Source organism: Carlito syrichta, unplaced genomic scaffold (genome assembly GCF_000164805.1).
Source record: "Carlito syrichta isolate Samal-C Ts95f unplaced genomic scaffold, Tarsius_syrichta-2.0.1 Scaffold303082, whole genome shotgun sequence".
In the NCBI taxonomy this organism is placed as follows: domain Eukaryota; kingdom Metazoa; phylum Chordata; class Mammalia; order Primates; family Tarsiidae; genus Carlito; species Carlito syrichta.
Window position 1 is genome coordinate 75093 of NW_007247178.1, and position 72089 is coordinate 147181.

Here is a 72089-nt window from a genome sequence, read left to right on the forward strand (position 1 = left end):
GGAAGTCTCCCCACACATTTATTGAATAACTATTCTGTACAAAGAAATGGGCTTGGTGCCAAGGTGCAGACAAAAATAAGTTAGATAATCCCTGCCCTGGAGGAACCCCACACCAATTCCCCAGCCTCAATTCAGCAGAAGGAATGTTCAGGAAGAAGTCTAGATTGTGAGCTATGGACAGGGAGAGGACGGCACTGTAAACTCTGCCCAGGGGGATCTTAGCAGGTGTCAGGGAGGATGGATGACTTGAGCTAAGTGTTCTTCAGGAAGGCAGCAGAAGGGGAAGGGTGTTTCAGCACGTGCAAAGACCCTGTGAGGGAACATGTGGTATAAGAACATGGGGATAAGAATGGAATGAGTAAAAAATGACCAAAGAAACCCCATGATTTTTCCTAGAAGTGGGGGAAAGGTGACCTACGAGATCAAGGGATTGTCCAGAGAGTCCTTGAAAGGAGGGCCTGGATCCATACCACTGTCTGTCTTGAACCTGTCTGATGGATCCTCCCTTACTCCCACAGGAGGAAACTTCAGGAAGGAGGAAGGCAGTGGATTGGTCTGAGGAGCTATACCGAGTGCTGCACGGATGAGTGTGCACACACACACGCGCGCATGTACACCATTGGGCACACAGGTTTGTCATGTTCAGGACAGGAGCAAGCAGCCTCCAGCATCTATGGGAATTCCATAAGCTGTGATGAAGTCATGCCAGTGGCTTACCACATCTTTGCTCTGGGCAAGGAATCCCAACAGGACAATTAGGATTAATTGGAATCGGCCTGATTGATTGGCTTGTATGAACTTTCATCAGAGCAACCCTGTGATGTGGGCAGAGGAAAACGGCTGAGTTGGCGCTCCTGGACCCCTGCATGGAGGAGGATATGCAAGCAGAGGTCAGTTCTGGACTCAGGTGAGACAGATGCCGAAGCCCAGCTGCCAGCCTCCACACTTGGCCGTGGCTAGAGTCCTAACCGCTATTGGAGAGGTCTGGGGACTCCAAGTGGAGGAATTTAGGTTCATAAGGGCCTTTTCTTCCTTGCAAATGTGGTGTGGGATTCGCCCTTCTATCCCCATCCACTGCTGCTCCTGGCTGACTCCCAGCCTGGCCTAAGTTTCTTACAATTCCCTGAGCAGGCCCAGATTTCTGTCCTTCCTTCCCCTGCTCTGATTGTTCTCTATTTCTGGACCAGTGCTCTCAAGTACTAGTGTGCCCATGAGTCACGGAGATCTTGTTAAAATGCAGATTGTGATTCAGCAGATCTGGGACATAGGACTTGTAACAGTACACTTCCAACAAGCTCCCAGGCGATGATGAGGATGCTGGTCTATGGACCACACTTTGAGTAGAAAGATCTTAAAATACTTCGCTTGTATCCGCTTTCCAATCCCTCTTTCCACTTGCAGAATTCCTAGTCAGTCTTGGAAATCCAGCTCCAAAGTCATGTCCCCTAGGAGATGTTTTCTGACTCCCCACCCCCTCCTCTGTGTGAGGCCTCATATGATAGTTATTTTAAGTTTAGTACTTATCCTGCCATGTGACTTTACTGCATTAATCTTATGTCTTACTCGGTTGTGCTCTTTAATGTCATTTTCAGGGCTTTATATATCCCCAGGCCCAGAGCAGGACCTGGCATGCAGTAGACACCCATACATGTTGGCAGAATTAAAGTAAATACAGTGATCCTAATTTTTCCATGCACTTCCTTCTTTATCCTCTCTGAATTAGTCTTTTATACCATAGAAGTAGAGTTAAGACAGGGGCTACTGAGTCCAAACTGGATTCAGAGTTTGACTGTTTATAGAATGATATGCAATATTTTCCTACTTGAAATGAGACTTCTGGTTTTTTTTAATTGTTCTGTTTTGTTTTGTTTTTGTTTGTTTGTTGGCCGAAGGAGAAGGAAGAAGATTTAAGTAGAGAGATTAATCCTGGAAGATTCAGAGGGACACTGAGGGACGGCGAGAACAATGGTGGCTCTTTCAACCTACCTGATCTTTTGAATTTTGACCAGCTAGATAAAGTCCTAGACTGCGATTTCTATCTTTGGTGAGACACTAGTTTGAGCAGGGCTGCTCTGGGGAAGGCATGGGGTCAGGAAAGGACCATCGTCAGCACCTGACTGTAGAAGCCAGCCCTGCTCAGTGACCTGAGGGCGGGTGACTTTCAAGGGGGAAAGGAGGCATCCCCACTTTCTTTGAATGCTCTATAGAACCCCTTCCAAATAAACAGAGCTAGTGCTATTTCCAGGGACACAGGACCCAGGATTTTGTTGGGAAAATGATAGAAAAATAAAGTCATATTGAAACTAATTAGGGATAAAACTTAACTGTAAGACTTTTGCTGACCTGGATTAAGGCAAGGATTAAATGATCCCCTAAGATGGAAATATGTTTAAAGATTCCTTTTGGGGGAAGGCAGGAAACCTAACCAGATGTAGTCACTTCTCTGGGTTGGTCTCTAAACATTCCTAAACATAGAAATGGAGATAAATTCAAAATTACCTGAATCCTTTTTAAATATCCAGACATTTTAATTTGTGTTGACCTTTGAGTTAGTTACAGAATTTAGTTTTTATTTGTGCTTTATTCTTCTAATTAATAAAAATAATAGCCAGCATCTATCAGACATTTAGTGAAAAATAGATCCCATGCTAAATGTCACACACATATTATCTCATTGAATCTCCTAACAACACCATGAAGTAAGAATTACCCTCATTTTACAGCTGTGGAAAACTGAGACTGAGTGGGGTTTTAAATAAACTACACAAGGTCACACAGTTGATAAATGGCAGAGTCAGAATTCACTCCCGGACAATCTGAAACCAGCACACTCTTAACCACCGTGTGGTTTTGCCTAAGACTCCTTGGACAGATCCCCATGTAGTTGAAACATGCCTTCACATGCTTTCTCTTAAAACAAGAGGGTGCTTAGAGGGGAATATGGGCTTCCTGAAGTATTTGGGGCTTCCAGAGACTCATCCTCTGGGTGGATATTTGACTCCTCTTACCCTGGTTGTCCACCTGTTTAGACAATCTCTAATGTCTTGGTCAAAATTGTCTTTTGTCAATCTTGTAGCTATTAATATCTCCCTTGGAGCTAGTAACACCTCAAGACTACATATTCTTTGGTTAATAGAATGTGTAGGCCACTTACTATATGAGGCATGATTCTAAGCACTTTACATGTATTTATTTATTTAATTCTCACAACAACCATAAAAAAGTAAAGATTAATATCTCCATTTTACAGATAAGGAAGCCAAGGCACAAGTTGATTACAGACTTTTCCTATCTTGATTGAACTGCTTTATGCTGCTATAATCAGTGCTCAAAGTCATTATCTATAAATACTGACTTTCACCTTTTAAAAAAAAATATGCTTAACTTTATTTGTAGTCAAGAAAACTAAAAGCAATGGTAGAAAACTATTGTACCCATTAAATTGGCAATATTACAAAGTCTTAGACCAAAAATAATGACAGCATACTCTTCGCCCCTACTTTTTAAGTATAGAGGATTCCAGATTTGGGTGACTGCCTAATAATTACATCAAAGTGAGGACAATTCTTGGACCCATCCGCTATGAATTGCTTCATGCCTCTGATATGCTTTTATTACTTCACTCTTTGCATATATTCATAGGGTGAATCCAGAGTCAGAGCTTTCAAAGCAGGGCTGGGTTCTGCAAGTCCTTACGTTTCTGCTTAACAAGTTTGTAAATTCTGTTCTGTATTTTCCCTTTGGTGTGGGGAAAGAGTATTTCATGCAATTTCCATCCAGTACACTAGCTTCCAAGGGGAAATCTCTGGGTGATTAGAACTGAGACTTTCTCCCTGGAAATTCTCCAGGTCCATCTTCAGGGTGGTCATGGCTATGTTGCAATGGCCCAGTACACATTTCCCCACACCGAGTAGCAGGTCTTTTAAAAATATCTTGTTAATGTGGAAAGAAATCAGAAGGAAAGTTTCCTGGGAACTGCCTTATTCTGGGCTTCTTCCGCCTGATCAATTCCTAGCTCACAAGTCTTTGGCCCATTACCAATCCATTGAGAATAAATACAGGAAACAGAAGAACTTTGAATTGGAGCTCCTTGGATAAAGCCCCCTGGGCACAGACAGTGCCCAGACAGTGCATGAGGGGACAGGTGTTGAATGAATAGAAGAATGAATGAATGATTAAAATAGCATACCATATCAATTTAATGTTTTGCAGTTCACAAACCACTTTGGACCTAATTAATTTAACTCTGACAGTCATCACCACATTCACATTAGAATAAAATTCAAACTTCTCACCACCAGAGCCCCCAAATCTCACTCTGCCCACCTCTCTGAAATGTTTCCTACAACACTTTTCCTAGCCCACTCTGTGGCAGACACCTTGGCTCCTAATGTTTGTCAAACACACTGAGTAAGTCCTGATACCAGGCCTTTGCATGTTCTTTGCTCTCTGCCTGGAATGCCCCCTCTGATGTCTATCTGCAGTGCTCACACACCACCTGGTTCACTTCTTGGCTTCAACATAGTTTCCTCAGAGAAGTCTTTCCTGTATTCCCTTCCTAAAAGAATACTCTTCACTCCTTTTGTCTGTTCCAGCTTATGTTTAACCGTATGTAATGGGGATCATAATTGTGCATAGCGGTTGCAAGAATTAAATGTAATAAGTGATGTGAAATGCCTAGGTCAGGGCCAATCCATAACGAGGATTCAATAAATATCTTATGGTGTGGATGCTGTTGTCATCGTATTCCCTGTTCTTCCAACTACCCTCCTTCTGCAGCCTCTGTTCTGGTCAAATTTAAACCCCAGAAGCCAATAGTGAGTTTAAGCTGGGCAGTCCTGACACCCCAGTAGTGTCATAAAATGAAAATAAAGGAGGCAAGGAAAAACTAGAATGGAAGGACCATCCTGCAGGTGGAGCGGTCCCAGTGTTGCCACTGGATAATTACAGCCTCACTTAGGGTGTGCTTCCATGGGGGAAATATTCCCACTGAGTAGACACAAATGAAACTCAGAGAAGCAAAATGTTTGGTAAAATAGTTCACAGCCCATGAAAAGAGGAGCAAGGAGTCAGACTTCCAACAGAAAGAGATCTGGGACTCCAAAGAACATTTTTCTAGAGAAATCTGACTCTCCTTGGCATGATTCCACTCTGTCTTCCCCAGAGCCTACATCCAGGGCACTGGAGTCCTCAGCCACACTGGGGCATTGGCCAATGCTCAACTCTGAGGCTCTTTCCCAAGGACCATAGGCATGGGTGCGTGCACTCACACACGCTGTAGACCAAGCTGACTTCACGTCCATATAAATATATTTAATATTGGCATTTTCTGTTCTTCTGAAAATCGTGTTATTTACTAACTGTATTGATTGTAGTCATGTTTATATATGTGGAGAGTAATTTATCTCATTGGAGTCACCTGTGTGGAGGTGGTACAGGCCTAGTGGAAGCTGAGGTATTGGCTACTTTACCAGCAAGATCATATTTATTAGCAACAGCATCTCTCATCACAAATTTTATTTCTGAGCAATATTAGCTGCAAGGCTAATGTTGACACCCTGTGGCTTCTTGACCATGCAGAGTCCAGCCAGAGGGCTTGAAGACACACTTCAAGCATTACCCAGAAGGTAATGCCCAAGAAGCATAAAGGAGAGAGGAACAGGACCTGTTCTTTGGACAAGGCTGGGAGGTGAGCGTTCCTCATCATGAGGACCGATCCAGTGGAGCACCACCTTTTGGGTCATGCTGCAGGGAGAAGGAGGGTAGGAAGTGGGATCTCTAAATAGTCCTTAGTCCTATAGTCCTATGAAGCTGAGAACCTATGTTTGTGATTTTGAGATTTGCACAAAGAGAAAAGATTATATAACTACTCAAACTTTCCTTATGGAAACCTTAATAAGTGCATACAATATTATAGGATCCATCTTCAAAATGCCCAGCTTGGTTACAAGTTAGTTCTTTCTCATTCTGAGTCAGTACCTGCTTCCTCTATACTATCTCTACTGTCTGAGACCCAGCCTTTAGATAAACTGAAACAAGACTGCCTTCTTCCATCCAAACTACCACCCTGTGGATATCCAATGGCCCCAGTCCCATTCCCCTAAGTTCTCTTTAGGACTTAAGGGACGAGACACCGCTGGTTTGTTTCCCCTGGCCTCACTCCAATGTGTCCCATGTCTCTCATTGCTGTGTGGTATCCACAGAGGGATAAAATACTTATTTCTCACTTTTAGTTATTCAACAAAGATTTCTTGAGTGCCCGTTACATGTTGGGCACTGTTCTAAGTGCTAGGGGTCTACTGAGAAACAAGAAAGAATCTCTGTCCCATGGGACTACCAATCTAGTAGGATGAGTGGACAACTAGAAAATTATCAAAGTAAACATATCATTACAAACGGTGTTAAATTCCTGTAAGTAAAGCTTAAGGGTGTGTAGAGTGTGTCAAGAAGGACCTGCCTTGGTATGAACTAAGATCTAGAGATTGGATAGAAGTTAGCCAGGCAAAATGAGAATGGAGGAGAACATCCTAATAAAGGTAGCTTTCAAGAGACAAGACTGGAGCTAGCAATAAAGCCTATCTAGGGCTGCTATGGCTGGAGCAAACACAGGGTCCACCTTGTACAACTCAGAGGGGGACTAACAGTGAATTAGTACAGACTATTTTGGCTGCAAGGAACAAGCCCCAATTCAAACTGGCTTACGATAAAAGAGACAGTAATGGCTCACACAACTGAGAGTCACACAGGGCATCTAATTTGAGGCTCCACTAGATCTGGGTGTTTAAACTAGGCCAACGGGATGACTATCTTCCATCTCCTCTCTGCTTTTCCTCTCCATTGGCTTTGTTCTCAGGCAAGTTATGTCCATGTGGTACGAATAGGGCCACCAACAGCTCCATGCCCACTTCCCACCAGCTGACCCTGTCTAAAGGAAAAGACAACTTTTTCCCAATGATCTATTTTAAAATCAATCCCAGGGTTGATTCTCATGGACTTGAATTAGTCATGTGCCTACCCTGAGGAAACTGCATCGTCCAATTTGTCAGTTTGGGTGCTGGTGGGTGGAAGGGTTTGGGGGGCCTTCAATCCCACTGAAATCACAGCACTGAAAGTGGTTGCCCAAGAGGAAGAAATGGCTGCTGAGACCACGAAGAGGAGGCAGAGCAGGTAAGGACACTGATGACCATTACAGTCACCTTCTGTGTGCTAAATGCTATACTTCTGCTGTCTAGGTGGAGATTGATTGGTCAACTCTGCATGACATTCCTCTCTCCTTTTCTGGGGACCTGAGTCCTTGTTCCCCTGCTCCAGCACATGCCTCCTCCCACCAAAAGTGTTAACTCTTAAGCGTTCTCATCAAACCCATCTTCTCACACCAAAGGGATTGTTTATCGTGATGGAGTTCCATCTCTTGGGTGGGTGGAATGTAAGAGTCAGTCCCTAGTCCAGGAGTGCAAGCAGAGCCAAACAAGCTGTTTCAGCCAAGGGAATTGCAGTGATATGGAAGACGAAAGGCTGTAGGGATGGCAAGAGAGGACAGGTTGCCAGATTGGAACAAGTGAAGATATTGATCCAGGCCAAGGTGAAATTAAAGCATGTGTTATTTAAAAGCCAGGCTTTCCCCACTGTCTTGAAAATTAGCCTGAGAAGGCATGAATAAACGAAGAAGCAAAGGCTGATATAAGACAAAGAAGTTTTTCAGGGAGAAGATCTTCACGAGATACAGCAGAAAGAGGAGACAGTCCAACAGGAAAAGGAGCAGAAGACTCATTCTATCAGGGTCTCATTCTATTACCCAGGCTAGAGAGCAGTGGCATGATCATGGCTCACTGAACCTCAACCTCCTGGGCTCAAGCAATCCTCTTGCCTCAGTCTCCAAAGTAGCTAGGACTATAGATACATGTCATTGTGCCCACCTAACTTTTAAAATTTTTATGTACAGACAGGGTCTCACTATGTTGTCCAGGTTGGTCTCAAACTCCTAACCTCATGCGATCCCCTTCCACCTCAGCCTCCCAAAGGTGACCGCTGTGCCCAGCCAACTTTGCTTCTTAAGTCTATTTGTTTTCTCATTACTTGTAGAATGAAGTCCATAACATCATCTTCCAGTCCCTTCTCAGGTGGAGAAAGGAGGGGAGATTTAAGAGCAGATAAACCAGGAGTCAAATCTAGATACCGTCCTTTTCAAGTAGTGATTTATCCAAACTCCTTAAATCTCTTGAATCTGTTTTCCTATTGGTGAAGTAGTACAGTAACTTCTAGTTTTCATAGTAACAATAGTGATAATTCAATGAAATTTTGTATGTAAAATATCAGACATAAAGTTGGTAAGTGTTTAATACACATCATTTCTTTCCTCATGGGTAGGTGGATAGTAATTTACATGTATTCATCACTATCTGTTCAAAGAGCTTTCACTCACGGTCTTTAAATACAGTGTTCTAACGGAAAATTTGAGGTATGACAAGGCCGACAGATTGGCAGACAACTGCCATTAACAAGATAGTTTGTTACTCACAGTTCCCAAGAGTCAGGGCATGACATGACACATGGGGCTACCCAGAGAAGCACCAGAGTTGGCCAGGAGGCAGAGGCAGAGGGGCAATGGTGGCAAAAACCTCAATTGTGCCTTCCACAGAAAGGAAGAGGCAAGGCAGGGCTGGCAGGTTTAGGATTGACTGAATAATTTCACCAGACTCTGGGCATAGAACTGTCCTTAGTTGTCTGGTACTTGGCTGTGAGATGATTAAGGGAGAAAGATAGTAACCCAGAGTGTGGCAGCTTGATAAAGGAGGTGGTTGGGGGAAATGGAGTGTGGACTGATGGTTTTGTATCTAAAAACCTCACCCCTAGGTGAATTGCTTGCAATCTCTAGGAACTGGCTCACCCTGAAAGGGTCAGTCCCTCGAGGTGAACAAGGCTTCAGATGCCAAAACATCAGAATACAGAAAATAGACATAATAACACATTTAGGTCATTGCATTGAATCTTCCTAAGAGGCCTGAGGGAAATGCATTGCTTTATTATTATTATTATTTATACTTTATGATTTACCAATTTTACATTACTAATAATTTTTATTATTCTTTGTCAATTACCATAGTGATTAACCATAGTAGATTCTGGAGCCAGATTATTTGTATATGAATTGGGTCATTTTGGTCCACTTACTTAACTTACCTGTGCCTCAATTTCTTCATCTTTAGGTTGGGGATAATAGCAAATATCTCGCAGAATTATTATGGAGTTCATAACATAAATTAGTAGAGCAAAGCCTAACATATAAGCATTAGCTATCACTATGCTCATTTTGCAGATAAAGTGAGGCTTAAAAGTGATGTGATTCTCTTTGCACTGCTCAGTGAGTGATGTTGACAAGACTGGAATGTTATCTCTTGTCTCCTGAGCCAGACACCATATCCTCATGCCCCTCTTCATCTCATCTCTAGGACTTTTGCTTCCAGGGTCCTTTGTGTGAATGTGGTGCTTCACCATCCACAGAATGGCTCCACTCACCTGCCCCGGGAAACCAAAGAGGGGACAGAGGTTTCATATGACAAGTAGCTGAGCCTGACCCTCTTTTCTACTCTGCTACCTGTGCATTGGGAAGGACAATGACTTAAGGAACAGAAGATGTTGGCTCTAATCCAAGATCACTTAGGCACTAACTTGCTGAGTCCCCTCAAGGGAAGTTTCTGACCCTTTTCAGAAATCAGTTACCTTTTGGGGACTAGCAGACCTCAAAAGGGTTCTTCTGGCTTTTCCTCTTGGGGTATAGTAAGCCAGTTACTAGCACCTTGCCCATCTATTTTCCAAGTCCTATCTAGGGTCAAAGTTGGATTTTCCCTTTAGTTTTCAATAATGTCTTACTCTGTCAGCAGGGTTGAGAACTGAACTTACAGGCTCCACTCTCATCAGGGAAGTTGTCCCACTCCTGGGCTGCCTAGTTCTCTGACTTCAGTCACTTAAGCAGCAAAAGCAACAGCAAAGACATGACTCTCAGAGGCCCCTAAAAATGACTGTGCTGCGTGGCTTAATGGAGGGCTTTCTAGGCATCAGGAATGGCTGTGAAAGGCAAAAGCACTGAGGTATGATGGCTTCCTCCCCCTTGGCCCATTAGGGAGCCTAGTGGGTATTTTTGGCAATGATTGGACTTGGCTTTGTTAGGTTTTATTGGTTCTCTTTGCTGTTTTCCCCCAAATGGACCATAATATTGGGTTCTCAGGAGTTTGCATCTCAGGCAAAAGTGGATACATGTCAACTGCAAGAGGGAGGCCTAATAAATACTAAATTCATAATAGGGCTTTCCATCAACCCTCGGAGGAGGTCGCAGAGAGCAACTAGAAGGAAATTGCTGAATAGGAACATGAGTGCTCATTGGTTATATGCTCAAACAACAGGTATGGACAGGACAGTACAGCTGCTGACAATGGTGATGACTTAAGGTAGCTTCCATTGGAGTAGAGTGCCACATCCAAGGTAGTTGATGGCCCCACTGTCTCTGATGGGCCCATTGGCTAGGATTCTTTTGACAGCAAGTGTCAGAAAAACCTGACCCAACTGGCTTAAGCTGAAAAGGGGAAAACGTATTGATTCATTGAACTACTGAGAAACAAACTTTATTTATTTGTTTGTTTGTTTGTTTATGTATGTCTGAGTCCCACTGTCATCCAGGCTGGAGTGCAGTAGCACGCTCATGGCCACCACAGCCTCTACCTGCCTGGCTCAGGTGAATCTTCTGCCTCAACCTTCCTAGTACCTGGAACTACAGGCACATGCCACCATGCCCGGCTAATTTTTGATTTATTGTAGAGATGAGGTCTCACCAAGTTGCCCAGGCTGCTCATGAACCCATGGGCTCCTCTCACTCAGGCCTCCAAAGTGCTGGGGTTATAGGCATGAGCTGCCGTGCCCGGCCTACTTTTTAACCTTATTTTCTTATTGAAATGTGGGATACAAGGTAGGATTAGATCCATAAGTAGTCTATATGCAGGTGAAGTCTGGGCCTCCAACTGGCCCAAACTCACCCTGGTTTAGGTTCAGGTTCCCTTTGTGATAACCCTCCCTTGTAGCATTGATAGACGTTCAGGACCCACTTATGAGTGAGAACATGTGGTATTCAGTACTTTGAAGAAACAGACTTTAGACACTGCTTGATTCAATGTGTAAATGATATGCCTTCATTCTCATTCTTTTTCTTCATCTCTCAGCTCTACTTACTGGAATGAATTTCTATTCCCCCACAATCTCTCTCTTCATGGTCCTTAGATGATTGCTTGAAGCACCTAAGATCTATATTTCAAACTGAATTCAGTGGCAAAGAAAGAAAATCTCAGGCCAGCATTCCCGGTCAAAGTCCCTTTGCATGTCTTTGATTTAGACTGGATCATGTGATCCTCTCTGGATTAATCACAGTAGAGAGGATGGGATACACTGGCTGGCTTAGACTCGGATCTTGCATTCTGTTCCTCAGCCAAGAGTGGAGTCTACTTTACCTGAGGCACATGGGTTGGTAATGGAGAGGAGACCTCCCTGGGTCAGAGGGGGGATACCAACTAGCAACCCACGTACCCGAGGCGTTTTGCTACATGTCAGGCTCTGTGTTTAATGAAAGACATGAAACAATCAGAGCAGAGCCAGGAATGAGGGATGTGGGGGAGATGGGAGATTTACAATCTTGTCATTGGAAGAAGAGTTAGAAGAAATGGAATTGCTTTACCCAGAGAAGGGAAGAGAATGGGGAATCATAAATGCCACCAAGTGGCAAAAGGTTAGATTCACTTTGTCTCCATGGGTGGTGATAGAGGTTGAGAAGGCAGAACTGGTTTGTACCGACACAGATCTGGGCTCAGTAGACCAGGTGGGATCAAGGTGCTGTCACTTCCTGCTAGATGTGGTTCCAACAGCCATGCAACTGGTTCCTGCTATTACCAATGTATTCTCCTACACTTCAGTCCCCACCTTGCAGCCGGAGTAACCACTTAAAAGTGGAGGTGAACTTCTGTCACTCTCCCTCTCAACAGCCTCCATAGCTCCCCATTGCAGTGTTTAAATCTCCTCAGGTGGGTATACCTGATCTGACCTTGCTCACCGCAGGCCTCATCTCAGAGATCACCCTCTCCTCACTCCTGAAGCTCGGACTATACTAAATGTCTTCCTCTGATTCTCAAAAATTCTGAACACATTTTCACCTCAGGGCCTTTGTACCTGCCATATGCTCTACTACAAACAGCCTCTGGTCTGGGTCCCACATGGCTAGCCCCATCTCATTAATCAGATGTCAACACAGATACCCACCCCCTCTACCTCAGGAGACAGCACCCCACCACCCCACAGGTATTCTCTATTACCCTTCCCTATTGAGCACAACAACCAACACTCCTCACCTCCTAATATTGTCAGATTTATATTGTTTAGTTATTTCTTACAGACTAGCAACTCTCACAAGCTTGAGACTCCCTGAAAACAGGATCTTGCTTCTCTTGTTTACTGGCTATATCCCCAGTGCCTAGGGGAGTCTCCAGACTCATAGTTTTTTTGTCACACGAATGCACACGTGGATAATTTCCATAGCTGTTTGGCCTGGTGAAGTGATAGTCTTCTCACACAGAGTGTGTCACAACACAGACCGAGTGAGCATTTATCAGAGATGAATTTCTACATGGGGTGGGAGGGGCACTTCCTAGGGATCTCAGATGCAGGGAACCTGTAATGTACCACATCAAGCAGATGACAGTAAACTTGGATATAATTCCTCTGCTCCTGTCACGTGCCAAATGGAAATTTCTTCTTGGCCCCTACTGCTGGTACCAGGTATTTTTAATTAAAGGCACTCTTCGAGGAATTGTGTTAATCCTGCTAGAATTAACTGATTCCCTCTTTCTGCCTAGGAAGGGAAGGCATATTGGCCACTCTGGCCCCAACTGAGTTGTTTTCCAAGAGAAGAACTTTCAATTCTTCCATGCACAATAATGAAATGTGATACAAAACAGGCCCGTGTCAATAAATCTACAGGAGAAAGGTCAGGTTTACATTGCTGGATGGGATTGGCAAATACATTTGTTCCTGCAATGTCTGTGTTTTAAATGCCACCCTCCGATGAACCTGACGCTGAAACACACTTTGGAGTTTGATGAGATGTCAGTTTTGCTCAGTCCTGATCAAATAAGATGAATGAAAGTGAAACAAGAACAAAAATATTACTTCTGTCATTTTTTTATGCATTACAGGAATTGGGTCAGTCGGGGAGATTTCTCTTAAACAAATACCAATCCCTGCACAATGTCACCCAGTGATCTGCCAGTCGGTAGACAATGATGGCTTTTACGTTGGAAAAGGCATATCACTGCAAGGGCAAAGACCAGGGCAACACCCATACCATAGCATCCACCTCCCGACCTTCATATCCTCCCATCTGGCTCCACTCCCACTTCAGGTAGTGCCATAGGAGAACATGTAGTTCTCCCTGCATCGTGCAAACATGGTTAAAGAACAAGGTGGAATTTCTCCTGCAAGGAGGAATTGGAATCATTAATTTCCTATTTATCCAATTTCAAACATGTGGACCAAACTAAGCAGGGACCCAGGGACCTCCTTGACACACTCAGAAGGCCATAGGGGTGATGGCATGAGATCAAAATAAATTATGAGACTTGGGATGGGAAATAACAAAACAGTTATTCAAAAGGAGCCAAAGACCCAGGAAGCAGGAAGATGTGTGAAGCAACAGGAGCAGAGGGCAGCTGGCAGCACGACGGGCCAGGTAAGCCAGAGGTTGCTGGGCTGTCTTTGCCCCCACAGGGGTAGAGCCTGGGAATGAAACCAGTACAGAGCCAAGAAGAGTTGAGGGAAGGACAGAGGAGAATGCCCAGTGATATCACTTGAGTACTGAACCCAGCCTCAGCCACAGTCTAGTGCTCCAGGCTTTTCAGTGACATAAGATGGTAATTTTTCCTTTAAATCAAAAATTGAAATCAAGACACAAATAGAATGAAAACATGGGTACCTACCTGCCTGATTCCATTGCAAGGAATCTTAGAAGACCACACAGGGCCTCACCACATGTGAGCTGGGAAGGGAGGCTGAGACTCATAGCCAACGTCCCTGGATTATACAGGGAGAAGATGAGCTTCGAGCGCTCTGTACCTCTACTTCCATAAGTCGTCTGCTCTCCCAGGATAGACTAACATGAAATCTAGGGGCAGGTTCTAAGAACTATGTCCGAAAGAGACTATTGTGCTGGAAGATTAGTAGGTTTATTCTGCTCTTTCTAACTTTAAAATTCACCAAGAATCATTGTGGAAATAAACTGCTTTCCTGTCCTGTGAACAGAAAGGTCTCCAGACCTCTCAGGAGATAAAGATGAGCAATCTGAGCACTGGAGCTACAGCTCTGGGCAGTATCCCTTCCAGAGCAAGGTCACGGCTCACCTTGTTATCTCAGAGCTTGGTGTAGGATCTGGCACAGAGTTCAGGTATATATATCTTCTGAGTGATCTTATCTATGTCAGAATCTTCCGCTTCCCCATGGAGAAAATGCTGGCTTGGAAAACAAAATAGTTATCTGAGCCATGAAGCTCAAATTAGAATGTTTGAAGATAATGAGTATCTTCCATCAGAACTGTGGTAGGGAAGGATTCTGGACTGGGGAGAATCAAACTACTGATCTGGCTACCAACCTCATTTCTAGTATTACCATGGACTCCATTCTGTAGAACCTGTCTATAATAATATGCAATTTATTTTGTTCCACTTAGGAAATGTGGCTTCCACCTTTCCCTGGTTGATATGTTAGATTTATGAAATGTTCTAAAATTCTGTTAAACTGATAATAGACCTGAGAGGAAAGAGCCGAGAGGATACCCTTGGTGCCAAGATTTTCAGGAATGCCTGCACCTTCTGAGCTGGCATGGGAGTCCCATCACTTCCTGTGGGCTCACAAGAAGGGAACAGAAGGGCCATTCACAACGGAGAAGGTAAAACATTAAGGGGTGGGGGGGTCTCTGGTCTCCCCTGATAATGTGACTCCCAATCCATGACTTACAAGGTAGATTCCACAGAATTGGATGCTGGCTGAGACTATCTTGGGTCTGGTTCCAGCTAATAGACAGAAATATGCATGCAGGAAGTGTCCTCAGGATCAGTGTTCATAAGGTAGATAAGACAGCAAGATTAGGCAGAGGAAGAGATAGGATTCCTACTCAGAGCTTTGGAACCAGCTTGACCCTTCAAAGGTGTCCTCTGCGTCAGACACTAGGCTGCTGTACTCCATCAACAAGCCAATGGATACAGGATGCACAAGAAAATCTTGGCACCAAGGGCGTCTCTCAGCTCTTTCCCCTCAGGTCTGTTATCAGGTCTATAACCACCTGCTTCCCTGTGATACTGGGCATTGTGACTCTTTTCAGCTGAGGGTGATTCCTGGTGAGGGACTCAGGTGAGACCCATCAGCCTCCAAAACATCCAGCAGCGGAGAGTGAGTGCCACAGTCCTGGAGGGAGAATCTGGGCCACGAAACCCACCAAAGATCATTTCTTGCACCATTCATATCTACTTTCTTTGCATAATACTATCTGGGGATAGTGTCTACAAGATTCTAATTAGTCTGTTTTACCCACCATTTATATTCTTTGCCTCCCTTTTCTACCCATTCTAGATTTCCCTTATCGTTCTAGATTTTCTTTATCCTTGGATTAGCACTTATGTTGATCTAGATGAATTACCTAGTGAGTGACCCAGACCTTCGTCCCTGAGAGGTCCCATACCCTAACCAGGTTGGGATACAATTGTTGTCCATTCTCCATCAAACCTGGGAAAGAAAGTACCAAGAACCACTCGAGTAGATTGTCTGGATGCCAAACATACCATTTTCTGCCTACACAGTAACATCAACCTGACCTCCACCTGATGATCTGAGTCAACATCCCAATGAGAATGGTCTCTTTTGCTTGACTGCCTCTTGGCTTGAGGAGCTCAAAGTGACATAGTTGCAATCCTAGCTTAGAGTTGGACGGGTCTCATGCTGTATCACCTAGTAGAAATAGCCATTCTCAGAACTACGACCTACAGAGCCCAGAATCATGGGACAGGAAGCACAAATTCCCCAGTAGGATCACTGGGGGCCATGGCAAGTAGGGCCACTGTGGCCTCCACCCCTTATTTCTCTGACCCATGTGTTCTACCTACTGGGGATACAGCATCATATAGTGGCCATTACTTTGGAATTTCTATTGTGACCTAGAGGAAAATGCCACATCTTCTCAGGGTATCATCACAAAGTTGGTGCCTCAATTGTGCCTTCAAAAGGCCTTCTCACCACTTCCTGAGGGAAACTTCTGACAGATAAAGCTTTGACAGAATCAGCGGATCCCATGGTCATGAGTCCATTCCCATACCTCTTTGCTATAAAGTAGACCCTTGTTCAAAGGCAATATTATGTAGGATCTCATGCCAATGTATCAGGCACCCAGCAAGCCTCAGATAGTGGTACTGGCTGAAGACTTGGGGGAGGAAGAAAGAAGGGACTGGCCTTCTTGTTCAACCTTGAGGCAAGGTGGTTGGGTCTTTATGCTCTCACATCATCAAATTGTTGCCTAGGAGTTGTTCCAATGAAGAGGTCATGACCTCAGGTAATTCCTCTGAGGACAATTCCTGAAGAGTAACTCATTCGAGATCAGTCAGCCAAGGGCACACCAGCAGCTGGGGAAATGAGTACCTGGGTCCTGAAAAATCTAAGTAGTACATCCCAGCATCCACTGTCTCAGGGATTATCAGATGTGCCAATGGGATGAAGTCTTGTTTTCCTCTCTTATGCATTCTGTCTTAGTCAAAGTATCAGCTGGGTACAATGGCCCACGCCTATAATCCCAGCATTTTGGGAGACTGAGCCGAGAGTATTGCCTGAGCCCGTGGGTTTGAGACCAGCCTGTGCAACTTGGTGAGATCTCATCTCTACAGTAAATCAAAAAATTAGCCGGTCGTGGTGGTACATGCCTATGGTTCCAGCTACTTGGAAGGCTGAGACGGAAAGATTGCCTGAGCCTAGAAGGTCGAGGCTGTGGTGGCCGTGAGCATGCCATTATACTACATCCTGGGCAACAGAGTGAGACTCAACTCAAAAAAAAATAAAAACGTATCTATTTGGAGACTGAGTCAAAGGTATTTATTGCCCTGGCTTCTGAGCTGCCCAGACAGGTAACATGAAACCAGTAAAATTACCAAAGAGCTTGTAAGCTGGAAAGTAGATACTTTACAAGTGTAGCAGTGACTTCTATTTGATCAACAAGATCCACTTTCTCCTGAGCACACAGTTGGGTTACATTTCCCACCTTTCTTGCAGTTATCTACGGCCATGTGACTGAGTGCTGGTTAAGGAAATGTACGTAAATTGAACTTGGTCATTTCCTGTACTGACCCATGAAAACCTTTCCATGTGCAACCTTCTCTCTCTTCTCACAGAGGATGCTAATGTTATAAGATAAAGGGATTCTGTGCCAGTGGATCACAACATGAAGGTCACCAACCAAACACCCATGGTGTTTTATATGAGCAAGACATATGCCACGGTGCTAGGCCACTGCAATTTTAAGGCGGTTTATTACAACAACTCACCTGCCTGGACTAAGACAGTAATTTATCCCAGGCGGGATAAAGAAGCTTTTTAAGGAAGGGCCGTTGTACTAATAACAGAAAACCTAATGTGAAATAGAAAAAGTCAATCCAAACATGGCTACTCTGAACATTTGATTCCTGCTGTCCACATCTTCAAGGTCATTTTTGTGTTCTTTGGCTGCATTAGGAAAAAGGATACAGCAGGGTACAGCCCTGGACTCAGACTGTGAGCTCAAATTCTGGCTCTGGCACTCATTTGTTGTATAACTTGGAGAAAATCATTTATATCTTTAAGCCTCAGTTTTCTCATGTGCGCACTGTGCATAATGATAAGACCTACTTCATAGGGATCCCGTGAATTTTCCATTAGGAAATGTAAGCACAGTACTAAGCTGACACAACAAGAAACATAAATTTTTTTACAACTCCTACTAACTACATTTGAGCCTCAGGGAAACCCCCAGGGGTAGAAAGGCATTTTGATTCCTATTTTTCAAAAACCTACTTGGTGTTGTAAACTTTCCAAGACTTTCATAAGAAAGAATAGCCCACCCTAGACCTCAGAGGGATAAAGAAACTTTTTAAGGAACGGTCGTTGTACTAATAACAGAAAACCTAATGTGAAATAGAAAAAGTCAATCCAAACATGACTGACGTCTTGCCATTCCTTGCGCCACGCCGCATTCCCTCTCTGGCTCAGACATGACACTCACAGCCACTCGGAGGTGGGAGGTGGTTTCACTGTTTCCTGTTAGGACACATTTTCTGATGAAGGCTGCTGTGGCTGAGCTGACACCTGAGCTGAACACTCTCACTGCTGAGATGCTAACATCATCATCAGGCAAGCAGGAAGGGTGGCGGCTCATCCTATCTGTGGACATTCCCTGGCCACTGCTCCGCATTGTTCTTCCTTCTCCCTGCAGCCAAGTCTGCACTGAGGCCAGGGCATCTCATCAGCACCTCCTCCAGGCACCCGTGCTGGATTTACATGGGAGGACTCTCCCTAAGGAGACATGCTCAAGTACTTAGTGGTCACTATACCATAATAGTTTCTCAAAGGACAGCATTAAAGAGACAGGGTGGTGTGTCAAGAGAGAAATGGATTTTATATAGTTAGGATTCATTCAGGTGCAAGTGACATCAACCTAACACAAGCCTACATAAGCTATCTGCCTGTCTGTCTATCCATCTACCTACCTACCTATTATCTATCTCTCCTTCCAGCATTATATGGCTGGTTTCAAGCTCTGCTGGATCTGGGGAGTTCAAATCGTCATATCAAGACCAGACCTCACACCCTCTCTCAGTTCCGGTTCTCCTTGTGTTGTGTCCATTCTCAAGCAGGATCCCCCAGACAATCCTTTCAGAATGGGAGATTGTCTGGTTTCAACAATTTCAACAAAAGTCCCGTAACTGAATCTTCACGTGGGCCACATGCCCATCCCTGAGTCAGTCGCTGTCTTGGTGCTGTAGCTAGCCTGGCCAGGTCACGTGCTTCCCTCTGGAGCTGGGGTAGAGTTACATGGAACACATGGATCGAAAATAGAAGAAAGGGAATTCTGTAAAAAAAGTTAGGGTTAGTATTGCCAGCAAAAGTGAAAAAGGAAACTGATCAGGCAGAAGAAAATCAACGTCAGTATATGTGGGATTTAGGGAACCTGGAGTCTGGTCCCTAGTCTCAGCTGTCATGGTTTCTAGGGACTCAAGTAAGTCATCTTCTTCTTTGTTGGTGTTTCTTTGTTGTGGTGATTTATCTCTTGAATTCTAAGTTTCTGTGCTTCCACTCAGACACTTCCCAGGATATTCACTGTATCATCCACTGTAGAGCTCGGAAATAACTTATATTTGCACTGAGGTACAGTGGTTATATTCTTATTGTATGGTGGGAAAATAGACTAATCAATTTTTCAAATTACCTCACATCAGGTAGTGACATGTCACTTTTCTTCTAGATCTCAAGAGATGTTTCCTACTTAAATATCAGCAGCTGGTGTTGGTTTTAAATTTCTTCTGTGTCACTGTCCCCATAGAGCCTCAGCTGGGTTCCAATTTTTGAACTGGGAGTATTGCTTTAGAAAGCATGGTTTTTATGACAATAAACATTCCGTGTGCTTCTAAAATTCAGGTAAGCATCTTAGGTAACAGAAGGTTATTAAGAGGCACAAGTTTGCTGTGTTAATATTTTTTTTACTATATAATAATAATAATAATTTGCCATTTATCAAGTTTCCTTGGGTGCCAAACACTGTGGTAAAGATTTTACACCCACAGTCTCATTTCATCCTATCCAAATCTTCCCAAGCACCCTCAAGACTGAGCAGGTCTCACCTCTTCTTTCTTCCCCTCTCACCATCCACACCATTTGATTATTTACCACCAGTGTTTTCTAATACAAAATACGCCTTCTTCTCTGGCTTCTCTGGTTATTTTTTTTCTTCCTTATTTATTCTTGCTTCTATGAGCATCACAGAAGGCTCCAGGTGATGTCTAGTTTACACACACTCTTTTGAAAGCAGGAGGTGGGGAAAATACAGCAAGCCCACAGCTCCTTGGGTCAGAGGTGTCTCCTCCAAACACCAAAAGCCATGCCCACTTGCAGAGGCAAGGTGGAAACCCACCACACAGAGATGCTGATGTTGCTGAATGACAGTTGCAGTGCTGTGCCATTGGGGAGGCTGTGGTGACCTCCCAGAGTAACCATAGAACAGGGCAGGGTGGGACCAGTCCCAGAGCCAAGAGAGCCACCTCTGTGGGAGAGCAGACGTGCCAAGCTAGAGAGGCCTTGTGGGCTTAGAACTAACGAGTGAACAGAATCATTTGGAGGCAAATAACATGGGCAGCTGTCCTCAGTGTCTGGCATTAGCATGTTTGTAGTTGCACACCAGCACACCTTTAATAAATCCTTCTCTCTTGTCCCATAGAAATAGTCTGTAAATAAATAACAGAACACCCACTTTTGCTGACAAATCATTTTTTCCTATCTATCTGGATGCCAGTTGTAGTTTATAAATGACTTTAATTTACAGTGCATTATGTTTCCTTCTATTTCTTGCCTCTAAATCCCCGTGCAATATTTTGTATCTGCTCCCGTGATAGTTTAACTGTCTTTAACCTTTTCTGTGAGGTGTGTGTATGAGTGTAAATATGTGTGTTTGTGTGTGAGTATATGTGTGCTTGTATGTGTGTTTGTAAGTATATGTGTGTGTGTGTGTGTATGTGTGTGTGTTTCTAACACCACCTATTTATTCATTCCATCGATTCTAAATGGACCTACTCAACTTTGTCATTCTTGGCATGTATTCTGTAACCATTATTTTAATTAATATCAATTGCAATTGCTTTGTGTCAATCTGGTCCTTGGATGACTGCAGGCAGAGGACAGAGATCCCCTTTGGTGTGAATGAGCGGCAGAGACTGAGTTAGGTTGGGAGAGAGAGTTCCCCGTGGAAGTCAAAGCAGGTGTCGCTGCTCAGATTTGTCATCCACTGCAAGTACAATTCTCATTAAAAACTCACCTGAAGTTCTCCCCAGTAAATGACTATATGCAGTATTCAGCAAGAGGCACACAATAAGAGCTACTGTGTTTTGAGCACCTACTGTGTGGAAAGTCCTCTACTTACACAGCGTAATTAATTTTCACAAAGAAACCCTTGAGGTGGGTATTACCAATATGCCTATTTGATAGATGAAGACATTGAGGCTCCGAGAAGCGAAATCTTTTACACAAGGTCATACAGATAGTAAAAAGTCAGCTGCATTTTGATGTGACACCAAAGTCTGCCTCATAACATCTGACCAGTTTTCACCAGAATCTGATTTCTAGACGGTGTGAGAATAAGAACTTGCCCACAGAGCCAGGCTCTTTTGCCAGTGATATGGGTTCTTCTCTTGGAGATTGGTCCTAGGCTGCCCATCAACTTACCAGAGGTATACTACTGGTCCCCCCCCCCCGCCCCCACAAGGCAGGTCTGATCAGGGCACCAAGGCCACGCAGCTGAATGCAGCTTACTTACTCTGGCACCAGAGAGTGTCGGTCTAGAGCAGTGGCCCCCAGGCTTTTTGGCCTTAGGAACTGGTTTCATGGAAGACAATTTTTCCTCTGACAGGGTAGATGGGATCATCAGGCATTGGATTCTCACAAGAAGAACTCAACCTAGATCCCCTTGCATGCACAGTTCACGATAGGGTTCGCACTCCCATGAGAATCTAATGCCAATGCTGATCTGACAGGAGGTGGAGCTCTGCTCGCCCACCACTTACCTCCTGCTGTGCGGCCCAATTCCTAGCAGACCCTGGACCGGACCCCTGGCCTAGAGGACTGCTAGACAAACCAACAGATACTCCACCACATGCCAAAGTCGGAGCCTATCCCTTCATTCATTCTTTCACACAGCAAATATGAATTCAATTCTGTGGCAAGCACTGCTGTAAGCACTGGGGCTACAAGACAGATGATGGCTCCAAGCTCACACTATACAAATGATGGACATAATATCCAACAATTAAAAGATCTTGGTATTCATTTTCTATTGCTGCCATAGCACATTACCATGAACTTAACAGTTTTACACAACAGGCATTTATCATCTCCCTGTTCTGTAGGTCAGAAGTCCAGGTGGGCTGGCCTGAGTCCTTTGCTCACTGTCTTACAAGGCCAAAATCAAGATGTTAGCTGGTTGCATACTTATCATGAGGCTCTAGGAAAAGTCTTCTTCCAGGCTCATTCATATTGTGGGCAGAATCCAGTTCCTCATGGCTGTAGGACTGGGCTGCCTGCTTCCTCACTGGCTTGTAGCTGGGGCCCCCACTCTGCTTCCAGAGGCTGCCACATTTCTTCTTACCGCTCTGTATCCCTTCTCATCGACTACTTCATATGCTTTGAATCTTGCTGGTTTTCTTTTCTGCCTCTGTTCTCTGTTGTTAAGAGCACATATGATTATATTGTGCCTACTTGGGTAATCCAAATCAATCTCCCTATTTTAAGATTAATTACATCTTAATTACATCTGCCAAGTCCCTTTTGCCTGTAATGTTACATTTTCATAGGTATACCAGGGGACAAAAGCCATGAGAACCAAAATATTGCCTGCCACAGGTTCTAACAGAAAAAAAGTAGTAGTCTGCTAATCATTCACTCAACAAATACTTACTGAACACCTATTATATACCAGGCATTGTTTTAGGTGCTGCTTATATTACAAGGAACAGACAGACAGAAATGCCTGGCTTCCTGGAGCTTACAGTTTAGTGAGGAAAGGACACCAACAAACAAGTTATATAAGTAAAATATATACTAAGTATGGTGTTGTTACATGCTATGGAGAAAAATAAATCAGGGAAAAGTCTAGGGAGGAGTTGGAGAATGTAGTTGTACTTTGGAGTAGTGATCAGGGAATAGTGACCAGGGAATTGACTTGTGAGCAAAGACCAGAAGGAAGAGAGAGAGAGCATGCCAGGCATCTAACTGGGAAATGATGCTCTCAAGAAAGGACAGTAGGTACAAAGGCCCTGAGGTGGGGGTATGTGGTCAAGGGGCAGCAAGGAAACCAGTAAGGAACTGGAGCCGTGAGGGACAGCGTGGAACAAGATTAGACCATGGAAAGAACAACAGCCAGGACATGGGTGGGAGGTGGCGTGACAGGAACTGGAAGTGCCATGTGCAGAGAGAGGTGCTGATTTAATTTTGTGGTCAGAGAAGGTGTATTGGTTATTGACTTCTGCATAACAAATTGGCAGTTCAAACCACAAACGTTTGTTTTCTCAGATTCTATGGGTCAGGAATCTGAAAGTGGCTTATCTGGTCCCGGCTGTGTCTCTCTCAAAGATGCAATCAAATTGTCAGCTGGGCCTCAGTCATCTGAGACTTGACAGAAGTTGGCAGATTCACTCACACATGCAGCTGTCAGCCAGAGCATCAGTTCCTCACCAGGTGTCTCTCTATAGGACAGTCAGAATATCCCCATGGCCAGGCATCTGTGATCTGAGGGAGAGAGATGGATGCCACACTGCCTTCTCTCTCTCTCTCTCTCTCTCTCACACACACACACACACACACACACACCTTATTCTATTCTTTAGTCCCAAGTCACTGGGTCCAGCCCTCGCTCAATGGGAAGTAATGACACAAGAGTGTGAATACCAAGAAGTGGGCATCATCAGGCCATCTTGGAGGCTGGCTCCAGCAGAAGGCTTCTCAAAAGGCAGATTATGTGATCTGAGAGCTTGATGATAACAAACCAGCAGCTCCTTCAGGGCCACCAGTTCTTTCAGACGACAAGCCTGAAAGAAGCAGCACTCAAATGGTGGACAGAGGAGGAAAGGAGGGATTCACCAGAGGTGGCTCTGCTAAGCCCAGACTTCCCAAGCCTCCCCCACTTCTCCTCCCCACCTGCCTCTCCTATCAGGCCACTGCAGCTCAGAGTCGAGGCCACACACCCTGGGTGCTCCTGAGCCTTTCTCCTTCATTGGCTATTCTCCCACCCAGCAGGCCACCTCCTCTTCCCAACTCCCTTAAACATGGACCATACTCAAGCCCCACCCAAGCCACCAACTTCTCTCCGAAGCCTCCCCTGCTGTTCCAGCCCATGTTGACTCCCTTCTCCGAATTGGAGGAATATCTCAAGGACACTTCACAGCAAACTTGGCTTAATAGGAAGGCTGTCCTCTTTCTAGTTGTGTCTCATGTCGCCAACTCCATTGTAAACTCCCGAGGGGTAGGGACTGTGTTTTACTCATTTCTGACATTCCTAAGGAAATCTGCCTCAGTGGGGTCCTGGGAGTAGAGATATGGCTCGCTCAGATGGGGCAATTTGAGAAGTATTAATAAAGGGACTAGTTACAAGGTTTAGAGAAACCAATAAAGGAGAGTATGATATCCAAGGGTAGCTCTGCCTGAAGGAGCAAGGGAAGCCAGGATTTTCCCAAAATGGAGAGGAACATAAGGGAAGAGTTACTAACAGGAGATGTGGCGACCTGGCAGGGGGAAAGCAGGGATAAAACCCTGGCTTCTTGCTCCTCTCACTTCCCATCTCCACTGGCAGCTCCCCTTTGTCAAACTCAAGGGGAGCCAGAGGGCAGGGAGGTCTGCTGATGTAGTTCCTAAAGGTCAGCCCCTGAGGGGGAGCAGAACCAAGAAAAGGGATGAATCTGGAGAAGCCAGAGGAGCCCACAGTGCAAGACCCGGAGCTGGTGCCTGGCAAAGGCTGCCTAACTTCCTGAGGCTTTGCCTAATGACCCCCTGGAAGCCTGCTTGGTTCCCTGTGCCTCCTCCTAGCCTTGTGCCCAAAGCCGACAACAGGATGTCTGCCCCATCTGCAATCCCCTTCTCTCCTACCGTTAACTTGGCTTCATGTCTGTCTAAAAAGTGCATATCTGACCATTGACTTCCTGAGGTAAATATCCCAGGACAGCTAGTCATATTTATGCTGTGGTTGACCCTTTCCATGTTCATGGTGAGGTGACAATGGAAGTAATACCCTCACTCCCTGAAGAGAGCAGACGCCTCCATGATTAAGAAACACTTTGGGAAGGGTGGGAATATTGGGCTCTGTGATAATTGGCCCATTCTTCCATCTGGTCCCTTTACAATGCTTGGAATTTATAAAGTCACTGTTGGAGTTTATGCAAAAGCTCTTGCTTTTAATTAAGTGGCCTAGTTTCAGTAAATAGTGTGACCGGGATGAATCTATCAGTGGGGACTGATGTTATGAGTGAAAGGGCTGCCAGATCGGGTAGAAATACAGTCCCCATATGGTGGGACTTGGAGGGAGCTGCCTTGGCAGGGTGCTGCCATTTCAGTGATCGCAGACCAAACAGAAGCCTCCAGACGTAACTCTGGGTTGGAATGGAGCCAAGACCGTCTGCTTCCAGACCCCAGACTACATCGTGGGTACCTCAAGCCCAGAAGCCACACAAAGGAGGGGGCTTACAGGCCATCTTTCCAGTCTCTGGGCCTGGATCCCAAGACAGGGCAGGTCCATGTCGCAGTTTTCACCATAGTCCCAAGAGAAGTGAGGAAAATGACAACAAAGTCAGCTTTCTAACAATTCCAATTTAACAATTAAAGAGTTATTTTTAATTCTGTACTTCTAAAAATTGTATTCTTTCTTTACCTGATGTGAAAATGTCTATTCTCTAACAATAGACAGCCAGGTTTTTAAAAAATGCATTTTAGTGTTCTAACTTGAATTCCATGCCCCATCCCCCTGCTGATCACAAAATATAGACATTAAAAATTATTACTGGCCCATGGAAAGACTGGCCGTTCATGGTCCAGAGACATGTCAAAATGCCCATGTTCGGATGGGGAAGCCGAGATTGAGACTTAAAACAGACCCAGGAAGGTTGGTTAAAATCTTTGTCATCCCACAGCTATGCTACTTTTCTCCAGGTATTGGAACCATCTTGGTGATTCAGTGGTATTGCGGGGGGGGGGGTGGCAGAGACACCACAGAGCCACTGAGGATGCCTTCCAGGTGGGTCGGTCTGCTGATACTCTGGGTACAGAAATGTCTTCACCTGTAGGAGAATCAGGCTGTTGCCCCACAAGCTCTCTTCTACTTTGACGTCCTTGACTTGGATGCAGACAGCATTCACATCTTCACCTCACTTCCTAAGGTCCTTGTTTTACTGCCCAAGAAGATGGACCAGAAATTTGAAGTTGGACAGGCGTGGCCTGGCCACTTAACTGGCAGAAACTTGTCCTTTGTAAGTGACTTAGACTCTCTGATTCCTCCAGGACTTCATTATTTGTTTGCTCCCAATCTACTGGTGCTCCATTGGGCAGGGACTATGTCCATCTTGTTTTCAGTTGTGAAATCTACAGCACCTAACAAAGGGCTGGCTTATAGCTAGCCCCCAGAAAATATGTAAGAATGTCATTCTACAAAGGTTTCAAGGCTGTCAGCCCCAGTCTTTATGTGTGGAATGCAGGTGATAATGATACTTCCTCCATAGGATTCTTGCAAGACTTGGCAAAATTATGACCACAGATACACTTGCAAACTGCCAGTTCCCTACCACCCAGACAACAAGGACAGTGTCAGGGACAGTTTCGACCTGATCAGGGAACAAGATTTCCCATGACCCAGTCTTGGAGGATATTAGCTATGTAGCAGGATTCATGGAAATCCAGGAAGGCCTGGGGCTGTCCCAACACAGGCTCCCAGAGCGACTCTCCCAGAAAATAAATGAAAGGACATGCACTGAGCTCTCTCCCAGACCCAGGCTGCCTCACTCAGGTGTCTTTCCTACCAGGAGACACTTCCACAAAGTTGGTATTTGTGTCACTCGGGGAGATTGTAAAATGCTGTATTTGGAAACATGAATGTGTAATGTCTCCCTGGAAATCTCTACACCTTCTCAGTGAAAGATACAAGTGCAGTCCGAGACAGACATGTTTAATTAGTGGGCAAACTTGACATTTCCAGTGTTTGGACTAGACAGAGGAAAAGCCAAGAGCAAACTGAGATCTTCTCTTCATCCCTTCCCCCAACTTGCTGACAGAGAATAATTTATTGGGTTTAAAGAAAAATGAATGTCTTTACAATAACATGAGAGAAAAGGCCAGGAGACTCAAGGGTGGTTATTAAATAACTGTCACCACTACACATGCTCTCTCCCATCTCCTCCATGCCTACCCTTCCTGGGTCCCTGCTTGATCAACGTGCATACGCTCACGGCGACATTTCTATCCACGCCATCTCTTGGCCTCAAAGGCACTTCTGTGTCTCTATCACCCCCACATCCGAGACCTGCAATTCCATCTTTTTTATGTCTAACTGATCTGAATGTTCCTTGTCATTCTTAGACTCATGGTCACTTGCAATAACGTTCTTTTTTTCTTTTCTTTTTCTTTGTTTTAGAGACAGGGTCTCACTCAGTCACCAGGCAGAGGTGGTATCATTGCAGTTATGAATTTCTGTGCTTAAAGGATTCTCCCACTTCAACCTCCTGAGCAGCTGGAACTATAGACAAGCACCACCATACCCATTTAATTTATTTTTTTAGATATAGGGTCTTGCTATGGTGCTCAGGCTGGTCTCAACTCCTGACCTCAAGCAAACCCCCTGCCTTGCCCTCCTAAAGCACTGAGATTACAGGCATGAGCCACCACACTTGGCCAACTTGCAATAACTTCTCACTGGCCCCTATCCCTCCTGCTTTCTCCCCACTCCAAGCCAGTTTACACATTTCTGCCAGAACAAACTTTGCAGGGCATAGCTCTCTTTAATCCCTCCCCTTTACCAAAATTTTCAGTAGTTTCTCACTTATTAAACAACACTGTTTGGACACCTTTCAAGTCCCAGGCATTGGGAGTCAGTGGTGACTAAGGTTGCCTTAAGATGAAGCCCATACCTTCAATCTGTCATTTAGTCAGATTCCCATATATCCTTCTGGGTTTTTCCCATAGACTCCCTCCAATCTTGCATTCTATTTTTTTTATTTTAAAAATGTAGGGTACAATTCAGGGTTTGCGTTCTAGACATATCCACTGCCCATTGACTTTTGGATACTCTGTATAGCTCCACCCTTAAATGCACCTTCACTGAGAAACTGCCAAGCACAGTGTCAAACACTTTTGATCTATTTTTTATTCATTACCCATACATTATTTACAAAAAGACCAAGATTCTCATCAATCATGCCTTTGTTTACATGAATCCCTTCACCCATGATGCTCTTCTCTCCTCTATCTCCCTCACTCCTTGACGGCCAAGTTAAGTGTTACAACTGATACTCCTGGCTGGTATTATCGTCTTCCTTTATGTTATCATAGAAGTGAAGTTCCCTTACACTGTGTGTCACACTTTGTCCTATATTACCAAAAAACCTCAGAAGCTGGTAACCAACGAAACATGTCAGTCCGAGTCCAGTCAGAACAAAAATTAAGTGATCAATGTGTGAGGTGATGAATATCTCAATTACTCTAATTTGATCACCACACAGTGTATGCATGCATCAAAATATCATGTGTATACCAGAAGTATGTACAATCATTATGTATCAGCAAGAAAGAAACTACTCTGTTATGATGAACAGAGGAACTCAGTTGGCTACACAAGTAATGGAACAACAGAAAGCCAAGCAAAGGATGGCAAGCTAGCCAAAGATTAGCAATAGCAGAAGTTGCTCCCAGTGCAGGGCTGGAAAGCCAATGGGAGGAAGTGGAGTCACCAGAACTGGGTTTTAGGTCATCCAGCAGAAGCTGGAAATGTGGCAGGTCAACCAGTGAGGGCTGGCGCCTCAGAGGATATGCGAACGTTACAGAGAGGCTGCTGAGGCAATGGAAGGATACAACCGGGGTCTTTCTACCATCTGATTCATCCTGAGAGCTACCTTTGGCTCAGTTGGCATGGCAACCTGGGGTACCCTGCCCATGACACAGAGCAGAGCAGGGCACCAGTGGGGAATAGCACAGCCCAATTCAACACCTCATACTTCTAAATCTAGAACATTTTATTAACAAAACATCATCTCCAGTATGAAACTTTACAGAACACTTTTAAGGAAGTACAAACACAGAGGTGCAGCTTATTCCTTTCATCTGTCCCCCAGTGCTAGCAACGTTTCACTTACCTCCAGTCTTCTTGAGTCTGAACTGAGGAAAACCACCTTCACCTTTCCCTAGGACGAGACTCCTGACTCATTTCTCACCAAGCTCAGCTCTTGGTTTTATGCAGTAGCTTCGTTTGCTCTAGTGAGATTTAAGTCTGTTGTTCTGTACGTTCACTGCTGTGCGAGCCTTATGTTTGCCTCCCGGATGCTGACTTGACCTCTCCAAAGTCACAGCTTCCTCATCTGAATAAAGTAGGCAATAGTAACACCTACCTCGTAGGGATATTGTGAGGATTATATAAAATCAGCCATGTAAAGTTCTTGGCCAAGTGTCAAGTATATAACATGTCTGGTAGCTGTGAGTTGTTGTTTTCTCCTCACAGTCATCCAGCAAGAGAGACCATGGGTGTGTGGGTGTAGCAGCCAACTCCAAATCCTTCAACAACTTCTTTTTAAAAATTTAACAAATATGGTTTTAATAATCACATTTCATGTGACTAAATCCAACTAATTTTCCCTTTTTTCAGAATCATAGCCCTGGAATGTCACAACCTGTAAGAAGCTTAAAGATCATCTAATTGAGTTCTCTCTCACTATATGGAGAGGAACTAAAACATTGAGTCAATTCTTCTCTGTGAAATATTTTTCTTCATATCTATATCCACATACAGCTATGTGCTGCATAACATTTTGGTCAATGACAGACTTCATATGTGGCAATGGTCTCCTAAGATTACAACATCAAGTTTTTACTGTGCCTTTTCTATGTTTAGATATGTTTAGGTACACAAAACTGATCATTGTGTTACAATTAACTACCTACAGTATTCAGTACAGTAGCACACTGTACAGGTTTGTAGCCTAGGAGCAATAGGCTACACCACACAGCCTAGTTCACCTAGGTTTAAGTACACTCTAAGACGGTCACACAATGATGAAATTGACAAATCACATTTCTCGGAATGTATCTGCATCGTTAAGTGACATATGACTGCGTATATCCCAACAGAAAGATATAAGCTTATATAAACCTACTGCTCAGAGATAATTCAGTTATTATTTTTCCATATAACCATTTAGTCTCATAAATATTTTCAATAAAAATTGAATTATAGCATTCTTGTTCTTTAAAAAAGTAACCTTTTAATTCAGGTAACACCATTTCTTCAACATATTTTCATGTCATTACATATCATTTTTAATACTTTCATTGGCATAAATATGTAGTAGTTTATTTAATAATTTCACTTTCAAATATTTTATTCTGTGGACATTCAGGATGTTTTCAGTTTTTCACCCTTATTAACAATGCTTCCAAAATGCTTCTGAAAGGGGACAAATACCACCTTTTCCTCTGAGTACTTTAAATCCTTTGGGTTGCAATAAAATGTTGAGTTTTCAAGCAGTCTCTGTGGTTTCTTCACAAGCTGCCTGCACACAGCAGAGACCTTTCTCGTTCGTTGCTATGTGAACCTATTCTTGTAGCTTGGCCATGAGGTCAGTCCTTGCAGCAATGAGCAAATCTCAAGAGTAGGTCTAAGCCTTACTGGTTTTTTTGACCTTTAGTTAGATGGAACCTATCCATGTATTTTCTTCAGGTTGTGAGCCCATGTTAGCAGTGCAGCAACCTTCTCCAAAGTGCCACAAATGCCTTATTTAAAATGATGCATGATATCACAAGCCTGGCTCCATGATGTATTTTCCACATCTTCTGTTTTCTTGAGAACTGTAAGGCAGTTTTTGTATTATATATGAAGCTTCTGAAATGAGCTCCTGAACTGAGAACAGCCTCTGGGGGAGTAGATCAGACTCCCCAAATTGGAAAGAATTTAGGAGCCAGTGGCTAATGCTCTTTGGCTGTGGCCAGTGATGTGGCAATCTCTAATTTGGGACCTTCTGTGTAGTCATTACAGAAGACTGATTTCCTGGAGATAATTATGGGCACCTGGGAACAGTTCTTTGTACTAAAATTTATTCTCCAATAACTTGTGACAGTGCCTAAATCTCTACCTTAACAAAATATTAAGGTGATAATAAGGCTTTTGTAAATTCCTCTGATAAAATCCACAAATCCCAGGGAGAAATGACATACTAGTACATGACCAGCCACTAGACCTCGACTAATATTTCCTTGAAGATGGGATCTATATAAGTTTGCTTGGGTCACCACAACAAAATATCAGATAGGGTGGTTTCAACAACGGAATTGTATTTCTCACAGTTCTAGAGGATGGAAGACAGTGATCAAAGTGTTGGTGACTCTGGTTCCTTCTGAAGGCTGAGGGAGAGACCTGCTCTGGGGTTCTCTCTTTGGCTTTTAAAGGATCGTCTTTTTCCTGTATCTTCACATGATCTTCCCTCTCTGTGTGTCTATGTCCAGATCTCCTTTTCTTCTAAGGACACCAGTCATACTGGATCAGGGCCTGGCTTCATGATCTTGTTGAACCTTAATTGCCTCTTTAAAGACAATTAAGTTACATCTCCAAATACAGTCACATTCTGAGATACTGGGGGTTAGGACTTCAACACATAAATGGGGAGGGGACATAATTCAGTCCCCAGAAGGGTTTAACTGCCTGAATTAATATTAGAAAGATCTCAAAAAATGTAGATAGGAGAAAACACATTGGAGAATGGTATTCTATATACCATCATATATGAAATTCTACATTCACTTATGAATTCATAAACAATAGAGACATGGGCAGGAAAGATAAACATAAACTTTATAATCGTTGTTCTCTCTTGAGGGGGAGGAAAAAAGCGGCACTGTGAAGATTTTTAAGGTCCAATTTTACTGGGCCTATAATGCATTTTTTAAGCTGGGGCATATATGACAACCATTAATACTTGTTCATTCTGGAGGTGTTTATATAGATGCTAAGTAGAATACTCTGTTCTCTTCTCTATTTGTGATGTTTTCCACAAATTAGAAAATGGAGAAAAGAGACTGGGACCATTGAGGAAACCTTCGCTCTGCTTTGCTTTGCTGAGACTCTGGGGAGTGGTGGGTTTTACTCATCTTATCTCTTAAGGTTGGTGGGAGGGTCACATGGGATGAGAATGTGCATGCTTCATGAAAAGGGTTCCCATCGCCAGGGACCAGTCTGGGTTCTTCAAGACGTGCCCCCTGAGAGGTCTCTAAAACCAAATGTAAAAGCCAACAGGATGAGGCCTGCCATCCACCACCCTCCCCATGTAAGATGGCTGAGAGCCCTTCAAAGCCTTTTGCTTTCTCCATGCAGCCACCTCCTTACTGTAGCCTTGCCAGCTTCTTCTCCTCCACGAATACCAAGTGCCTGTGAAGTGTTTACCAGCCTCAGGTGGGAAGAAGGAGCCCCACAGTGAACCCCAGCCTTCAGAAGGCAGTAGAGGAGCAGCCTGCATCCAGGCCTCTATTTTATCCCACCAGAAGGTGTGATCTCCCTACTGTGAAGGGGGGAAACTCGCCAGGAGGCATGCCGGCTACTTAAAGCACATCTGAAATACTGTTGGGTTATTTCTAAACTGTCTGTGGGGTGTTTCAGTCTTTATAATATTATTTGATTCTCACAATAAACTAAAGGCCAGTCAGGGCAGATGTACAGAAACAGGCTAACTTCCACTCCTAAGGCCCAGGGATGGGATGAAACCCACCCACTCTCCCACCACCTCTAAGTAACTCACTCTTTCTCCAGCTCATCCAGACTTCCCACCACACCGTTGTCTGCCCTCGTTCGCTTGGCACCTAGTACCCCTTCTCTGTCTTGCTTTCTGTTTCTGTCTGATCCCTTTAACTGATTAAAATGTGAGATCAACAATTCAGGAACTACATTCCAACATGCAAACATGCAATATTCTCTATATTCTAAAGCTGAGTTGAGTTGTGGTTACTCCCTTGCTACTGAATGGTGACGGGCCACAAGGATCTTAAGCTTTCTGACTGATATCTCAGTATCAGAGGAACACAACATTCTTGGGTAAATCTCTAGAAAGTGCAAAGTTTAATCCAAGCTGTCTGTCCTCCACCTTCTCCAGCTCTTGTATTTCAAAGACAATGCTGAGTTCAAAGGGGATTTTGTGTGGTGTCCTAGTGGTAACGAGGCAGGACCCTCAGAACCAAATGCTGTTGCTTTGTTTTGGAGTGGGAAGAATACTGGCCTGTTTAGTTTCAGGGTGGCCACGTTCTGACACATACATCACTGAAGTCATGGGGGTCAAATATGTAGTGCCCCAAAGAACCAAGCCTTCCTTGATCCCTGGTTGACACCGTCCCACCCAAGCTCTAAGCTTCTCTGCAATGCAACTCCACTACCAGCCTAATCCCCTTTAAAGGCTATGAGATGTTTGTATTTCTTCTGTGACTCACTAGAGTCAGGGAAACATGAGAGATCAATGGCAACCCTCACTTCTTACATGATCCCTCAGCTGATCCAAACTGCAACCTATGTGGGGTCATGTTGTTGTAGCCTTATGATAAACATGGGTATTTTTCCAGACTGAGCCCTAAGAAACAAAAAGCAAGTTCCCTAAGCCAGAAGTCCTATAAGCCTACAAGAGTATTCCTGACTTTGCCAGATTTCCAACCTCTCCTCTCAGTGGGTGATCCAGAACCCCGACTTATAACCTCTTGCCTCCCTTCCCCATTTTTTCTCCTGGGAAGATCCCTTTTCCCTTCTGTTGGACACTCTTTTGGTCAGCTCCTAAGTTTTCTCTGCCTGTGGTTACTAGTGTTGCTCTAGGGTCCATGGTAGCTAGACCTGGCAATTGATTTGTAAATAAGGCGGCTGCTGGAGTTTGAAAATATGCTTCCTTCTGACAAGGAACTATAGTCTAAAAAGTCAGCTTTGAGTCTCAGAACTGGGAAAACAAGATATGCAGGAAATGAATACATATACCAGAAACTATCCCAATAGGGACCCACCACAAACCTCAATGAAGAGTCAGTGTCAAATCAACATTTGTTAAGTTGAAGAGAGAAGATACAAAAGCTGTTCCACTCCACCTCACCCCCACCTACTTTCTGCTGCACCAAAGTCTGACCAGAGTGTTCCGGATGGCTGAAGTACCACTGCTAACCTCCAGTTTACAATTTCTTCCAATTTAAATCAATTCCCTAAGGTTCTCTTCTTCATTCATTTATCCCTTCCCCCTCACTCATTTCATAGAAAACTGGGCAAATGCTTTGGAATGTCACGCCTGAAGTTAGCTCAGCTTGAAAGGTTTAAAAATAGTCAACATGCGGAACAAACGTGTTTACCAGAAACAAATACTGTTAACAGCTCCTCCTAGACACAGTTCAGGTTCCCACAGGGTGACAGAATTGATGTGTGAACAAGGACCCTCCTGCTTCCCACTCCTGCTTCAGCATCCAAAGTTCTTTCTTGCTGGGCAAGCTAGGTCTTCCCAGTCCCAGAATGCTGAGCACGAGAGAGGTGCCTGCCCCATGCCTGGATCTCCGAACCTTTGCCATGGTCTGATTACTCTCATCTCTTGCCTAAGGATCAGCAGTGTCCAAGAGTACAAGTTTTATCTTAGCACTTGTCATTCTTTATAATCATCCATTACATTTGTTTATAGAAAGGCAGTGTAGTAATTAAGGGCATAGACTTTGGAGCAAGACTGCATGAGTTCAAATTCCTGGCTCTGCCACCTGTGAGATATGTGACTTGAGGCAAGCACTCAACTTCTCTGTTCCTTTATTTTCTCATCAGCAACCTGGAATAATAATAATTCCCATAGGGTTATGGTAAGAATTGAGTGACTTAATACAGGTAAAACCTTAGACTGGAGCCTAACAGGAAGCACAGTTTATGTAGTATCTGCCATTACTAATCTTTACCTGGACCCCTTTCCCCCACCAGGTTGTAAGCTCCTGACAACAGGTACTGTCTTTGTTTGAGGACTTCAGAACCTCACAAAGGTCTTAGTCATATTTCTTTTTTCCCCTAAGTTATATTTCTAAAAACACATTCAAAATCTAACAGGATAAAGATATATTTAGAAGAAATAGGTATTTGCTGAACAACTGTAATAATGAATGGGTGAAACATAGCTTTGCCCTCCCAGGATCATCTCTGTACCAGCATTCCTTGTGCTCTGTCCTCAGTGGATTTTCTCTCTGCTCACCCTTTCTCTGGCCATCTCTGGTACCATCACATGCACATCCTGATCATAGTTTTGACTTTATTAGAAAGAGTGGCATGAAAGGGGGCAGGGCAGGGGCATTTTCAGAGTCTGGGGATGCTGATACCTGAATATGCTCAAGAGACCTTGTTCCATGGGACCTTCCCAGCCCACCTTCTCTAAAAATGCAGCCCTCACTTTGACACTTCTTTTTCCTCTTCTGTGCTTTAGTCTTTCTCCTTAGCATTTATTGCTTTCTACCTTCCTATTTATTTTAATGTCTTGCTTATTGTCTACATCTCTCACAAGAATGCAAGCTCCCTGAGGACAGAGATATTCATCTTTTGTTTTGCTGTGTATCCTTAGATCCTAGAACAGTACCTGATGCATAGTAGGACCTTGATAAGTATCTTTGAATAAATGAATACATACACATGCATATATACTTGGAATAAAATAATCTATACAGATCTCCAGGGCTAGTTTGAATTTGTCATAACACATAGACCTGATTAAACTCCCCCCCCCCCCAAGTCCCAGTGTTCAGTCTGCAAGTGAATCAAGACTGCCAAACCTTTCTCCCCAAGATCACAGAGAGACGATCTTGGTAAAGTCTAAAAGCAGGAGGAAAACATTCACTTGACATTTAACAGTCCATTGAAATAGCAAAGCTACTGCAGAGAACCACTACAATTTCAGCAACCGCCTGCCTCGTTTCCACTAAATGTCTCCCTTGGTTCTGAATCCCGACGTAACACTGCAGCAGAGCCTGCAGGTAGGTATCTGGAGCCCAGTGCCACCCACACTTCTTCCAAGACATCTTGAGAGACAGCTGTGAGACCACAGCTGGTGAGCAAAGGATAATATATGCTTGTAAAGTGTCTACTACTTTCCAGGCGCCCTCAAGGAGCTTCATTTAGAAGGCCCCACTTAACCCTAGGTACCATTTTGTAAATGAGAAAATGATGACTCAGGTATACTAAGTTACTTGCTCAATGTCTCACAGCAGGTCAGTTACAGAGACTGTTAGTTCAGTTATACAACCAGTTAATCCAAGTCTAACACTTCCACCCTACACCCCGCTTTCTTGCACCATTCGAGGAGTGCAAGATATGGACAGGCTGCCAGTTTTGTGTCATGGGGCCAAGGATCAGATTCTCTGACTCCTCACCCCAGCTTCATGACTTCCATTCACAACTCACTGATTTTAATGGGTTAACAAACACCACCCAACCACAAGGGACTCAAGAAGTGAAATCAGACCCTGGTCCAGAAAAGGAAAGGGAGCAAGATAATTTTGATGAGCATCACTGATGACTACCTCAATGAGCAAAGCACCAACAGTGTAGCAAACTCTGGAGAGTGGGAATGTCTCCTGTCCTGGCTGAGACTGAATTCTCTACTGACTTGGTGGGTTGGGAGCTCAGAATTCAAAGAAAACAAAGGATATGAAGAGGAACCCCCAAAATCCGGAATTTATTTATTTAAAAAGTGTATTTATTCTTACATGTTTAAACTTCAGTCACCTTCAAAGTACTCTCCGTTTGATGCGATACACCTATCAAGATGCAATTTTGTAGATTTTTAGTGCTTTTGCCATTCTTTGTTTCACTTCTTTCACATTGGCAGAACGTTTCCCTTTGAGAATATTTTTCATCCAGGGAAACAAAAAAAAAAAAATTGCTCAGGGTGAGATCTGGGAAATAGGAAGGGTAGGGCACAGAGGTCATGCCATTTTGGGGTCAAAAACTGCTAAACACTCAGCGTGGTACGAGCAGGTTGCTATATAAATCACTCATCATGAAATGGGCAAAGGCATTGAAAGAATCTAAAAAATAATGCACTAAATCCTAACGTAGCCTCTCACAACAATGCTAGCTGGTACACTGCTGCTGATGGATTCCTAGAACCTTTACCTAGTGGGGGAAGCCTGTACTACAAGGGGCCCATCCTCCAAAAGATAATTCTGTGCTTGTTTGGTTTTGTTTGTTTGTTTGTTTATTCCCCCTGTAGACATAGTTCTTTCATTCTAGAATCTGCAGGCTGAGTCTTATACCTGCTAAATGTCTGAATTGTTGCAAATGCATTTGAATTTCATACTAGGGATTTAGGCTCAGTCATACTAGGAATTTAGGCTCAGTCAACACTTCCAAGGATAATTATAATCAAGTACAGCCTTGCATTACACATAGACCTGGTTAAACTCCTCTCCCTGAATCTCAGTGTGCAGTCTGCAAGTCAATCAAGTCTGCCAAACCTTTCTCCCCGAGATCACGGAGAGATGATCTTGGTAAGGTCTAAAAGCAGGAGGAAAACATTACAGCCTGTGCTGTAAGCTGACAATAGACCATTCTTCATAGTAGAAGAGTGAACCTTGCTTCATTCCTTGTTCTTCCCATGTGTCTTCCTTTACTTATAACACCACTCTCCAAAAATCAGCAGACAAAGGGCTGACTAAAAACCACAGTTTTAGGATCAGAAGAGTCCCTTCTTTGGTTCTAAAAGCAATAACTGGCTGCCTGAAATGAATGACAGTGATCTGGAGACCATGTGGAGATGAGGCTGTCACATATTCAATCTCTTCTGTGATAATTTAACAAACAATCACTGGCAACGTACTAGGAACACACAGCTCAAGAGGACAAGAAAGAGACAGACAGAGGCAGAACCACAGGGAGAGACACAGAGGGAGGCACTGGGAGTCAGCATCACAATGTAGAAATTAGCATTTGTTGAGCACATATTAATTGTCAGGCACTGCCACGTAGAATCTCACATAGTCCTTCCCATAGTCCTGTGGCATGAGTATATAATTATCACCATATAAGGGACAAGGAAACTGAGGATCAGTAAGGCAAAGTGACTTTATTAGGGTGTTGTGGTTAATAAAAGCTAGAACTAGAACTGGAATCCATGTTCCTTTTACTTCAAAGCATGTGCTATTAAGCATGACTGGGGCAGCCTGCCTCCTGGCAGACAAATCTGCTCATAATAACAGCCAAAATTAGGAGCAAAACACAGGTTGGACAATTAAATACAGGGCGGAGCCAATAAGATTAAAACAAGATCAGGAGCCTGGCCTGATCCAGAACAGATCTGGCCACATCTTTGAACTCCAAGGTAGGGTGACACTCTGTCCCTATTTTGCATGTTACATTAGCATAATATAAGAGGGGACTCCCCAAAAATGGAATTATTTTTCAGAAGGCAGACCCCTTATAGGGCAGGCTTCCCCAACTAGATAAGTGTTCTAGGAACCCATTGGCATCAGTGTATCAGGTAGTGTTACTGTGAGAAGCTGTGTTCGGCTTCAGTGAATTTTTCTGGAGATTCTTTCAACACATTGCCCATTTCATGATGAGTGATTCACATGAACAACCCACCCACACCACCTTGAGTATTCAGCAGTTTTTGACTAAAAACAGCATGACCCCCATACCCCACCCTCCCTATTCACCAGATCTCACCCCTAGCGACTTTTTTGTTTGTTTTCCCTGATGAAAAAAGTTCTCAAAGGGAAACATTTTGCTGATGTGGAAGAGGTGAAACAAAAAATGACAGAAGCACTAAAAGGCATCTAAACAGACGAGCTCACAACCTGTGTTGAGCAGTGGAAAAAAGTCTCAATAAGTGTATTGCGTCAAACGGAGAGAACTTTGAAGGTGACTGAAGTTTAAATATTTAAGAATAGATACACAATTTTTTATAAATGAATTCCATGTTTTTAGAAGTCCTCCTTGTAAAATGCCTCCTTGCATTCCCAAACTTGTTCTTGTTTGGACCCTAAATTATATGATCATCCTAGCTTGGACCCAAATTGGCATGGGACTCCTAGTTGGCGCCAAGCCCTGTCCCTCAGTTTTCATTTGTGACTTAGGAGCTTGCTTTACACAGGCAACTTTGGAAGTAGAAAACCAGGACAAAGAGAAGTAGGGCTGAGGGTCAGTAACACACCCCAGGATCTGGTGGGTGAACAATCGTCTGTCCTGGGAGTCTGGGAAGTTGAATGAGAGCTGACCAGCCCTACTGGAAGGTCTTGGTCGACAGCTCGTAAAAGGAACAGAACAGCGTGGAACCCCTTGCTGGCAACTCTCATCCGAAGCTCCAGCTGGAGTGGGGTAGGGCGGGGCTGCTCACTCATTCTCACTGACATTTTGAGGGTGAGCTCTGTTCCACACTATTAGCCTGTGGCAGCCAGGCAGCAAGATGAGACTCTGCTGCGTCCCCAGCCCATAAAGCCTGCCCCTGCTGCACAGTGAAAATTACAGGTTTATATTACAGGCTCCTGTTAGGGACGTAGCCGGGGGTTGCTTATACAATCAGAGCTCGGGTAGCTTTATTGAGAATTGTGAAATGAAACTGCTGCCCATGTGCCTAAATTTGAACAGGAAAACTGCCCCCTAAACCCACAAAAAAAACCAACAATAACTGAAGCCATGCATTGTTTTGTTTTGTTTTTCCGTTTTTCCTTTGTAGAATTATTGTAACAAGCTATAGCCAGGAGCCTAGAATCTTTTTCCCACTTAAAGAGAAAGCAAAATTTCCCCAGAATAAAGCAACACTCTAAGGACCAAAAGAAAGAAGACAATTCTTGCCTCAGAAGACCCCTAGGACTGCAGATTCACAAGGTGCTTCTTGGAGTGCTAGGGGACCAGACAAACACCTAGTGTTGCTTGAGGACAACATGGGACCCAGAGGCCAGGACTCTGAATTTCCACATAGCTCTGACTGCAGTAACCCCACTTTAGTCATATGAAATATTGAGGATCTGGATAGGAGTTTATTAGAAAGCAATGTTTCCTTTTGCTGCTTTTTAAAGGTTATTTTCATTTAAGGAGAAACAAAACTGTAGTGGGAAAACAACCAGAAGATTAATGGTCTCCGAAGGGTGGGGACAGAGGAAAAGAGTGTGAGGGAATCTTCTGGAGTAATGAAATGCTTTGTATCTTGAGGGGGTTTGGGTGTGTGCATTTGTCAAAATTAGTCCAATAGTACACATGAGTTGTACATTTTACTCTATGTAAATTTAACATCAAAAGAAAAAAAAACTGTAAGCCCAAAGTTTGAACTCCAATTAATAGCATGCATGCTGCATAATTTGGGGGAAAGTGTACTGATACCTACAATTTTACATTAAAATGTCCCCAAAACAAAGATGATTGTTGAATGGAGAGAAGAATGGACAGGTGGATAAATGTGTAATCAGCAAGAATCACCACATGTCAGTGGTAGAATCTAGGTTGTGGGAATATCATGTTCACTTCAAGTGCTTTGAGTTGTTATGTATGTTTGAAATTTTGCGTAATAAAATATTCAGGGGAAACGTTACTTGTATTAGATCAATATTTCCTAGACTTTGCCAATTAGCATCCCCTTTGGATATCTGTTTTGTTGTTCTTTGGTTTTGGATATCTGTTTTAAAGATATAAATTCTAGGATCTCTTCCTGGAGATTCCGACTCAGTAAAGCTGGGCAGTCCTACACTGTCTGCATTTTTATCGAGCCTTCCCAGATGAATCTGAGCATGAGGGAGTTTGGGAAACAATGAGTTAATTAATTTGCCCCAGAGAAAATGAAGTTGGTTGGAAGGAAGACCCAATTGAAGCAGGACCCAATGGAACAATGAGAACAGGGACAGCTTCACACTGCAAGTCAGACTCGGGGTCTGGCACCAGTAGCCTCAGGTTCAACAAGCTCCTCAAGTGATTATGAAGTACGGAAAGTTTTGAGAAATAACCATTTTGGAAGCATCTACCTACAGAGAGAACACCTCAGCCAGACTCTGGCTAGTCCTATTCCTAAAATTCCTCCAAATGTGTGAGTAAGTTGTAAACTAGAGCCATAAAAGGCACCTCTCAGTCAACTTCCTATTTCTTTTTTTGTTGTTTTTTTTGGGGGGGGTTGTTTGTTTGTTTGTTTGTTTGTTTGTTTGTTTGTTTTGAGTTGGAGTCTTACTCTGTCGCCCAGACTGGAGCGCAGTGGCCGCTCCTGGCCACCGCAGCCTCGACGTGCTGGGCTCCGGCGATCCTTCCGCCTCAGCCTTCCGAGTAGCCGGAATTACAGGCGCGCGCTACCAACTTCCTATTTCTTGACTCCTCTTGGGTCTACCTGAGGCCTGGATTTAGCAGTGCAAATCACCACGTCTGCCTCTCCATCCACAGCACGCTGAATGATTATGTCACTTAGCAACTCCCACCCAGACTGGGTTTTGTGCTGTGGGTTGGAGTAGGGGAGAGGAGTCACAAAGATGTATGTGTCTCAGAGGCTGCCCTCAGAGAGGCTGTGTTCCAACTGCGGGACCCAGTTTAGCACAAACCAGCTAGTAGATGAGCTGGGCAGTACTGCTGGTGCGGAAAGGGTCCAGATGAGGGGGGAGTCGGTGAGGGATGAGTGCCCAGGAGGCTTCCTGAAAGACTGAAGGCCCCTGCTGCACTCAGAGGATCAAGCAAGATTTCTTTGCAAGCAAAGCGAAAATGAAAAAGTGGCAGTAAAAGCAGCCACACAGAGGTCTGTGCTGCCTGATATCGTTTTACAAAGCTAAGCATGGGTGAAACAGTAATATGTGTTTGTATTAATGAGTAAAGTATAAAAATGTGCAAAGAAAAACTACAGAGAACTGCAGCAGGAAGCCTCTCAAGAGGAAGGGGGAGAGGGCAAGGGAGTGGGCCCTGAGCATTGTCTGTACTCTGTACTGGAAGAGGGAGAGGCAGAGAGGAAAAGAGTCAGAGAGATGAAGTTGTGTCATCTCCATGACACACTTGGGTGGTGTTCAAACTCCTGACTCTGGCGAACCAGGACAAAATGTGGTCAGAGAGTGCAGCATGACTCTCCTATGACCTCACAGCCACCCTTGTGATCCTGCCCTGATGGGGGTTCTGCCCCTTTCTGTCTGACTCAAGCAGGTCTTTGCGACCACAGGTGATATGATGGGTGTGTCCTGAATGTTTGTACTCACCTTAACAATAACAAATGTCTAAACTTAGCCTCTATGTCCGGGGTTGTGTTCTCTCACCTGAGGTTGAGTTCTAGAGACCAAGGTGAAAATCAAGCAAGTCCCAAAACTCTTAAGCATTGCTTAAATCACCCAGTGAAGTCCAGGGTTCAGTGTCATGTGGGATTGGCACTACATGGAGACTGGCACCTCACATCCCGTGTTTAAGACAGTGGATGGTTGAGATGGAGTCCCCTCCTGGTACAAGAGGCGCATGGGAATGCCGGCCACTGCAGACCACAACACATGTGCCCCTCAGCTCATGCCCATTCACTCCCGAGCAGAATCATCAAAGCCATTCAGATGACTCTTTTCTTCTTTCTTATTTTTTTCTATGTAAAGTGTAGATGGTTTCCCACCATAGAGGGTATGCACATAGGATGCAGCTCCACTGAACTAGGTCGGGAAGCTGCTGACATCATAGCCGTGACCCCACGCCAACCACCAGCATGATTTATCACATTCGTTTCTGTGTTGCATCTGACACTCACAGTGGGACCTCTGTTGTACCCAGTGACAGTGCAGGGAGAATCTGCTGGGCACACAAGATATTCTAATCAAAGGTCCTGCTATGAGAAGGGAAGTGAGGAGTTTCTGCTAGAATCAGAGAGGCACCTAGGGGAGAAGGAATGGAGAGTCTGTGCTGAAGGTGGCTGGCCAGTCCAGGGATCTGGCCAGCTCAAAGACAGGAAAGGGACACTAATCGAATATCTTCAGACCTGTCTTTCTGGGTTCCAGCTCCTCCCCTCCCCCAGCCCTCCATGCCATTGGGTGGCTCACACCAATGCTTTTTTTGTTTTTTAGAAGTTTGGTTACTTTCATGTCATAATTTACATCCTAGCCTTTTCTTGAGACATCAGGGGCCCTCCCAGCTCTGAGTCTGCCCTCATTGCCTGAGCAGCAAGGCCTGGAGCTAAGTAATGGCCACTCCCATTAGAAGGAGCACTCTCTGATTCAGAGCAAGCCCTCTTCCCCCTGATCCAGACGGACCTATTTTCATCACCAGCCTGTCTCTGATGCCCAGGCTGAGAGGCCCTCCCCTGGTGGTCAGCCTGGATGGTCAGTTAGTTGGTGGACCTGCAGGCAGAAAGAAGTGGCTCTTAGATATGCCCACTTTGTAGTTCTGCCCAGTCAGTTGCAGAGCCACTTCCTGAAGAAGAAAGCCGGCCTCAGGTCCCAGTCCATGACAAGCCAGCACCAGGGTTCTCGGTTGTGCAGTTTTCTTCTGATGAAATCTGAGCAGAAATCTCAGTCTTCACTGGCCAAGAACTGATGCCCTCTGTCTGGCAGAGGAAACTGATGAGAGTAAAGACACACCCATATCCCCACTAGGAAGGGAGGCAGGCAGCTGAAACAACCCATCTTGTCTTCCCCCTAGTTCTAGGTCCTCCTGTGAGTGGGTTTTGTGGGGAGGGAAGTTTAGGACCTGAGGCAATGGGAGGTGAGGATTAGTGAAAGGTAATTGTTGAATAGGAGCATTTGTGAATAATTTAGCAGCTGCCTAGTTCTCCCCTCTTCTGCATCTGCCTATAATTTTAACTTTCACAGTACATTAGTAAGTGAGAATTGTTCTGCAAACAGCACAGCTCCAGATTCATTTTTATAGAGAGAGAAGGGGACAGATATTTGAAAAAGCACTTGTCTAACTAGTTTTGAACAAGGATAAGAACAGCATACTCCCCGCTCACAAAGCACTTGGCATTTCCCAAAGCACTTTCACATCTGCTTTGTTTATTTCTCAGATGGCTGGTAAGGATGTGGAGCTGTTATAGAGCTAGGGAAACTAAGGCCCAGATAAGCTGAGTTGCAGCCCAAAGGGCACATTGATGGCGAGTATCTCAGCTGAAACCTGGATTCAGGAAATTTCTTGTGGATGTCCTTTGTCCTTGATGATTTCATGGAAAACAGATTGAGGCTTGGTTACCATGGTCCCTGGGGATGCCTCGCTCACCCAATACCTGCACTGTGTGACTGACTTTACCTGTGGTTGCAAACAGCCCCAGACGACTGGAATGAGTTCCAACCCGAGGGGATGCCTAGAGAGTGCCTGAATGAGCTGTCACCATCCTCCTCCCTTGCATGCTGACAGGGGCTCATGGCCCCTCCCTACTGTGACATTTCTCAGCATCAAAACTCAAGCAGACAGGCTCCGCTGGGCCAAGACAGTTTGGGCAATCAAAGTCTGCAGCTGTGATGGAGGCCTGGCATTTGAGTCTATTGATCAATGACAGAAGTAAAACACAAGGCGAAAAATGCACCGGGAGATATTGTTGTCAGAGTCAAATAGAGGCTTCTCCTCTCTGTTTTGAAGGCAGCCGAAAAAGTGAGAGAGAGGAAGGAGGAAAAAACCACCACAATGCCAAGAGAACATGGCACCACAAGATTTTGACTGTTTTTGTAAAGGTTTTAAGGCAGGGGCTGCTAAGAACAAAGGAGCCCTGAAGCTGGAGGCAAGTTGGTGAACTGTGTTTGCAGACCAGATGCAAATGTTGTGACTGCATGCCTGTTAGGTGACAGCTTTCTGCCCTAAGTGCAAGACTTGCCACGTGCCTTCCTGATCTCTGTTAAGTGATCCTGTTGTGGGCATTCACTTCTGTCTCTGTAAATGCCAGCCCCAAAGAAAAATCAGTCCATCTTACTTGGATGAAAAAGGAGAGGAGGAAAAAGGAAGGGCTGGAGGAGACAAGGACCTTCAGCACAGGGAGTCCTGTTGAGTGAAGAAGCAACGTGCATGGCTAGCCTTGTGCCCTGGGCCAAGCCAGTCAGCCTTTTTGGGTTTCCGTTGCCGCATCTTCTATAAAAGGAGGAGATGAAGGGCACATGTTTGAAGATCCTCTGATCCCATGAAGTGACTTTGGAAGTTCACCAGCTGGCAGAGTTTGGCTGGATTGGAGCAGAGAGACAGCTAACCCTCTCAAATGCAAGAAGATGCCATCTGGGCCAAGGTGTGTCTTGAAGAAAAGAAGCGTAGACAGCTGTGAGTGAGTATCCAGGAGCCTCCAATGTATCTGCAGAGATGCTGACCCAGGATGCTGCCCAAGAATCTGCATTTTTTACAATTTGGCTATTCCAGGTAATTCTGATGCAGGGAAACTGTGGCCCACACACTTAAGTGACACTGAGACAAGAGATTTGGACTTAAAGAGCTGGGTCTGGTCTTCCCTCTGTCACTCTCCAGTGACATCTCTTAGCCCAGTTGTTTAACCTCTCTGAGCCTCAGTTTCTTCATTTTTTTTATAATCAATATTTTTCATTATGACATTGTGGGGTATAGTTAAGGGTTAGGTGTACAAATACGTTTCGTTCAGGCACCCTTGTTGGTAAGAGGTGTTTCCCCGTCCCCAGATATTTACTACCATTAATCCCATCTCCCTCCCCTCCCCATAGTTTCTCACTACTGTCAGTCATCTTCTTATAGTATTACATTGGATGTTTAAGGTTCACTATATGAGTAAGAACATGTGATACTCGAATCTTTGTTTCTGTGAGAGGTCACTCAGTATTATAGACTCTAGTTCCATCCAGGCTGCTGCGAAATTCATGATTTTGTTCCTTTTTATGGCTGCATAGTATTCCATCATGTATATGTACCACATTTTTTTAATCTAGTCCTCTTTTGATGGACAGTATAGTTGCTTCCAGGTTCTTGCTATTGTGAACAATGCTGCAATAAACATACGTGTGTAGGTATCTTTTTTATAGAGTGATTTGAGTTCTTCAGGATATATTTCCAGTAGGGGGATTATGGAGTCATATGGGAGAGTTTCTTCATTTGTAAAATAGGGATGACAATAGCTGCCTTACAGTGTTGTTGTAGGAATTAAATAAGCTAATATATGTAAACCCTTAGTCAAGCCTAGTTTGTTATAAATTCTCAGTAAATGGTAGTTGATACTGTTATCATTATTGTCATAACTATGATGATTATTGGAGGGTCTTTGGCAGGGAACGGTTCCATTGGCAGAACTGGTATGAAGATTTACTCCCATGATGTTATTTCCATGGTGCACAGCCATTGTTATCAAAAAACAGAAGTTCTTGCTGGTGTGTGGCTTAAATTTCTTCTGTAATATTTTAAGATCATTCATCTTTATTTTTCAATGTCACTACAGGCCTGTTCTTAGAAGTGGTCACTCAGATATTCTGGTTTAAGGTAAGGAATTCCACCAGCCAGAGGCAACAGCTCTTCACCTCTTCCTTCACCAACTGAGCCTACTCACCTCCTGTCTTGATCCATTTGTGCTACTACAACAAAATACCTGAGACTGGGTGATTTATAAAGAACAGACATTTATTTCCCACAGTTCTGGAGCCCAGGAAGTCCAAGAACAAAGCACCAGGTGTCTGGTGAGGGCTGCTCTCTTCTTGCTGTGCCCTCTTCACATGGGGGAAGGGCAAAAAAGCAAAAGGGAGCCGGGCTCGGTGGCTCAGCCTGTAATCCTGCACCTTTGGGAGGCTGAGGTGAGTGGATTGCCTGAGCCCGTGGGTTCGAGACCCGCCTGGGCAGTGAGACCTCATCTCTACAATGAATCAAAAAATCAACCAGGCGTGGTAGCACACGCCTGTAATTCCGGCTACTTGGAAGGCTGAGGCGAAAGGATCGCCGGAGCCCAGCAGGTCAAGGCTGCGGTGGCCGGAAGCGGCCACTGCACTCCAGTCTGGGTGACAGAGTGAGACTCCAACTCAAAACAAACAAACAAAAAAGAAAAAGGGATGAATGCCGTGTCTTCACATTGCAGAGGAGACGGAAGGAGTAGGCCAGTCTTTTTCATAAAGTCATCAATCCCATTTATGAGGGTGAAGCCCTTGTGGCATAATCACTTCCCAATGGCCCCATCTCTCAATACCATCACCTTGGAGTTAAAGTTCCACTATATTAATTTCAAAGGGACACATATATTCAAACTGTAGCACCTCCAGGCACTCTGGCTCAAACAATGTCCTTTAACCCTGAGCCATAATTAGTTAACTCTCTTTCTTGGCATAGGTTTGAGGGGTAGGGAGGAGAGAACCTAGAATTTCCTTTAGTTATGAGTGGGTCCCAAACTCTAAAGCCTAAAGGACCCAGGTAGGAACTGACAATGTTTGAAGCAGCCCCAAAGGGATAGGTACTGAGTGGAAAACTAGAAAGTGGGCACCTCATTTAAAGGGAGGAGCTCCTACTCAGTGCAACCACTTGTCACCATGCAGAAGGAGAGTTCTGGGTTCCCAGATGTGATATTTTTTAAAAAACTGCTATGATCTGAATGTTGGTTTCCTCCCCAGAATTCATGTTAAAATTCTACCCCCCAAAGTGATGGTATTAGGAGGTGGGGCTCTTTGGGAAGTGATTAGGACATGAGGACAGAGACCTCATGAATGAGATTAGTGCTCTTATAAAAGAAGCCCCAGAGAGCTGCCTTGTCCCTTCTACCATATTAGTCCACAGCTAGAAGGCACCCACTATGAGGGAGGGAACACTCACCAGACCACTAGTGCCTTGATCTTGGACTTCTCAATCTTCAGAACTGTGAGTAATAAATTTCTGTTTTTTTTAAGTTACCCGGTATAAGTATTTTGTTATACCAACCTGAATGGACTAAGACAAAAACACAAATCCATATTTTCTGGTGAATCCTATTTGTAAATGTTGTTAATTAAATTAGTTCTTTTTCAAAACACACATCAAAGGTCCAGCAATCTCTGCCTTCTCCAGGAAGTTTTCTTTCTCTAGACTACAATGGTTCTTCCCTCCTCTCCTCCTCCCCCAGCCATTGCCCCTCAACCTCAGTACTCTGCATCTGACCCATCCTAGTTCCCCATGACACCAGATCTTATTGCAGTTGATTCATGTGCTTTCTGAGAAACAAGGACCTTGCCATCACACAGCCCTGGGTTTGAGTCCCAGCTCTATTGATCACTAGTCATGTGGACCTCTGTGAACCTCAGTTTCCTCTTCAGTAAAATGGGATCATGGTAGTGTCTAGCCATAGTGCTAATGTAAGGCTTAAAGCACTGGACCTGCCCATAGGAAATGCTCCACAAATGTTTGCTCCCGGAGTGCAGGGACCGTTTTGCCATCATCTCCCCCACAATGTACAGGACTAGGCACAAGATAGTGTTGGCACTCGATTAATTTTTTAAATGGTGATTTTCAGCTGAGAAATGTTGATTTTAAATGATATTATACATATTACCATGCAGCTCATGCACAAAAAAGAAATGAGAACTGCTCTACTATGATCAGGATGACTAGAAGTACAAGGAACTTGGGTTGCATGGTATTGACAACCTGCAATCACCAGTCCAGCATGTGAGCTCAAATGGATCCAGCACCCTTTGGAAAAGGGGAAAAGTGTAAAAATGACTTAAGATTACATCTTTGCATATTTTCTGTGTTTGGCTGGAAAAATAGGAGGGGTTAGAAATTTCAGTTCCAGCCAAGCTGAAAAATGATGCCCAGGACATTTTCTTCAAAGGCAAATGGGGCTTCTACTTATGTGTCTGTGGTCTTTGATTATAAATGTGTTGGAAATTGGGCCCCTAACAGTGTACAAGTCAAGGCTATAGAGAAACATTCTCAAAGTATGAGAACACATGCTTAGGTCAAACAGACCAGAGAAGGCAAAGGTACTTGGGGTTTTAAACTTAATGACCCAATCAATGACTGGGAAAATAAGTACCATGGGAAGAAAATAACTGGTAACTATTTTTGTCTAAGCAAAGTGGAGAATTATACCAAATACACTATCTAGATAACATATATCTGCTATCATAGGGCTGGGTTAGCAGATAAGAGTGGGAAAAAGCATAGCTTGAGAGAAAGGGAAACCACAAGTTCTGATGTCCCCAACACTGGAACAGTGTGTCTTTAAACTGACAAGTGTTTGTGCACTAAACTCTCAAAGGCTAGACTTACTATTTGGATAGACTGAATGTATAGCAGTCATTTCCACTGAAATATGTGGCTTAAACCAGAGCCCCTAGCCTGCTTTAACCCAAGTCTATGCTCATGCTCAAAAGGTGGGGTTCAAGATCAACCACCCTTCTTTAGATTGATTCACCATCTGACTTGTGATGTCACTTGTTCACAGCTGGCTCCCAATAATAAGTTAGCTTCAACACTACTTGCCATGCTTCCTGGAAAGCAATGTTTTCTGTTCATAGCCCATTTTCTTTGGAGAAAGTGTTATTCTTGTCCACTAGTCCTATCCCCTTCTCTGAGAACTGCCTTTTTCCCTCAGGGATTAGCCTCTGGCACGTGTGTTCCTAATATATTGCCTTGCTCCTTAGTACAGCTGATTGGACCAAGCAGACCCAAAATGTATGGAATTCCATCTCCTGAAAAATTCTGATTGTGAGCTATAGAGAACAAAAGTGGTAAGCTGACTCAAGTCAGTGGCAACTTTATGGAGGTGGACTTTGTATTGGTCAGAGTTCTTTTGCTTGCCAGCAAAAGAGACTGACTTTGGATATTTATTGGAATGGGCAATTACTAGAATATGGGTATCTCAAGGAATTGTTGGGAAAACTAAAAATCTTGATAAGCACAGAATGCAGGTGACCGTAGGGTTTTAAGAAATGATAACTTTAGGATCGGTCTTATGGCAAGAACAAGCTGGTCTGGTCACCTACAGTCAGAAGAGATGAATCCCAACTACTTTGAGTCCCTTTAAATTTCTGATCAAGATTCAAATTCCAGGGAGTGAAGGTCTAATTGGCCTATCATGGGTGATGTGTCTTTTCCTTAATTACAGCAGTGTAGGATCTCTTCATAATTCCACCAGGCTGTATTCAGCAAAGAACAATACTTTTCAAAAGAAATTGGAGTGATTTTAGAAAGGAGATTGAATGTTGGGCAGTCAAAAACAATACTAAAGGACACCAAAGATGTCCTGCTCCAGCCTTTGTAAAAGATGTGATTATTCTGGCTTTCTATGATTCTACGAGAGGTCCCACTATCCTTCCAGTAAATTCCTTTTTCTGTTTAAGTTGGTTTGCATTGGTTTATGTTACTTTCGATCAAAAGACTCTTAACCAAGACACCATACCTCCATTTCTACAAGAAATGAACCTCAACCCTGGCCCTCTCTTGAAACAGACCTGTGTATTGATTGGGTAGCCCATAAGAAATTAGTGACCTGTAAGATTAGAATTGGTGTGCACCAAGTGAGCTGTGTGTGTTGGCCTCGGATCAGTATCTCCAATCTGTTCATTTCCATTCATCAAGACGCTCAATGCCCAGCCATGCCCTCTTCTCCAGCTCCTGAGTAGATAATAGAACAATCTTTAAATACAACAAGGGGTCTAAGGTTGGAAATGCTCTCACAGAAAGTTAAACAAGCTCATGGAGCCATGGTAACAGTGCAAATGTGTACTCTGTTACCTTGAATCCTGGAGGAAAGAAACATGCTTATTGAATCCCATGACTCTCAGGCCATTCAAAAGACAATTTTAGGGCAAGGATATTCTGCAGTCCATTTTCTTTGAATTAAAAAAAATGGAATGCCTCTGATTAAGTGGGGGGAATGGGCAGGGGAGCTCTCTAAATCACAGAAACTGGGGAAGTTGTCTGTAATGGCTTCAGAGTCCCTTTCCACAGAGATACTCCTGCTTTAAGGTACAATATTATTATTAAAATAGCTACAAGAATAATAATAATAGCTCAAGGCTTTAAGTGACTTCTCATTTCTAGTATTGTACAAAATTCACAAGATTAGTTTTTTCCCCCCTTAATTGGGCAGGTTTCTATTTTATTAAGAACAACAGTCATGTAATGTGACTGGGATCCCTACACACACACACACACACACACACACACACACACACCACTGAAGACCTTTGTCTGCATCTCTTCAGGCATATTTGTGTGTTCAGTGATTCAGCTCAATTCTATGTGTATTTACTGGCCTAGTGTTGTGTGGATGTTGAGAAGGTAGGATGGGGAAATGGCACACAGAAGAGAAATAAGACACAGGCCTGCCCTCAAGAGCTCACAGCTGAATGGAAAAGACCAAAAGCAAAAGAAGAAGAGAAAGGTTAAATCACAATATACTGTGTATTCCCACTGATTCATTTGCTAGTCCTATGGCAATGGGGAGTAGATACAAAGTAGAGAATGTTTCCTTCTGAAGTGACAAAGCACAGGGAAGGAAAGAACATTGAGTCTATCCCTGAGGGATGAAAAAAGTCTACAGAGTGAGATGGTTCTTAATTCCCTTGATATTTCCTGAAGATTCTACATTTAACACAACTTTAAATTCTCTCTTGTGCTCACTAATCTCAGCTCCAAAGGCCGGACATTGCACCTAGTAGGTGCTCTAAAAATGTTTCCTGAATCAGGTTCAAAGAACATGAAATCTCTAAACTCATCTTTTCTTGATTATTTTAAAAATAAAATCCAACAATTTGTGTTTTGCTGTAAAAGGTACAGACTGGCATGTTTAAGATGAAGTGTAAATCTTTCTAAGTTTGGACTGTGTGAAAGACGCTGAGATCCCTTCCTTCTTAGGGAAGAGGGAGAAAAGCAGAATATATATAGACTGATGCAATTAATGATGGAATTTTCTTAAGTGAGAGTAACTTAAAATATTACAGACAGCCTCTCCTGCTCATACTCTGGGCGTGAAGAATTCCAAAAAGAGGAACTGACTTTGTTAAGGGCATAACCATGATCTCAGCTCCCACCACTCTTTTTCTACTCTCCGTGTGGCCACATAGCCCTTCCTGATACTCCTCATACAGGATAAGCCTTTCCCATTGGGATTTGCTGACATTAACATGCCATGTTTTTGAAAAGTAAAGTCACATGGAATAGTATCAGGAATACCAATGCTGCCCATTACTGGCTGAGTGATCTTGGACAATAACATCCTTGGACTGAGACTTAGTTTCCTCTTCAGAAAAATAAGGATTCTAGGCCCTGTCCACATAATTTACAAGGATATTAAGAGGATTACCTGAAATACCATGTGAGGGGATGTTTTAGAGATCATTTCCAAGGGCTCCATGCTTTTAATAGATTGTTGTTTTAACATTATCTCGTGTGAATTAATTGATAAGGTTAGCAAGACCCTTAGGCCCTAAGAGAGAGAACTGGGAAATTTCAAGTGTGGAACATGAGAAGAGTGATTTGAAAGGATTTGGAGAGAGGTTGGGTCTATACCTGGAACTCTTATCCTGGGCAGAGGAGTTCACGCCAAGACCCCAGAGTCTTAAAATTGCACACGAAGTGTACATAAATGTGGAGATGCGCATTTTCCCTGAGGCATAGAACCTCAGCTTCCATCAGGTTCTCAAAGCATTTGATATCTAGAATGTTGAAGTCTCGCTGGTTTGTGATGGTGGGAGCCACACTTTGAAAGGACACAATTCCCTGAGTGGAATCAGGAAACCAGGAGCAACTTTGGGGCTGGAATGGGAGAAAGGGTGCAGAAAGATGATAAAATCAAACTGACTCTGTCATCATTTCCCCTGATGCCCAACCAACACACCCAGTAGCAGCCAGAATCATATTCTATTCCTGAATCAATTTGCTTCGGCAGCATAACAAATCATTCAAAAACCTTAATGACTTAAACAAGTGTGTATTTAACATATGACTCTATGGGTCAGCAATTTGGACAAGACTGCTGGGTGATTCTCCTGGTCTCACCTGGCCTCTCTCATGACAGCTGCCAGGCTGTCTGGAACTGGCTGGTCTGGGATGGCCTCAAGCAGGGCAGCTCATCACTTGTTCACATAGCACCTGAGCAAGAACCCAAGGGAAGTGGGATCCCTGTGAGAGCCTACAAGTAGAAGCCTCATGGGACCTTGGCCCAGAACTAACACACCATCACTTCTGCAGCATATTCACGAGCCCATCCAACATCCAAGGGGAGGAGGAGTAGATTCCGTCTTGATGGAATAAACTATAAAATCATATTGCAAAGGGCATGGATACAGGGAGGATGGAAGGATTGTGGCCATTTTTGCAGTCAACCACATCTCCTAGTCCCACGACTAATTCATCAGCTGATTTTGATCCTTTCCACTGACAGGAACTCTGCTCTTCTTGGTCTCATACCAGCACCTCTGGCAAAAAGAGGAAGCCTCAGTGATGGATTGTGTGTGCCATCAGGGGCCCAGAAAAGAGCGTGACTTACTCAAAGCGACAGAGCAAGCAAGGAGCACAGCCAGGACCAGCACTCCCTTCTGTTATCTCTTTTCCTTTATCAACTGCTTCGCACCACAACTCATTCAGCCACAGCTTATTCTAATATTTTGAGACTTCTCAAAGTAAGAGTCTACATCAGTGTTTTTCAAAGTATTTGTAATGAAGGATCAGCTCTTGTTGTTGTCATCAATTTGTTGGTTCTATTTATTTATTTATTTATTTTTATATCCTTTTTTAATTTATTATAGAGCTGTGGCATACAATTCAGGGTTAGGTATATAAACATTAATCATGCAGGTACCCTTGTTGATGAGGTATGTCCCTCCCTCCCCTAGCAGTTTCCCTCAACTGCCAATCCCACCCCTCCCCCGTTTTCCACTACTGCCAATCACTTTCTTATAGCATTATAATTGTTCAAGGTTCATTTATGAGTGAGAACATATGGAATTCAGTTCTTTGTTTCTGTGATAAACCACTGAGTATGATCGACTCCAAATCCATCCAAGTTGCTGCAAAGTCCATATATTTGTCCTTCTTTATGGCTGCATAATATTCCATTGTGTATATGTACCGCATTTTTTTTTTTATCCAGACCAGCTTCGATGGGCAACACAGTTGGTTCCATGATTTTGCTATTGTGAATAGAGCTGCAACAAACCTATGTGTGCAGCTATCTTTGTCATAGAAAGATTTGAGTTCCTCCGGGTATATTCCCAATAGGGGAATTGCTGGGTCATATGGAAGGTCAATTTCTAGTTCTTTCAGAAATCACCACACTGTCTGCCAAAGAGGTTGCTCTAGTCTGCACTCCCACCAGCAGTGTAGAAGCATTCCTTTTTCTCCATATCCTCACCAGCATCTGTCATTGCTTGTTTTATTAATAATGGCCATTCTTACAGGGGTTAGGTGGTATCTTAACGTGGTTCTGATTTGCATTTCTCTGATGATGAGTGAGGCTAAGCACTTTTTCATGTGCCTGTTGGCTGCCCGTATATCTTCTGTTGAGAAGTGTGAAAGACGGTGGTGCGCAGTGAGACTCAACACCCTTTAAGACCAAGAGATTTAATGGGGGTGAGCGCAGTGGCTACAGAACCTGAGAATCAGATTGCAGCATGGAGGCAGGGGTGTGGCAGGTTTTATAGAAATTTAAAGCGACCTGTCAGTTACCTATTGGTCGGCAGGTGAGGTATTTTGGGGATTGGCAGGGGGTTTCGCAGGCGCAGGAACAGTGGGCTTTGTTGTGGAGGAAGAACCCAGAGAGTCGTGTCCGAGCCTCCATGTTAGCTTGTCCGGGCGCCTTCTTAGGCGGGAGCGCCATTTTAGGTGGGGGCCATGCCTAGGCTTAGCCTTTGGAGGGGGCGGGTTCCTCATGGCTGGCTGGCTTTCATTCCCACCTCTTTGGTTAAGTGATAAAGGGGCAGAGTTGATCAATCTGGCTACTTCCTGCTGGCAGAGGACGTTGCGGGGTGAGGTGGGTGAAAGAACCAGCCACATGAGGCCCCATAAGAAGGTGCCGAAAGAAAAAATTTCACTGGGGTGGAAGTCTTGGAAGGTGCCCTGGAGGTAGAGGAATGCAAGTTGGTCCCGCCAGTCGTCGAGTGGACACGGGAAAGGGAGGAGCCATTTGTCACGAAGAAGATGGTCAAGGAATGCTGAAAACCTGAGTTGGAGGTAATAAGGCCTGAAAGCCATATCTGTAATGAAAAATGGGGCGAGAAGGTTTAGGAGGCAGTAAGGCTTGGGTTGTTGAGGCCTGGGTCCTCGGTGGGTAGGAGGTTGTAACTCTGTAAAAGAAACTGGTTAATGGTTTGATTTGAAATTTTTTGGAATTGAGATTGAAGAAATTTTATAATGCAAGGAAGAAAGGAACACAGGCCAAGAAGGAGAACGACTGGAGTAACGATAGGAAGAAGCCACGTGAGGAGGGAGTTTGGAAAGCAACTGGTAATTTGAGTGGGCTTTGTTTGTTGAAGCTGTGAGGAGAGGTCGTTTAGTTTGTTGATATTTTGTTCAATGAGCCCTGATTCATTGACATAATAGCAGCATTTTTCCTGGAGAAAGAAGTAGGTGCCTCCTTTTTCAGCTGTTAAGAGGTCTAGGGCTCTACGGTTTTGGAGGGTTACCTGTGCTAAGCTAGTTATTTGTCTTTGTAGAGACCCGATGGATTCTGAGGTGGTGTCTAGCGCCATCTGGATTTTGTTTTGTAGGTCTTCTACTGCCCATAGTGAGTAGCCAAGAGCTCCTCCCGCCAGACCAAGGGAGGTGAAAGCAGATGCGAGGGACAATCCAACCATAACCGGGAGGAAGATGGCCCTTTTGTGTGAATGCCTGGGGGTTAAAAGTGTCTGGAGGTCGGTCATGGAGTATAAAGAGAGCTGAGGGACCAACGTGACAATTATGCAGGGATGAGTTAGGTTTGAAGCTTGGGAGAGGAGGGTGCCATTGCACCACAAAAATAGCTCAGGTGGCAGGAAGTGGGCCTTTGTGAGGTTTGTGTAGGCCGAACAAAGAGTGTTGTTAAAGGGGGCACCTGGCGAGTTGATACAGAGGTAGGAGGAATTAGAGGCTATTTCCCAGAGGCATACATGAGGTTTGACTATAATTTCCCCGTGGGCAGGTGTGTTGAGAGTGTAGTTGGGAAAAGCTGGGAAGGGGAATGGCTGCTAGTAAGGGTCGCTGTAAAGAGGCGCAGAGGAAGCATTGTGAAGAAGGGAGGTCAGGGAACGTTTGATTTAGGAAACGTAGAGTGTGTTCTAGGATGGTGAGCCAAGAGGGAAGGTGTTGAGAGGGTCGTGAAGAGAGGTAGTCTTCTGAGGAAGGGGGTAAGGGCTGAATGGCCTCTTCGAGTTGTTCCTGATTTTTTACGTGCTGCACGATAGAAACTTTAACAGAAGGAGTGAAGGTGGAGCGTGAAATAGACAAGAGGCTGGCGGCTATGTGATAGTTGTCAACGGGGTAGACCCCAACGTATCTGAGAGCATTCCAAAAAGGATTGTGAGGATCTGGAGTTTTAAAGACATAGTGGGAAAAGCGGGCACCTCGGCTGCGCCAGGTGCCAGACCCCAGTCCACCATATTCTAAGAATGGTGGGTTACCAGCGTCCGTGGCTCATTTTGGGAGTTTATTTATAGGGATTAAATAGGAGGGAGTGTTGTTATGTCTGGCCAGGTCAGGGTTGGAGAAATGGATTTTACATGACCAGTAGGAGCAACCCCTATAGAGATCTGCCCATTTTTTGCAGTTTGGGTCAGTTTGGTCATCTACTAGGCAGACATGTGCATCAAATGCGATACCCGGGCCATCGAGTGTGTGTACCTTTTCCAGAGAGAGAGAAATGGGTGTGCAGTTGTCAATGAGGCACGATTGTATATCTAAGTCTTTTACCTGGGAAAAACCATTTAAAGTATAGAGTTCACGGATGGTGAAGCGGTAGTGGAGGCCAGACGGTAAGGGGTGGCTTGCCTTGAGAGCGGGAGGGAGGAGGGAAGGAAGGAGGATTAGAGGTGATAACGTTTGTGTGGATCAGGAGTGAAAGTTGAGCCATTGATATAAGGAAGGAAAGTTGAGCCATTGAGATAAGAAAGGTGGGCGTTTATGGGCAGCAATGAGAAAGGAGGACGAATAGGAGTAGTAGGAAAAAGGGTATGATTATTATTAAAGGATCATTTTTGTATTTATTTTCTGCTGAAATGGGGCTGTAGCGATGTCTCTACCTATTTATTTTTAAGGCCATGAACAGGAAAGGGCAGGACCTTAAGCAAATGTTATTTGGATCTAATAAAACATCAAATGAGAGCATAGGCAAAAATTATTAAGCAAACGATGATGAAAAGCATTATTATCCCAGAAAACAATATTGGAAAAGTGAAAGTTCTGTAAATTGTATATATTCATTAACATAAGTTGAAATATTTCTTTGTAAACTATCTATAGTTGTACTTTAATAAGGAAATATAGCCACTTTGACACAAAGTCTGAAGAAAGAAAAATTGAAAACATCAGAGACATGTAGTGAGGTTATAGTTTAAATTGAGAATTTAGAACAGGTAAACATTGGCAAGAGAAAACAGTTTCCTTTGTCTTTATCATAGGTCTGATATACTTCTACAACAATTGATATGCTGGAGAGTGAAGCCCAGGTTATTTTTCCACTCACCCTATGTTGTAGAGTAAGCCTTGTGCCTGGAAGGAGATTTTAAAGTTTGTTAGCAATTTGGTGGTGCTGTTAGTGAAATTAATTTACCTGGCCTTTAGGCAATTTAGAAGGGGGTGGGGTAGGTGTGGTTCCTGGAGCTTGCTGCTTATCTCACCCTAGAGACTGAATCAAGAACTTGAAGAGTTTAAGTACCAAAGTTTTAAAAGCATGTTATAACACAAAATCACAGTAGTTATTGTAAAAGTTACTTATTTAGCCAAAATGATAGTCCAACGATTTTGAAAAGAAAAAAACCTCGCTCTTTTGTAACAAAGACAGTGGGGGGAGGGCTAATTAAATTTTGTCTCTCTTTTTCCCCTCTGTTGTTTAAAGGAGAAAATTTTTGGGGGGGAGATTGTTAATTAAGAAGCTCATGTTCTGGTCTTTGAGTAGCATGTAGGCCTACTATTAGTGTAATTGATATTAATGGTAAATTTATAGAACCTTTTTGAAGTCTGAGTGTTTATAGAATTCCTTTTACTTCTTTTCACAAACTTTCACCTACCATGTTCAATAAACTCATACCATTTTTTGACATGCTTAAACCTTCTATTTTTGTTCTATACTTTCTTTAACCAGCCATTCTATTATAGAACAAAAATGTACCATACAAGATTCTTTCCTATACAATTATTTATCTTTCCTTTATCCTTTCTTACTAAAACATACCTTACACCAACAACTTTCTTTACATTTTTCCTAACCTCAGAGCTCTAACCAAAGCAATAAGTTTATATGCAATGGAAGGGCTTAGATAGGATCCAACGTGTAACTATTAGGGAAATCCAAAGCTACACAAAAGGCACCCAAAAAGCACAGTGGTGATGGCTCAGGGTAAAGAATATGAGCTTTAATTTTTGTCATAATGTCCCTTTCCAATAATGGAGCTGGACACGTTGGCATAATAAGGAAAGAGTGTTGAAATATTTTATTTCCCAGAACACATGGAAGTAATGGCATAGTGAGGGGCCTGAATATAATGCCCTGTAGCCCCACAACCAAAAGGGGTGAAGGAAGGAGTGGACCAGGAATTTAAGTAGAGCTGAGCATGTAGCTCTCGTATTAATAACAAATTACATAACCCCACCAGCTACTGATATTTCCACCCTAGGCTTGGTTGGTTTAATGGTTTGTTCCAAAGACATTGGGGTTATCAAGTTAGGGGCCAGTCAATCTGACTGGAGCAAGCCCAAGAGATCTCCTTCTGAGATTGTGTGAGATGCCTGGTGTCCCTCATTTGCAGCAAGCCTCTGGGCCATGTGCTCTCCTCTGGCTAGGTGAACGAGGCAATCATGATCCCAATGTCCATGCTGTTTGTATTTGGGACAGGGTTTTGTTGGTGGGCAGGGCTTGACAGTCTTTGGCCATCCATTTTGACAGCATCGGAAACAAACCTGGGAAGGGGGCTGTGTACCCTTTCTGCTATTGGCCATCTGGGGTGGAGGATTATCAGTGGTGGCTTTTTTGCTAAAGTGGTAGATAAAAGCTGAAGGGCTTTCTGCTTATGTTGGTGGTCCTGCATTCTCTCCTCCCCCTGGTTGTTAAAGACTTTAAAGGCCATGTCCAATAGTTCTAATTGAGGGGTTTGTGGGCCCTTCTCTAATTTTTTGGAGTTTGTGCCTAATGTCTGGTGTTGACTGGGAGATAAAATACATAGCCAAAAGAGTTTGTTCTTCCAGAGTTTAAATTAATATTTGTAAACTGCTGCAATGCCTTAGAGAGGCGACTTACAAACATTGCTGGATTTCCATCTGGTTTTTGAAAAACCTCTTTTATTCTGTCCTAGTTAGCCTGTTTATTAGCACCTTTTTGTAGTTAGCTAACAGGATTTATTTACATGATCCCTTTACTTTCGTCTGGGAAGAAGGTTGATATAGTTCCAGTTTAGATATAACTTGAGAGAAATTTGTCATAAGAAAACAACAAAGAAGAAGTTCTTTAACATCCTTTTGTCCCAGTCACCCCTTGAGAAGAAACCTATTAAGCTATGTGGAAACTTGAATGGGTTTTTTAAGTACATGTGGGGGTGGTGACTTGTTGCAGCTGCCACCAGAGAGTTATCAAGCAGTGAGGGGAGGGGGGTGAGAAGGCGTGAGGAGGTTGGGGTCAGGCACCGTGGCCTTTGGCACCGGCCCCTCCTCCAAAGACAAAAGAGAAAGACTGGAGACTGGGGTCAGGTGACCCGGCTGGAGACGCCAGCCCCTCCTTACCAGATAAAGGTGGAGGGTGAGAAGGAGGAGAAACTAATGGAGAGTGGAATAGCAAAAGCAGACTATAGAGAGGTTTATTTGCTGGGTTGAAGTCAGAGATAGAGGAGGGAGGTGGCAGTGTAAATGGGATGGGGAGGGAAGGGGAATCTCTGCCCATTTTTCTGAATGCTCGTAGAAGTTATAGAGATCCCGAATAATGTCGGGATTTAGGGACCCGTAGGGGCCACTTATTTTGGTTATCTAAGCGATAGGTGGGCCAATTTTGGGGACTGAAGCAGATTAAATGCTTAGGCTTAATATCGAGAGTGAGGGAGAGTGTAGAGAGATTATTTAAGGGGCACTTGAGGGGGGTGTCAGCCGGAAGAGATGACGAGTTTCCCATGTTAGCAGTGGGGGCTGGTCAGGGCGTCCCCTGGACAAGCGACCACTGAGGAACGGGTGGGTTACAATAAAGCCTGTTGTCACAGGTCGTTATTGTAGATCCGGATTCTTCTGGAGAATCGAGGAGGTTAAGGGCAACCCGGTACTGGGATTTTTGACAAAGTTACCCAAAACCGGAGGGAAGGAAGGCTTGAAATCTCTAGTGGCCGAGGGAAAACCGATAGGGGTCCGCTGCGGTCATAAAGACCTAGGCGGGGTGTGGCCCCCCCTTGCCCAGGGCCGAAGGAGCTGCCGAACGATCAACGGTCAGTTTCCCTGGTTGTCCCAGGCAAGGTTTTAGGTTTTCAGTGTGGGGACACTTATCAATCTGAAGGCCAGTGGTGGATGTAGCATTGGCGTTCAGGAGAATGGGCGAAGGCCTTAAAGGGTGAGTCCCACCGACGCCGGGACGGGGTCCCACCTTAGGGCAAGAATATCCCACCGAGTCACAGGCACCAATGAAAGATGGTGGTGTGCAGTGAGACTCAACACCCTTTAAGGCCAAGAGATTTAATGGGGGTGAGCGCGGTGACTACAGAACCTGAGAATCAGATTGCAGCATGGAGGCAGGGGTGTGACAGGTTTTATAGAAATTTAAAACGACCTGTCGATTACCTATTGGTCGGCAGGTGAGGTATTTTGGGGATTGGCAGGGGCTTTCTCGGGCGCGGGAACGGTGGGCTTTGTCGTGGAAGAAGAATCTGGAAGGCTTTGTCCGAGCCTCCATGTTAGTTTGTCCGGGCGCCTTCTTAGGGGGGAGCGCCATTTTAGGTGGGGGCCACGCCTAGGCTTAGCCTTTGGAGGGGGCGGGTTCCTCGTGGCTGGCTGGGGCCTTTCAAGGGTGGCTCAGTGCGGGCGAGGGTAGTGGTCCCGCGGCTCTGGGCACCGCCGGAGCCGTAAGGCATGGGACTGGGTAGGCACTAAGCTCGCTTTAGCGGAGTAAACGTATGTCAAGGATTTGGGAGCAGGAGTTAGAGCTGCAGGAGGTGAAAGGCTCAGATGGGTGAAAAGGGGTGAGAGTCTGAGGAGTTGCAGAGTGAGGTGGAAGTGTTACAGGCTGAAAATAGGCCATTTGGGTTACATTAAAAGTCATTTAGAAAAGACTTAGAAATTTGTATTAACCTGGGTTGAGCTGATTGTAGAAGCCATTTGAAATTTAAAATGAACATTGTTTCTAGTTCCACCCTTCACTGTCCTTGGATCTAGTAACTGTTGCCGGTACTGAAGGGAACACAGCCATCTTTACTGAGTCTCCTCATAAGCAAGAGACACACACAAAGACTGCATGTCCCTGGAAAAGCCTTTGCCAGACTAAGATAAGAAATGGGCTCTGCTGGAGGATTCATATCTCTATGAACACACATGAAGAAAATGGAAAGATCACAAGTTAACAGCCAAACAAATCACCTAAAAAATCAATGAAACAAAAAGCTGATTCTTTCAAAGAATAAACAAGGTTGATGGACTCCAAGCTAGATTAACCAAGAAAAAGAGAGAAAAAGCCCAAATAAACACAATCAGAAATGCAAAAGATCAAGACACAACTGGCCCCAAAGAAATACAAAAGATCATCAGAGATTACTATGTACACTTTTATGGAAACAAACCTGAAAACCTAAGTGAAATGGAGGACTTTCAGACGTCCCACAACCTCACCAGGTGAAACAAGAAGAAACTGAGACCCTAAATAGACTGATAACACCCCAGGAAATCGACCACAAAACTACCCACAAAAAAAAGCCCTGGACCAGATAGCTTTCCAGCAGAATTCTACAAAACATTTCAGGAGGAGCTGATGCCAGTCCTATTGAAAATATTCCAGGCTGCCGGGCGTGTGTCTGTAGTTCCAGCTACTTGGAAGGCTGAAGCAGAAGGATCACCTAACCCCAGTAGGTTGGGGCTGCAGTGACTGTGAGTGGCCACTGCACTCCAGCCTGGGTGACAAAGAGAGACTCCAACTCAAAAAAACAAAACAAAACAACGGTACATATACATGATGGAATATTACACAGCCATAAAGAAGGACAAAATTATGAACTTCGCAGCAACTTGGATGGACTTACAGGCTATAATACTGAATGATCTATCACAGAAACAAAGAACTGAGTATCACATGTTCTCACTCATAAGCAGACCTTGAACAATTATCATAATACTATAAGAAAGGGGTTGGCAGTAGTGGGCAACTCCCAGGGGAGTTAAGGGCACACCTCATTAACAAGGATAACGAATAATGAACGTTTGTATACCTAACCCTGAATTGTACTCTACATCTTTAAAATTAAAAAAATTTTAAAAAATGAAGGAAATGGGCTCTGCTGAAACTCCCTAAAACTCAGAAATGTATCTGTTCACTTTTTTTTTCTAAATGACAACTGTTTATTTCATGTCTTTGTATTAATTTTTGTATAATGTTTAATTATGTCTTGTGAACTAGAAATCCTGGAATAAGCAAAAAAGCTGTAACCAACTGGAAAGTACACAACCTCTGAGTACTGGTTTGTGACAGTAACTCTTTGGGGTCCGATTAAGAAAGAAACTGAGTAATCGTCATAAGACACAAAGTCATTATTAATCACTAGTGGGGAGAAATATTAAAAACTGTATATGAGTGAATTGCCTGAGCCCGTGGGTTCGAGACCCACCTGAGCCCCGAGTGTAGGCTGCTGTAACCTTGAGTTATGGAATACCCAATTAACCAGTATGTTACTAATAAGCAAGGCTTTTCAGGGGACAAGGAAGCTAAAAATGTATCAAAAGGCAATGCCTCCCTACACTCGGGGCTCAGCCTTTGTATGCGAATCCGCTAAGCTGGTGCCGGCAAGAATAAATGTTGTTTCCTGACAAAGTAGCCTCAGTGTCCTGTCTGTCTCTGTAGAGATTCCTACTGCACTCCCACCTCAGCCTCCCAAGTAGCTGGGAGTACAGGTGCAAGTCAACACACCCAGGACTGTTTTTAGAAAGTAGAATTTATTGACAGGACAGAAAAGCTCCCAGAGCAGAGGGGTCCCTGGGAGTTGCCCAGGATTTTTCTTTCTTTTTTTTGTAGAGACAAGTTTGCCTTGGCTGAACTCTGGGTCCCAAGTAATTCTCCCATCTTGGCCTTCCTAAGTGCTGGGATTACAGGCATGAGCCACTGTGCCTAGCAGGTTATATTTAGATAAATGTGTTCCTATAATTTTTTTTTTTTTTAATTGGAATCTCACTCAGTCATCCATACTGGAGTGCAGTGGCTGCTCCCGGCCACTGCAGCCTCGACCTGCTGGGCTCCAGCGATCCTTCCGCCTCAGCCTTCCAAGTAGCTGGAACTACAGGCGCGCGCTACCACGCCCCGCTCATTTTGATTTATTGTAGAGATGAGGTCTCGCCAAGTTGCCCAAGTGGGTCTCAAACCCGCGGACTCAGGCAATTCACTCACCTCGGCCTCCCAAAGCACGGGATTACAGGCTGAGCCACTGAGCCCAACCCAATTTTTTTTTTTTTTTTTTTTTTTGAGTTGGAGTCTCACTTTGTCGCCCAGACTGGAGTGCCGTGGCCACTCCCAGCCATTGCAGCCTTGACCTGCTGGGCTCCGGCAATCCTTCCGCCTCAGCCTTCCAAGTAACTGGAACTACAGGCGCGCGCTACCACGCCCGGCTAATTTATTTCCTATAATTTTGATATGTCTCAGTATATGTTATCAGTAATAATTATGGTATTATGTTAAGGTGTTATGTGCCACAGAAATAACCAAAAAAAAACCCAAAAAACTCCATGTCTTTGGGACTCTGCTTCTAAGAGCTGAGGTTACTGCAGGAATCAATGAGATAATTGGCATAGGCATATTTTGAGGTATTGAGTGCTATTTGCAGGAGTGAGCTAAGAAAATCATCCTGCCCCACCCTCATCCTTCTCATTCTCCATGGGAAAAGGGTCTTAAGGAAGGTGATGTAGAAAGACTATTTTAACATAATATAACTCATCCAAGGTAGGAAGCTGGTTGCTCTCAGTCAGAAAGAGAAAGGTTTGTTTTGTAAATGGTCCTTCTCACAGCTCTGGAAAGCTTCAGTCTCTTCTTGGAAGAGGGATAAAGCAAACAAATATCACCTCAGCCATGAGCCCTAGGAGAGCTCTAGGACTAAGCTGAGCTCCCAGGGCAGAGAGCAGAGACCAAGGCAAAGGACCAAGAAGAAGGGTCTCCTGGGCCCCAATAGACACCAGCTCTATATTGCTTGAAAGTTAGAGTATATTCACCCCCTCTTCTGAACTTGCTTTGTGTCCTGCAGGGGCCCACCCCGCGAGGGTCATGGGATGTGTTGAAGGAGAGACGGATAGGCGAACGACGATCATATACCGGACACCTGCTTCTTGAACAGATGACAATTTAATGCTAGTTAATACAGAGCTTTTATACCATTTTTGTAGGGGCAAGACAAAGAAAACTCTTTCACATACATATCTTTTAAAAGTTACCAGCTAGTGGTCTTAGTAGCGAACAAACCAAGATTCCCATAGGCTTTAGTAGCAAATAAACCAGGAATTTCATAGGCATTAGACAAGTCCTATTCATAAAGCCAACAATGACACTCTCAGTCCAATGTCCCAAATTACAAATATTTCAAGAAAGTTTCTTTAAGTGTATATTTCTTTATGTGTCAGGAATATTCTCATCTTAGGTTCTTATGTTCTTCAGAGTCCTGTGATACCTCCCTTGTCCAGATGTCTTCGTTACTTTTCTCTTATCTTGCAGTGCTTGTTTTTAAAGAGAACTCAAAAGAAGCTTTTAGTAAAGTTTCCCAGGCCCCTCAAGGTTACTTTCTGTTTTAGCTGATCTGTCATAAAAGTGTCTGATTTTATGAGTTCAGTGAAAACCTACTCTATAAATGTTAACTTAGAGTTTTAACTACAGAATTAAGTAAAAACCTTAATATTAATCTTATCCTAAGTTAGTGAAAACAGTGTTATAAATCACCTACATAACTCCTAGATAAGTGTTAGAACTATAATGAATTCATAATGAACTACTATAAACTTGTGCTTCTAAAAATCCTTATGTCTAAACACTAAACTGCATAATCCTAAATCAAATAAGGAGTGGATATACTTATATCATTTATTACTTAAGCAATATCTAGTAACTTATAACCAAGTGAAAGAAAGCATTCTTGATGTGCTTCAGAGTTTAACCCTTGCATATGTTAGAAAAGGCCAAGTGGCGTAGTGGGAAAAATGGAAAAATAAACCATGATATTTCCAGGTTAGCTGTGATTCTTCGCATAAACATGCCATCTTCTTTCATGACCGCACAGAACTTCTTCAGCTGTATCAACAGCAAAGATGGAAGACAGAAGGGCCTCAGCTGCCCAGACTCGCTTTGCGGCTGGGGTTTGTCATCAGGCGGGCCTCCAAGGCTGGCTTCCAACAGTGTCCTCAATCAGCTAATAAAATGATTTTTGTTATGGTAGTAAACTATATCAAGCATTCTTCCAAGCATTGTAGATATAACATGGGGGTTATTTTGCAAGCTGTATTTCCTGTTGTAATCTCATCCCCAAGTGGACAATATTCACATGGAATAGGGAAAACAAGCCAGAATTTGCCATTCAATCTTCCCCAAGCCTCTTCTGCCCAGAAAATAAGCTACTTTTTGTCTGTCATTTTCAGTTTTCAATGGATGCTACATAATGCATATTTCAGGAGCTAGAAAGGCAATTGTCTTGCTCGAAAGACCTCCAAGCTCAGATAATAATCCTCATGTATATATGCTTGACTCAGAGAACTCAGAGCAAAACACAGACTGAGGAGAAGCTGGGGTGGCTTGCCCTCAACCTGGTAACAGCAGTCCAGGGCATTTACCAAGTGACATAGGGGGAGGAGAGTTCTCATCCATTTTTTTTTTTTTTTTTTTTGAGTTAGAGTTTCACTCTGTTGCCCAGGCTGGAAGGGAGAGCAGTGGCACACTCCCGGCCACCACAGCCTTGACCTGCTGGACTCAGGTGATCCTTCTGCCTCAGCCTTCCAAGTAGCTGGAACTACAGGCATGCACTACCATGCCCAGCTAATTTTTTGATTCATTGTAGAGTTGAGATCAAGTTGCCCAGGCTGGTCTTGAATCTGTGGGTTCAGGCAATCCTCTCACCTCAGCCTCCCAAAGTGCTGAGATTATAGGCGTGAGCCACTGCACCCAGCCTTATCCTTTTTTTTAACTAACAGAATAATCAAGTGTAGTTATTTTGAGAAAATAACTTCATATTCTTGGGCTTTTATTTTCTCCTTGTGAATATCAGCTGAAACAATAGGGTATCAGGTCCCCTCAGAAGTAATTCCAGAGAAGATTTTAAATGGAAGTTTTAGACAGTTACAGTGGCTCATGCCTGTAATTCCAGTACTTTGGGATGCAGAGGCAAGAGGATTACCTGAGTCCTGGTGAAACCTCATCTGTACAATAAATTAAAATTTTAGCTGAGTGTGGTGGCGTGTGCCTGTATTTCCAGCTACTTGGAAGGCTGAGGCAGAAGGAGCACCTGAGCCCAGCAGGTCGAGGCTAAAGTGGCTATGAGCATGCCACTGCACTCCAGTCTGGGTGACGGAATAAGACTCTTACTCAGAAAAAAAAAAAAGATTTTTTTATATCACATTAAGCCATTGACGATATCTCATAATATCATTTATGCTTATCACCAATTGGAAGTTATAATAGTTATAGACCTGCCTCTAGATCTTGTTATTTAGTTATTATTAAGCACGTGACATTGTATAATAGAGTTGGGGCCTCATTCCTTCACTGAGGTTGGAGTACACCACACCCTCAACCTCCTGGGCTTAGGCAATCCTTCCACCTCAGTCTCCCGATTATCTGAGACTACAGGAACATGTCACCATACCTGGCTAATTTTTAAAATTTTTTTGTTATTGGGTACAATTCAGGGGTAGGTATACAAAAGTTCATTATGCAGGTACCTTTGTTGATGAGGTGTGCCCCCCTCCCTTGGCAGTGTCCCACTACTGCCAATCCCACCCTCCCCTCCCCTCCCCTGGCAGTTTCCTGCTACTACTGATCCCTTTCTTATAATCTTATGATAATTGTTCAAGGTCCGCTTATGAGTGAGACCATATGGTACTCTGTTCTTTGTTTCTTGAGAGATCACTGAGTATGACAACTCGAAATCCATCCAAGTTGCTGAGAAGTCCGTATGTTTGTCCTTCTCTATGGCTGCATAATATTCCATTGTGTATATGTATCACATTTTTTATCCAGTTCAGTTTCAATGGGCACCATGGTTGGTTCCATGTTTTTGCTATTGTGAATGGTGCTGCATTAAACATGTGTGTGCAGGTATTGTTTTTGTAGAATGATGTGAGTTGCTCCAGGTAAATTCCCAATAGGGGAATTGATGGGTCCTATGGAAGGTCAATTTCTAGTTCTTTCAGAAATCACCCCATTGTTTTCCAAAGAGGTTGTATTAGTTTGCATTCCCATCAGCAGTGTAGAAGTGTTCCTTTTTCTTGGCATCCTCACCGGCATCTGTTGTTGTTTTATTAATGATGGTCATTCTTACTGGGGTTCGGTGGCATATCAATGTGGTTTTGATTTGCATTTCTCTGATGATGAGTGAGGCGGAGCACTTTTTCATGTGTCCATTGCCTGTCCATTTCTCTTCTTTTGAGAAGTATCTATTCATGTCTTTTGTCTACTTTTTAATGGGGCCGTTTGTTTTTTTTTTCCTTTCAGCACATTTGAGTTCCTTGTAGATCCTGGATGTTAGGCCTTAGTCAGATATACATTTGGCAAATATTTTTTCCCATTCTGTGGGCTCACTCTCTTGATGGTTTCTTTTGCTTTGCAGAAGTTTGTCAGTTTGATGAGGTCCCACTTGTCTATCTTATCTCTAATGGCATGGGCACTTGGGGTTTTGATCAGGAATTGGTTGCCAGTTCCAATTTCCATAAGGGTGTCTCCTGCATTTTCTCAGGTTCTTGTAGTTTGAGGTTTTACGTTTAGGTCTTTGATCTATTTAGAGTTGATAGGTAGGGGTCCTGTTTTAGTCTTCTGCATGTGGTCAGTTTTCCCAGCACCATTTAATAAATAGTTCTCCTCTCCCAAGTAATTGTTGTTGTTGATTTTGTCAAAGATGAGTTGGTTGAGAAATTGAGGCTTTACTTCTGAAATCTCTATCAGGGTTAGGTATACAACAGTTCATTATGCAGGTACCTTTGTTGATGAGGTGTGTCCCCTCACCGCAGTGTCCCACTACTCCCTATCCCACCCTCCCCTCCCCTGGCAGCTTCCTGCTACTGCTAATCCCTTTCTTATAGTATCTCATTCTGCTTTGATTATTGTAGCCTTATGGTGAAGTTTGAAGTCTGGAAGTGTGATATCTCCCACTTTGTTTCTTTTGCTAAGGGTTGTTTTGGTTATTTGTGGTTGTTTATGTTTCCATATTAATTTCTGTTTGTCATTTCCAGGTCTGAGAAGAGTGATGTTTGTCATTTAATGGGTATTGCATTAAATCTGTGGATTGCCTTTAGTAGGATGGACATCTTAACAATGTTGATTCTTCCTGTCCTCGAGCATGGAATATTTTTCCATTTGTTTGTGTCTTTTTGGTTTTCTTTGAGCAGTGTTTTATAGTTTTCATTGTAAAGATCTTTCACTTCTCCGGTTAGGAAGATGCCAAGGTATTTCTTTTCTTTTCTTTTCTTTTTGTGGCTATTGTGAATGGGATTGTGCTTTTTATTTGGTTCTCTGCCTGCTTGCTGTTGGTGTATAAGAATGCAACCGTCTTTTGCACATTTATTTTTTATCCCAAAACTTTGCCAATGTCTTTTATCAGTGCAAGCAGGTTTTTTGACAGATTGTCTTCGATTTTCAAGGTATAGGATCATATCATCAGCAAAGAGGGATAATTTGACTTCTTCTTTTCCTATTTGGATACCCCTGATTTCCTTCTCTGTCTAATTGCTCTAGCTAGGACTTCCAACACAATGTTGAACAAGAGGGGTGAGAGTGGGCAGCTTTGTCTTATTCCAGTTTTCAGGGGAAATGTTTCTTATTTCTGTCCATTTAGCAATATGCTGGCTGTAGGTTTATTGTAGATGGTGCATATTATTTTGAGGTATGTTCCTTCTATACCTAGGTGTTTGAAGGTTTTTATCAAGAAGGGATGCTGGATTTTATCAAAAGCTTTTTCTGCATCTAATGATAGAATCATGTAGTTCTAGTTTTTACATCTGTTGATGTATGTAATTCCATTTACGGTCTTGTGGATGTTGAACCAGCCCTGCATCCTGGGGATAAAGCCTACTTGGTTATGGCGTACGATTTTTGAGATGTGTTGTTGGATCTGATTTGCTAGAATCTTGTTGAGGATTTTTGCATCTATGTTCATCAGGGATATTGGCCTGTAGTTCTCTTTTTTTGTTGGATCTTTACCCAGTTTGGGTCTCAGTGTGATGTTAGCTTCTGAAAATGATTTGGGGAGAATTCCATCATTTTCAATTGCCTGGAATACTTTCAATAGGATTGGTATCAGTTCCTCCTTGAACATTTTGTAGAATTCTGTTGGAAAGTCATCCATCCAAGGTTTTTTTCTTTTTTCGTAGTAGGTAGTTTTCTTATGATGGAGTCAATTTCCTGAGTTGTTATTGGTCTGTTTAGTTTCTCGATGTCTTCTTGTTTCAACCTGGGGAGGTTGTGTGATGTTAGAAAGTTCTCCATTTCATTTAGGTTCTCAAGTTTATTTCCATACACGTGTGCATAGTAATCTCTGATAATATTTTTTGTATTTCTTTGGGGTCAGTTGTGACTTGATCTTTTGTATTTCTGATTGTGTTTATTTGGGGTTTTCTCTCTTTTTCTTGGTCATTCTGGCTAGGAGTCCATCAATCTTGTTAATTATTTCAAAGAACCAACTTTGTGTTTTGTTGGGTTTTTTTCTATGACATTTTTGTCTTCTATGTCCTGTATTTGGGCTTTTACTTTGGTGATCGGGATTCTTCTGCTAAAGTTAGGGTTTGGTTGCTCTTGCCTTTCCAGCTCCCTTAAGTGATTTGTTAGGCTGTTAACTTGTGATCTTTCCATTTTGTGTGTGTGTTTGTAGAGATATCAATTCCCCTCTCAGAACTGTTTTCATGGAATTCCAGAGATTTTGGTAAGATATTTCTTCATTTTCATTTGTTTCCAAGGAACTTTTAACTTCTGTTTTGATTTTTGTTTTGACCCAATAGTTGTTCAGCATTATGCTGTTTTGTGTCCCTGTCTTCGTGGGTTTTGGGGAAATTTTGTTGGTGTTGATATTTATTTTTATTCCACTGTGATCTGAGAAGGTGCATAACAATATTTCATCCTTATCAAATTTGTTTAGGCTTGATTTGTGGTTGAGGATGTGATTGTTCTTGGAGTATATTCCATGTGGTGGTGAGTAGAATGTATATTCTGTGGTTGTTGGGTGGAATATTTTGTAGGTATTTATTAAGTCCATTTGGTCGAGCATCAAGTTGAGGTCTCAGATCTCTTTGTTGATTTTTTGCCTTGATGATCTATGTAGGGTTGTTAGTGGGGTATTTAAGTCCCCAGTATAATAGTGTTAGAGTCAATATCTTTTTTTAGTTTACTTAATAGTTGCTTTATAAATGTTGGTGCTCCTGTGTTGGGTGCCTATATGTTTAGGATAGATATTTATTGTTGGTGGTTGAAACTTTTATCATTATGTAGTGTCCTTTCATATCTTTTTAAATTTTGGATAACTTCAAGGTTGTTTTGTCTGATATTAAGATCATGACTCCTGCCTTCTTTTGTGATCCATTTGCCTGGAAACTCATTTTCCATCCTCTAACTTTGAGTCTGGTTGCATCTTTTGTGGTGAAATGAGGTTCCTGTATGCAGCAAATAATTGAGTCATGGTTTTTTATGCAGTTTACCATTCTGTGTCTTTTTAGTGGTGCATTTAGTCCATTCACATTCAGGCTGATTATTGAAATATGATTGTTTATCCCCATTATGAGGTTCCTATAAAGTTTTTCTTTCTTTGTTTGTTGGTTTATTAGCTTTGGGGTTGATGTATGTGTGTATTTTCCAGTTTGCTGTTGCAACTGTAGATTCTCTGTTGATTCTGTGTTCTGCTGTTCTCTTGGGAAGTGTGTGGTTGCCAGAGGCCAGCTCCAGCAGGTCAGGGTTTTCCGAAGGAGAAAAGGAGTAGGCAAAAGAGAGAAAACTTGGACACCTGACTCTGTTGCAGGACAGATGCCAGATGCCATTTATTGTCAGTTAACAGCGAACTTTTATATCATTCATACAAGGAAAAGGACAAAGAAAATTCCTACAACAAGATGTAACCAATAACTTAATCAATAACCTTGGCTGAGATAAAAAAGCAGAACAAGTAGTTCATGTATAGTGTTCTTTAAGGAGCCACTCTGATGTGCATTCTTTCACGGACAGATGCTTTCTCAGGAGCATCACTGTCTTGTGATTTTCAAGACAGGCTATTCTCATTTATCATCTATGACGTTCAAGTTGCTGGTTATCTCTAGAAGTCCCTGAGGTGCTCTATGACAATAACCAGGTTTCAAAGAGCCCACAATTTCTCAGCAAATGAATCATATGATAAGTTTTAAAAGAATGTTGCACACTAGACATGTTAATTTCCTCAGTTTACAAAACTTAATCTAATTATGTCTATGAACGTTTCATCCATCCAATTTACTTCAACTTAAATTGCAAAAACAAGTCTATAAATTATTCCTACAAAGATTGCTATAGTTTAAAAATTATTGAATAACATATACTTAAATCAGGCTTATGCTACTTTACAATACTAATTCTGTACAGCAAGAGCAACATAATAATATGAAAATGCTTATTTTCTTATGTTAAAGACTCAAATAAGTA